Source organism: Zeus faber (assembly GCF_960531495.2).
Source record: "Zeus faber genome assembly, chromosome: 2".
Classification (NCBI taxonomy): domain Eukaryota; kingdom Metazoa; phylum Chordata; class Actinopteri; order Zeiformes; family Zeidae; genus Zeus; species Zeus faber.
In genome coordinates, this window is record NC_137189.1 from 21,806,335 (window position 1) to 21,874,724 (window position 68,390).

The following is a 68,390-nucleotide window of genomic DNA, read 5'->3' on the forward strand; positions in this document are numbered from 1 at the left end:
CAAGGGAGCAGGAATAAGAAAAGCTCTGAAAATGTTCAGAACTGAGAGCCTATCATCACTGTGTCTTGTGTGGAAGGTAAATATTGAGACATAATCTATTCCTGGAACGAAAATTTGACTTTGTGGTCTGATGCAGTGCAAGGGGGATGATGTGAAACATTTTACAGAAGAGGGAAATACACTTCATGGGAGAGGAAAAACTCCAAGACTTGTTTTTTTTCCTGCCACGCCAAAGACATACTATGAGCTTGACCCCAAAACGTATGTGTTAGTATTTCACCCCTAGTAATTTCTTTCAAAACATTGAAGGCACAAATACTTACAGCCGCTGGAGGCCTGCCTCTGACCGTCTTGTTGTCCCGTCTGCATAAAGAAGAAACAGGAATAGGCAGGGAACTTACTATTTTAAATAACATTAACTCACTCTGTGTTCCCCAAAAAAGTGTTTTGCCATACAGCCTTTCACAATTAAATTATCCCACCGCACACCTTTATCCTGTTAACCACAGGAACATCAGAATTACAATCACTGTGTTTATTATTATGGCCTTTTAATATTTCAACAACTCTTTTAAATAACTTGGGAGTCGGGAGCCCGTCAGACAAAAGAGTCGGCGAGGGAGTGAATCCTCAATTCACAAAATGTAAAATAATTAACTCTCGTTCATCATTCACTGGAAGTCCTGGCTCGCTCAATGTGCAGTAACTCAACTGAATCAAATGGACCGTGTCAGAAAATCGAATGACACATTTTGGTTGCTGAGCTAAAGACACTGTGAGGATCCCACTCCAACATAACATGTATTGTCTTGTTCAACAGCTCAAAAACACTCACTGATCTGCAGCTGTAGTATGTAGATGTGGTCTCGTTCTCAGCCTCCTCAGCCGCCTCCTCCTCCTCCTCCTCCTGTGGCTTCTCGGATATAGAAGCCTGCTGAAGATCTGAGGCTGGAGTCGGACACAGCCTGGACCTGTGGATTTCATCCTTCTTCACCATCTCTTGGATCTCTTCAGTGAAGCTGTACATAGCACACAGCAGAACAGCAAGGATTCACTGCCCTCTCTCGCTAATTTCTTCCTTCCTCTCTCTATTTCTGCCATTTTCCATGGTTTCTCTCTCTCACCTCTCAGAGAAACCATCTCTGTTGAAGTAGGACAGTGTGAGTGTCTCAGAGCAGTTCGACCTTTCAGCAGGATCCATCTTGAGACAGGCCTGAAACAAGAACATTTTGTCTGCATTGAAGCTGTTTTAACCAGTTTGTTCAGGTGAAAATGTTTAAAGTGGAAGCGATTAGCTTGTTAGAGGTACTGTTAAATGCTTGAGAGATAAAGTCAGTTGGCTAAAGCTCCCTCTGAGATGCCATTGAGTATTGATGATGTTTTGTTTAAAAGTGTTGGTAATCAGTAAGGATGCCAAACAATTTGTAGGTGATAGTTTGGCTTTCTCAGCAAGTCTCAAGTTCTCAAGTTTCGGTCGGCAAAGCTGAGTCTGTACCAGGTCAAATGCATGTTGCAGTTCACCAAAAGGCTTATTCAGTGATGGAGCACAACAATAAATAACAATCATCTGCCTAAAAGAAAAACGGCATCTGGCACATCCTGACCAATTTATGTAGATGGCGAACAACAAGAGGGCCAAGCACCGACCCCTGGGCGACTCAATTGAAGACTATACCCCATGTGAGAAAAAGACCATCTGACTATGTAGCATGCTTTCATTGTGATCGTGCTACAGCATGTTTTCTAAAGCCTGATTGGTGTTAAGACAAGATGCTATCAGAAAATATATATCCTTTGATTTGATCTCCACCCTTCAGTTTTTGAAACTGAAATAGCAGGAAAGGGGGTGAAAGAGGTAACGTTGCAGTGTTGTAGAATTGTTGTAGAAACCAGATGAAATACAATGATCATTAAAACAATTTAACATCTCAATCTATTTGTTGTGGGACGATTTAAATGTAGTCATCATGGAACCATTAACCATCATGGAATTTTAAATGCACAACGCTATTGTGTTGTAAATCAATTTCCCATTGAGTGGCTGCACAAGTATGAACCTACGTACGTCTACCAGTTCAGCCAGTAGAATGTCAGAGAGACCAAACTTCTCCTCCAGGCACATGGGGAACTCAATCTCGGGAGGAAGAGTATTTGGTGCATGTGACTTGACAAAGAATTCCTGCTGGTGCTTGGTCAGGGGTCCTGGCAGAGAAATAGGAACACCGAGAGAGATAAAAGGGCAAAATAAAATATACAGAATTGTAATTGTTCTGAAATTTGAAATACATTTAACAATCCTCTCATTTACTGTCAGATTCAGATTATAAATTCTTAATAGTTCATTCAAATCAATCATTTGCTGAGGAGTGGAAGTGATCCTTCAAGGTCTAAATTGGTGACCCCAGGAATTTTAATTGTGATCATTTAATAGAGAAAAATTGTCCCAGTCCAAAGGACCACTTACCGACTTTGTTGGCTATGTCGTAGAGAATAGTGACTTGGGACGTTCCCATTATGAAGCAATAGCCTTTGGCCATCCGTAGGACACAGAGACCAATGGCCCACATATCCACAGGTCTGAAGAGAGACAATAACCAAAAAAACATGAAAACGAAGCCATGCCTTAGAAATAGTTTGTCAAACCCAGGCTGTTGTGGACAATCGTCGAGTTTGCAGATACCCACTTGCTGAATGACGTGTCTCCCAGCAGGAGCTCGGGCGCATTGTAGATCAGCGTGCCCACTTCGCACAATGGAGGCCCTCTGTTCTCCCCCAGCTGCTGAGCGCATCCGAAGTCACACAGTTTGACCACACCGGATTGCGAAACCAGGATGTTGCTGAGTTTGATGTCGAGGTGGATGATCTGGTGGCAGAAAGAATCATTTCCCATAATGCTCACACAGGTCCCCACCACTTCACCCAATTCTGGCTCTAAAAATGTTTTTCTGTAATTGTTAGATATGTAACACATTCTAATTAGTGTGTCATGAAGCTCACTCAACTGTGAACATCTGTCCTTTGTTCCAAATTGCAAAGTATAACGTTATCTTTCAGACTGCCAGGAAAACTTTGGGCAGTTCCAAGATGTTTGTTGAAGTGAGTATATTTCCCATCATTTTATACCTTATTATTTCATTTTCCGATAATCTATTATCTCAATGAACATAATATTTTGAATATTTGACTATTTGGAAGAAAAAAAATGAAGTACATTACATTATGCATCTAGCAGACGTTTTTGTCCAAAGCGGCTTACATTGGAAAAAGTACCGTTTTTTCATTCAGAACTCAACATATCCGTTTAAACCATAAAAGGTATTCTTTTATTTTTGACACCCTAGGTCCTAGATATAATATTTGTGTTTAAGAGCACAGTTCTTGGAGAAAATAACTGCTATCAATGGCAATTTTGGCCATTAGATTTGAGGAATGCCTTCTTTCATGGACTATTTTCAAATCTCCAACCAGGTGTTGGATTTTTTTGACAGATTATTCTATTACAGAAATAATATTGGAATGCAGAAATAATAAAGAAGGTGCAATAGAATACAGCATATTACTGAAGTCAAAGTTGAACGCGTACATTTTTGTTGTGAAGGTAGTTCACTCCACGCATGATTTGGAAGGAGTATTTCCTGACGGTATCGCCGCTCAGACCATAGGGCTTTGTCCGCAGCTCATCGGAGATGCAGTGGTGAAGTGGCTCGAACACGGCGTGCAGGGTCGAGCCCTCCAAGAAAGCCTGCAGCAGTTCCACCACGTTCTCATGCTTACACTGCTGCTCAGCACACAAAACACACACAAGGAGCTACATGATTTTTTTTTTTTTACAAAGGGGATGACATTGAAAGGACAGACGTCAGGTAAAAAAGTCACAAACGCATCAACCTTCCAACTGCTGATGCCACAATTTGTGGTAGCGGATGCTTGATCTGAGCACCAAGTATAAAAATAGGAAAATATATAAGAGCCTGTGACTAATTTTGACCCTGTGTTTGTGATAAGCAATGCCCCAAGGCACTGGCCTTTTTATTACTACAATTCATGTAGTTTAAAATTGTATAATTGAATTGCATTCTATTTATAGTTAAACAGCTACAATGCCATACTGGTGTTGTTCTCAGCACTCTCCTTTTCTCCCCTGCACATACCTTTGCCATCTATCCTCCTACTATGGTGCATTCTTCACATTTGACCTTGACATATCACGTTTCACCTAAAATGATAGCTAACCATTCGGGGTGTCACGATTCCGAATTGAAAATCAATCAAAATGAGCATTTGATTTAGAACTTCGAAATCACAAGCAGGTTCGCGATTCTCCCGGTCTTTCCGTGGGTAATGTTTTCCGACATGGTTGCCATATTGGGGTGGTCGAGAACCGCAGGGAAAGAAAGGCAGCGTGCGCTGGGGGGTGTCGACTGCGGCTCGCCCTCCTCCGAACAGACTTTGGTTGGAAATTTGGTTGGGAGTTGGGAGAGCTGCGGAGGGGAGGGGTCCACTGTTCCCCTTCCCTCAACACACACTGCACCCGCCCACCAAGCACTAGGGCAGGAGCGAAACTTGAAAATTACGAAAAAATACCAATAAAGTTCAGTATAAGTTCATATGAGCTGCAGGTAGCTGAGGGTAGTAATATGCCTTTTACTTTCAGCATTGCCCTCTGGCAAAAATAGGATCTGTTTTTCTGAGCTAATTTTAGTGAGTACCTGGCGGCGGCCAGGGGACATCCTTGCCAGATGCCTGAACCACCTCAGCTGCGTCCTTTCAATGCAGAGGAGCAGTGGTTTTACTCTGATGTCCTTCCAGATTGCCAAGCTCCTCACCCTATCTGCAAGGCTTAGCGCAGCGACCCTGCAGAGGAACCTTATTTCGGCCGCTTGTGTCCAGAACCAAATCTCTTGGTCACTATATCACCATCAAGTAACACTGGACTGCAACATTTTCTGATATGTTTGAGGTGGATGTGTACAGAGCAGAGATGCCACCCTCCCATCCCCAAGCTAGGTACACTACAGTCATTGGCTACGCCTCGATATCTTGAAGATCAAGAATAGAATGGGAGACAAGGCGTACCCTTGCTGAAGCCCAACATCCAATTGCTAATGGATTTGAATGAATGCCAAGGATACCTCATGCACTCATTGGCTCACTTAATTGCCTCAACCAATGTTCAAGATTTACTATTATTATACTGGCAAATGTAATTATTTTAAAAATGTTTTAAGGTAGAATTCCTTACCTCCAGCAACCTGATCTCCTGCTGGATGATTTTGTTCAAGGTGTCACCTTTGTCAAAGTATTTCTTGATAGCAACTAAGTCTCCTGAACTCTTGGAGCGGCATTTCCAGACACTGCCAAAGGCTCCTTTGCTGATCATCCCTAGCTCGACGTAGGTATCCATTTTTTCTCTCTGTATCAGTGATTGTTTTGGTTGAAAGGAGAGATGGAGAGACAATTAGCTTAATGAAATTAGGACAAGAGACCTTGGTTACATTTACAATAGTAATTATTTGAGAAACCAAAGGAAAACTATTAAACTATCCACTTGTGTGAAAGGGGTGAATATAACTTCAGCACATTGCACAGAACGTTTCTCTGCCTTCATCTATCCATTCATCTGATAACAGGGTTTCCCCGAGCTGTCCATTGTATAAGCGGGCTGCTACCACTGAATCATACATTAAAATTGATGAATTTATATAAAATATATATAATTTATATATAAATTATATATAAAAATGTATATGATATAGTGACATTTTCCAGCACTAACCCTTACTATATTACCTAAACCATATGCTAATGTATATACGACTCCTGATTGGCTTGACTAGAAGTTATGTGCTTCTTCCTCCTCTTCTTGTGTTTCAACGGCAGCTCGCATCAAATTGTAATGTTTCATCACCGCCTTCTTCTGTTACCAAATGCTATATACCGTGTGTGCCTGCGTGTGCGTGTTAATGCGACTGATGGCAGGTCCTGCCCTCCGTCCTCAACCTGTGTACGGCCTCTCCTCCACTGATCATCAAAAGTAGACCTAATCTAAGAAAGAACATCTTTATATACTTTCTCAGAATTATCATGTTGCCATGACAACCACATTGACATCACATAATGATGTCCCCCGGTTGCCACAACTACTGGGTGAGGGGCTATGCGGGGAATTCCAGGGCCAAAACATACCTTACAACCGGTAGCTTTGAGTAAAATGTGTTACCTGTAATGCCAAATGTGTTGTAGTGTGGTGTGTTGTGTCATAATTAAAGATTCTTCTTCTTCTAGAAAAATAATTGTTGAAACTGCATTACTTTCTGTCTTTGATTATGGTGATGTAATATATAGACATGCGGCTGTTACCACCATAAGCCCTTGGATGCTATATATCAATCTGCTTATAAATGTATTATTAGTGATACCTACATTGTACTTTCTATGAAAAAGTTGGCTGGCCCTTCCTCTTCGCAAGACGAGATCAACACTGGTTTATGTTTATTTACAAAGCATTAATAAAATAAATAACCAATTTACATTACTTCACTATTAAACCTCAATGTAAGAGCTTATCAAATCTGCTCTCAGGACTGGTTTTCATTAGATGTTTCATTAGGTCAACTCCGGACTGTGAAAGACTGCTTTTAAATTTTGTGCTTCAGACTCATGAAATAACTTACTTCTTCTTCTTCTTCTTCTTTTGGCTGCTCCCGTTGGGGGTCGCCACAGCGGATCATCTGCCTCAAATACCTTTTGTTCTGCACATCTTCCTCCCTGACACCAACTGCCTGCATGTCCTCCCTCACCACATCCATTAACCTTCTCTTTGGCCTTCCTCTTGTCCTCTTCCTTGGCAGCTCCATCCTCAGCATCCTTCTCCCAATGTAACTCTCGTCTCTCCTACACACGTGTCCAACCCATCTTATTCCCGCCTTTCACTTTTTTCCACCAAACTATCCAACCTGAGCTGTCCCTCTAATGTACTCATTCTTAATCGTGTCCATCGTTGTTACTCCCAATGAAAATCTCAACATCCTCAACTCTGCCTCCTCCAGTTCAGCCACCTGCCTTTTTGTCAGTGCCACCGCCTCTAAACCGTACAACATAGCTGTTCTCACTACCGTCCTGTAGACCTTCCCTTTAACTCTTGTTGGAGCCCTTCTGTCACAGATCACTCCGGACACCCTTCTACACCCACTCCACCCTGCCTGTACTCTCTTCTTCACCGCTCTCTTCTTATTATCAGTGTTTGGTTCCCGATACTTAACGCAATATTTCCCTGTTGTCCCAGTTACCGATCTCCGGTTCCCCCCTACCCGTCTGCCTGTCCTGCCTTGTCTACCTGCCTTGTCTACCTGCCTGCCTTGCCTGGCCGCCTACCCGCCTGCCTATTCCTGTCCTGCCTGCCAGACCTTCCCCGCCTGCCTGTCCTGCCTGACCTACCTGCCCTGTCTACTTCTCTGCCCTGTCTGCCCGACCTTCCCCGCCTGAACTGCCTGTCCTGCTTGTCTGCCCGACCTTCCCCACCTGCCTACCTGTCTGTCCTGCATGACCTACCTGCGCCTCATCTACCTGCCTGACTTGCCTGCCCGACCTTTGCTGCAATGTCTGTTGCTGTCCTCCCATCAAGATTCAATAGTGAGACAAGGTAGCATGGTGTTGGTCTCAGGTTAGGTTGGTCTTGGGGCATGATCTGTCAAGACTGAGCAATCTTCATAAGGCAAGGTTTATGTAAAGGACATAACAACATGCAGCAAAAACGACCAGTCTTGATGAGCTCAATCAAGAAGCTGGTGATTCCTCAGAGAGCTCATTCTGTTGATCATGAAAGGGATAGACCAACCTGTGTTAGTACTTCCCAGAGAACCCCTTGAGGAATGCCGTCATAACCTTTTTCCAAGTCCACAAAACACATGTAGACTGGTCTGGCAAATTCCCATGACCTCTAAAGGATCCATAAGAGTGTGAAGAGCTTATCCGTTGTTCCACGGCCAGGACAGAATCCACATTGTATCTGTGGTTCGATTATCATCTGGACCTCCTTTACAGCACCCTGGCATAAATGTTCCCAGGGAAGCTCAGCAGTGGAGTCGTTAGGGGTGGGCATTCAGGGCTTCAGAACTGAATGTTTTAGGAATAGCCACCGATCTAAAGTAGCCGCAAGGCCGGCTCTGCGCTCGAATTGCTCCCTCTCTGATGGTACCGACTGTGCCAACTGTGCGCCAATGATGGTGCACCTGTAATGGGTGCGCCAAAACAGTGTGTTTCTAGTTTAGAAGAAGGTTATTTTATTTTACTCGAAACAAGCAGTGATGGACCAAGGGGGCGTGGCTAAGCCGCCACTGCAGACAGGCGGTGCGGTCTCCAATCCCGGGGCCACTCAGCTGCTGGGGATCAGGCGAATCAGCGGAGTCCCTCCGCTGATTCGCCTGATCCCCAAAAGAGAAGGTATAACTGTGTGTGTGTCCCCGCAGGAGGATGGGCGTGCAGGTAAACCAGGCTGAGGGACATGATCCAGTACGGACGGCTGGAGATACCCGGATATCCCCGGATGATATAGCTATATATATGGGCCTGCGAGCCCGGAGTTTGTTTGGCCAATGAGCCACCTTTGTTCAAACGACTTGTTAATAAACACGCCAACTGGCGATGTTTCACGTCGGCCTGCCTCCTCTTCCTCATTCCCTGGCCCAGAGCCAGAACGATCTTCTACACAAGCACAGTGGGTGATGGGGACACGTTCTCCGTCCCCCTCTTACCCTGTGCACTCCAGGTTACCATGCAAACCCTGGCGACTGATGACTCGAGCATTATGCATTATCTTATAGCAATACTATGTAACTTTTGGTATTTGGTGAAATTGTAGTTTTACACCAGTGTCGTGAAACCGGTGTGCGAGTGCACTACTTGCCCGTCTCATCTGCGGCATCGGGGAGGTGGAGCAGCTACGTTTTGTATGAGCGTTATTAACAGACATTTTGACCGGCAAGTTTACCGGGGGGGGGGGGGGGGGGTGCCTGTTATTTTAAGCTCAACAAAAACAGTGCGTTACATAGTGTTGCTTTAAGTGCTGTTGAATTATGCAATAGCAGAAAAATACATTCTAAAAATAAATGTATTTGGGGTGGATATTCACGATATACTCATGACTAGACACATGACATACACTAGTGCAAAATTTCACTCAAACACACAAGTGTATTACAGCTCATTTGATGATGCCTGAATATGGACGAACTTATATTCAAATTATATATATTAAAATTGTACACACAGAAATCCGTCCCGCTCACATTCTCATAAAAAATAACACCCAAACACACCTGCGCTGTCCCGACGGCAACACGCACAGCCTGTGTCTGAGAAGTTAGCCAAACCTGATAAACTCGCTTTTCTGAGTTTCCCAACTCGTACTGCGGCCAGAACACATCGTCACCAACAAGTAATTTGTCCCTAATGTGTGTGTGTGTGTGTGTGTGTGTGTAGAAGGCAGGGATGAACAACTGAAAGAATCCTCACAAGCCGCTGAAGAAAAAAAAGCCGAAATGGAGGAGAAAAATTTCCATTTGCACAAGGAGTCATTTCAACAAAGGTACCCCTGTCTCGTAATGCATAGAAAGACACCATTTGCCTGAACAGGTAAATGAGAAGAAAAGTGGTTGTGTAGAGGCAAATGGAATAACATAGGGCTTGTGTTTATTCAGGTAAAAATGTTGATGTTGAGCGACTTCACTAGCACGCTGGGAGGACATTCTTGGTCTCAGAGCAGAGAGGCAGACGCCTTCCATTAAATCACTGCTGTGCATTATCTTGATGTTGCCACTTTTTAAGTGCATGCCGTGTGCGTGAAAGATGTTTCGCTGAACAGTTCTCTTAAAGAGGCAACATTCAACTGTTAAATCAATAGGAACACTTAGAAGTAATAACTAATAAATATCGATGCAGGCAGCAATACATGGGGTCCATCTTATTCGTTTTTAGGTAAGTATTGCAGTTTGTTAAGTGTAGTTATAGGACAATGTTTATACATGATGTTTATTACCAAAAAAAGTATGTGATTTTTTTATTTGAACTATATGTTGTCATTGCTATAACTTAACTTGCTGCACTGAAGTACATATGGAGTTTCTGTGACGGTAGCTGTTGTGTGTCGTATACGCCAATTATGATGTATTTACGCCGATTTACAATAGCAGTTTAATTTACGCATTTCTTCTGTTGAGTTCAGTTTTTTAGTTGCATTACATTTTCAGTAAATTCTTTTTCCATGAAATACGACAAAGGTTGTGATATTTCTGGGGGTGATTGCCATTGCACAGCTTCTATTTTTCCGACGCCAAGTCGGATTTTTAAAAGGCATCGCAGAGCCGAACATTTCAGTATTTTCGAAGGACGCGCTGACGACATTTGAAGTATTATTTTCTATTTTTTTATTCATTAATCCGGCGAAGTAATATGGACCACAGATTTTAAATATCATTCAAAGAGATCTACTGACATCCCCCAGGTAAGAAGCTTTGTAAATATACAAGTAAATCGATAGTTTGGTAACATCGAACAAGTACAGAGTGACCGAATCCACGCTGCTCACTGGACACAATCCAGACATGTGACGTCTGGTTCTAAAATTTTAACTAAAAGTTAACCAAACCAACTGAATATTTAGGGTCCAAGTTATTATTTTATCCAAGTTATTTTCAGTAATATCTGCTCCGTATGTGGATCGATTTGGATGAAGTTTAAACCACGAGATCCTTGTTACATAGCTGTTTGAACAACATCTTAACCATGTTTCCAGCTTATGCCAAAGCATGTTTTCCAGATAGTTTTAGCCGAGTTGGACATATTTTGGCGTCAGATGTACTGGCTCGCCAATCCTAAAATCGCTCAAAATGTGGTTGGTTTTTTGCTTATATCTGCTCCTTGAGTATTGAGTATTGATCAATTTGGATAAAACTTCATCCACAAGGTCTTTGTGACAGCGCGGTTCAAACAAGACATTGACCGTGTTCGTGTGTTTTGCTGAAGTTGGTTTTACAGATAGTTTTAGGCTTCAAAATTCTGAAAATCTTTCCAAAATTCTCCTCTTGCAATTACAATAAGGGGCTGACGTACAATTACAATAGGACTGGACCGCTAACTAACAATGGTAGAACTACACCAACCGTGTTGGCGCAGCATAATGGCCATAAAAAAATTAAAACTGACATTAAAAAATTGTAATACCTTCTAACTAGATAACTTCAAGACCTTGTTAAACTAAAGTGTCTGTAGAGTTTGAGATCAGGGGACATATTGTGAGGCAGTATAAACAGGATCAATGTGTTATGTAATTTTTAAAACAAGTAATAAGCAGAAATGTATTTATTATTTTTCACACAATAACTCGTAAAAGCATTGGTGGTATTTCAGACATAAAAGTTTTTATCAAACTGTTAACTGATAAAACTGATAAAAAATAAAAAAAATAAACCTCTAAGGAAAAAGATTCAAATTTAAATTGTTTAAATCGTCTTCACCACAAAGCAGGTAGAGCCAGTGTAGCACGCTCCACGACGCACCTGGTGGAGTTCAGGCTAAGATAATAATTGTTAAAACAACAAAAGAAAAACAAGCAATCCTATGGTCGACAGAAGGAAGATAGATTGATGTAGACAGAGAGAAAGACAGACAGACAGACAGACAGAAAAATAGATGGATAGATAGATAGATAGATAGATAGATAGATAGATAGATAGATAGATAGATAGATAGATAGATAGATAGATAGATAGATAGATAGATAGATAGATAGATGGATAGATAGATAGATAGATAGATAGATAGATAGATAGATAGATAGATAGATGGATAGAAAGTCACAGCAGCACACATGAAAATATAGGCAATAATAATAAAGTAGTAAAATAATAAGGCCCAGGTGAGCCTCTCCCTCCGGGTCAGTTCGCTCCGGGACCGTCAGGGGGCGCCAGAGGCTCACGTCAGAGACATTATTATTATTATTATTATTATTATTATTATTATTATTATTATCATTTTATTAAAAATTGTTTTTAATGCATTTGTTTACAGTGATTTTTGATAATTAGGTCAAGTATGCAATGTAAAAGTAACATACACTGTAGACGACTGGCCCTTCACTCCCCACCAAACATCTCATCAATGAAACAAAAAAAACAAAAACAACAAACAAAAAAACAAAAACAAAAGAAGAACAGGATTGACAGCTATGGTAATAGATAAAATAAATACTGCATTTCACTTTAGACATATAAAGTACAATGGGTGTGCATACAATCGAGCAGTAACAACATAAAGTGTATCATACATATGTATATATTTTCAATACAAATTTACTTACTATAGTATCAAATGCCTATATAGGACTACAAGTGAGGAGAGGATTCATGAGTCTAGGATGTCTACAAATCTTTGTTTTCAAAAAGACTTAGAAAAGGGCCCCGCATTTTGAAGTACTCATACTGTGTTCACGTTTTAGACTGTATGTTACTTTTTCCAGTGTGAGACAGGATGATAGTTCTTCAAGCCAGTGGCTGATGTGAGGGCGTGACACGTGTTTGCAGAAGATCGTGGTTACACGTTTTGTTTGAATGAAACAGAATGTGGCAGATAAATGGGCGTGGACAAGCGCCGGCTGCGGACGACTGCACGGTTCCCTTTCCTGCGGCCGCCAAGCTGCCTCGAATCGGCGCCAAACTTTAGGGGCGGGGCTTGCAGTGCTGAACATTTCTGATTGGTTGAGCAGCATTTTATTTCAGATGAAATTTATTGATTTATTGATTTATTGATAATTTATTATTAGTTTTTTTTTGTCTTAAAAATGTTACGTCTGTACAAAAAATGGAAAACAACCCATTTTCCATTTTTTGTTTTGATAATAAAAAAGGAAAACAAAAAAACGACCAAGCATACTGTATATTATATATTTATAAAGTGGTATTCCACTTCATCACTTTGGTTGCCATTATTTATTTTTTCATTATTCATTTTTTATTCTTCTTGTTTGTAATGTGTAAAAACAGCCGTCGCTTGTTGATACGTCAATGGACTCAATTGCAGAATATTCGCTGGTCTTCAGACCGTGGTGGAGACAACAACGAGCTGAAGGAATCTTTTAGTTCCTGATAAACGTCCAAAGTGCTTTGGGTGGAAACGCGGCTATAGTAAAGTGAGGCGGAGCCTTGGGCGTCTAATGTTCCAGATGAAATTGGCGAAAAGTTTCTTCATATTACCAAGGTAAAGTTGGTTCGATATTCAGATATTCAACAGACATTCGTCAGGAACTCAAAGGCGAGAGCGGCTGATCGCGTCCCCTGGAATAAGGTGCAGCTTCACGGACAGCGACAGCGCTGAGAGTTGGTCGCTTCTTCAATGATGTATTTGGGACCCTCTACAAATTACATGACCCACTTTTACAATTTTAATAGTTTCTCTGTCATGTGACTTCGGGCACCAAAACTAGGTATATACAGATACTCCTCACTTCTCACTCCGACCAGTCTGCGTGCGCAGCGACCCAACATCAAGCATTTTATCGCGCATCACATCCATTTTCCTCCACTTATATGGGGCCGGCTCACGGTGGCAGCAGGCTGAGCAAGGAGCTCCAGGCCCCCTTTCTCCCCGGCAACGTTTTTTTCCAGTTCCAGCCAGCTGGGATATATAATCCTTCCAGCGCGTTCTGGGTCTACCCCGTGGTCTCCTACCAGTTGGACGTGCCCGGAAAACCTATTATTAACTATTTTTTCGGGCTGGGCCAGCCGAGCCCCATGGGTCAAGGCCCGGCCACCAGATGCTCGCCGGCGAGCTCCCCTCCCAGGTCTGGCTCCAGGATGGGGCCCCGGTTTCCCTCTTCCGGGGGAGGTACCATGTTGCCTTGATTGTCGTTGCATTAGGGTCACATGAATCGCTCTTTGTCTGGTCCCTCCCCTGGGACCACTCTGCCTTGGGAGACCCTACCAGGGGCTAATGCCTCCGACAACACAGCTCCCAGGGTCACAGGGACACACAAACCCCTCCACCACGGTAAGGTGGCGATTCTTCAGGGGGTATATACACAACAACTCCTGGCACCGTTACTGTGCCAGGATTGGTACTCGTAACTCAACAGTGTAGATTTTTTTTTAAATGTTTACATATTTTATTTTTTCTGGCTCCAGCCTTTCGTATTGTATAGACAGTTTCATAATGTTAGATAGACAGACAGCATTTGTTGTTGTGTTTTTTACCTCTCCTGTCAGTCACTGGTGTGGATGTATTGTGTTGAAATCGGAGAAAAGCTAAGTAAAGTAAAAAAGTTAAGAACAAATGAATGATGATGAAAGGGAACGTCTTTTGTCTTGTAAACACAATATTCATCATAAATATTTCCAAATAATTACCTGAGATGACGCTTGAGACTCTCTGGTAGTTCTCTGTCTTTTTGAGCGTTTGGCTGCCGGGACTTTGGCTGGAGGTTGAAAGTATTTTGACTTTTTCTTTTTTGCACTCTCATTTGTGCTCCTCTTTGCTCCTTTCTCCTCTTCCAGATCAAGGCCTTGAATGAGAGCTGGAAATGGCTTAGGGACCAGTGTCTCTGTGAGCTGCAGTTTCATTACATGTTTCTTGTACCTGCCTTGAAGAGAACCGTACAACTTCTGTATAAAATCAGCTGGGCAGAGGAATTTCTTCTTTTGAACAGTAGAATACTTGACTACTTAGAACCACATCTCCAAATGGCAGTTTGTGTCTCATGTTTCTGCCATGTTTTTTGTTGGTGAGAAGTTGGTGATCTTTGGTATATCTTTTTAATTTTCAGAGCAGTATTCCACTCCATGATGGGAATAATCCCAGGTAGCTGCTGAACAGAAATGTGATCATTTCTGGGAAAAAGTAGGTGTTTTTCTGTCTGGCATTGCCACAAGCCTGTTCGAAAACTGCATTAAATTCTTGTGGTGAAAGTGGAAACTTTGCATTACTTTTTCATCAGCCAATATGTGAGGTTTGGAATGGAATGCCAGCTGGTTATGAGCTCAGAAAGAGGCAGGGACGGTTTGTCTTTGCCCATTTCTGGATATACAAGGGTTAGGGGTAGAGTTAGGGTTAGAGAACTCTTTTGTTTACGTTGTGAATCTATTGGAGAACCCCACCAGTGGCATCCAGATAAAGTACGATGGGTGTGGGTTTTTTAAGGTGCTCCACCGAAATCTTAATTCCTGCATCTATGTATAGATATACAGCAAATCAGAATCAGAATCAGAATCAGAATAGTCTTTATTGCCAAATAAGTTTAAGTTGGCGTTTCCTAGAGCTTTTTGTAGCGGTAGTTGCTCACCCCTTTTTTTCACAGACCTCGTAATCTTACCCCGTCCTACATTGCTGGCCTGCTGGAATTTTCTTTCTTTATTTGCACGGCACACTTTTCCAAATCTAAAACCGTTGATGTTAATGTATCTGGTTTGGCATGTTGGCATTCACTGACTTAAAACATACACAGCTTTGCATGACTCAAATGTGCATCGTGCACATGTATGGAGGTATGGTGACCTTCTTTTATGGCTTTGTTGCACTTAACATGTTGATATTTAAAAGAAAGAGTGCAGCACGGAGAGACCTTAGTGAATTGTTTTGAGATGATATGTATCCATGGTTATCTGAGGCATGTCGAACCTTTTAATGGTTTTATTTTCCTCCACCTCTTTCTATTAATGGCCATGGTTGACATTCTCGGTTCAGGCTTTATTGCCCTCAAATCTGACTGTTTCATGTTACTTTCAGAGGAGCCTGTCTCAGTCTCTGGAACTTCATTAAGCTCATCCCCTGAGTCAGTGTTGTCACCCTCTGTATTAATTTCATTGTTCACCTACCTTTTCTCATCACTTTCTTTGTAAAGCGCATTGTATTGCCCTGGTATTAAATGCGCTCTATAAATAAAGTCACATCACAGACTGTGGACCTGCGACCCATACCTGTACCCGAACCAGGGAGAGACTTCCGTGGAAGAGGAAGAAGAAGAAGAAGAAGAGGAGGAAGAAGAAGACAAGGAGACATGACTTGACTTGACTTGACTTTCTTAATTTCTTTATATGTCTAACTCTCCCTTTATTCTCCCTTTATTGTATACATCAAAACAGCACTGAACCGTCGAGGTAGGAGTTCACAACACCTGTGAAGGTGTCCTGTGGTATCTGGCACCAGGACGTTGGCAGCAGATCCTTTTAGTCTTGTAGGTTGTGAGGTGGGGCCCCCATGGATCGGGCTTGTTGTTCCAGCACATCCCACAGATGCTCTATCGGATCGGACCCTAACCCCGGCCATCCACATGATGTAGAAGAAAATGTGATTTATCAGACCAGACAACCTTCTTTCATTGCTCCATGGTCCAGTTCTAATGCTTACGTGCCCATTGTAGTCACTTTCAGCGGTGGACAGGGGTCAGCATGGACACTCTGACAGGTCTGTGGCTATGCAGTCCCATACACAGCAAGCTGCAATGGACTGTGTGTTTTGACACCTTTCTATCATAGCAGCATTTCAGAAATGTGTGCCACAGTAGCTCTTCTGTGGGATCAGACCAGACAGGCTAGACTTAGCTCCACACGCGCATCAATGAGCCTTGGGCGCCCATGACCCTGTCTCCAGTTCACCGGTTGTCCTTCCTTGCATCACTTTTCATAGGTACTAACCAATGCATACTGAGAACACCCTACAAGACCTGCCATTTTGGAGATGCTCTGACCCAGTCATGTAGCCATCATAATTTGGCCTTGTCAAAGTCGCTCAGATCCTTACGCTTGCCCGTTTTTCCTGCTTCCAACACATCAACTTCAAGAACTGACTGTTCACTTGATGCCTTATATATCCCACCCTTTGACAGTTGCCATTTGAACGAGATGAGCAATGTTATTCACTTCACCTGTCAGTAATATTAATGTTGAGGCTGATATATATACATTTTTTTTTTTCTTTTAAGCTAAAACCATTACCTCCCCTTCCCAACAATTCCCTGCTGGTTTGATTGTAATCTAATAAAGATGAGTTGCCAATAGACTGCGACAAGTAACTTCACAATACAAAATTGTATTCTGAGAATATGGTTATACATATGTCATGGGGTTTCATTCAGAGTCCTTTAAAAGTGGTCAAATGTCTAAAATTCAGTTTGAGGCCATAATGTGAGGCCTTAAAATGAATTAAAATAGTCTTAAAATTGTATTCATGAGGTTAATTTCATTTCAACATTTCTTTTAGATTTTATCAATACACAAATGTATTTTTTGTCAAAATTAGTTCAAGTTAAAGTTGTTCTAAATCCCTAAGACTGCCACTACACATAGTGTAGTACTTGCCTTCATATACTGTACCTACTACACTTACCTGTTCTAGATGAAGCAACTCACTTTCCACTTTTCTGTAATACTTACCTGTTGAGAGAAATCCAAGAAAATCCTTGTACTTAACTGTATGTAAAGTTCAGTGGATAAAAAGTCATAGTTACATTTATTCCAGTTCCTAATCACTTACTTTTCTATCTGACCTACAGGAAACTATTCTTATAACAGCTCATAGAATTGATCTGGTTCATAACATACCCTATTTCTATCTAATACTTACCTTTCTGTGTCAAAAATATAGTTTTCACTTCCAGAAATGCCAAAATGTATGCATTTCTCAAAGCTAGGTGAATAATCAAGCTAAATACACACGCACACCCACACATTCTAAGCCATTCAATCATATCTCAAAAGAAAGATCCATTGTGTAAAAACTTCACATTAATTAGAATAAGGAGGGGAAGACAAGACAAAGTATTTTTAATAAAAATTAAAGTGGCCAGAAAGTGAGCTTAAGTATAACTAAAGACTGATTTCTCGCCCAAGTTTTCTCACATGGTTCCCTCCCAGGGTCAGTTTTTTTGTTTCCGTCTGGGAAGTGAAAGAGACGTGGACAGACAGGGCGCCGAGCGCTTTAGTTGCATCCATGGATAATCAGCTCGCCTTCTGGGTGAAAGACAAGCTCAGACACAGACCAGGTTACGCCACTGTTCAAGGCATCTGGCCAAACACCCAAATTTCCGTAGATCAGATGCTTCTGCTCGCTTTTTCTCCCCTCTTTATTTTATTTTTTCCTCTATAATTACATTGTTGTTTGTGCTTTCTCCCTTCTATCACCGCTCCCAGCCCGAGCCCAGTGGTTTGCACCTTGGCAAAGCAGCTCCACCAGCGCTACACCAATGCATCTCCTGCGCGGCCTCCAAAATTGCATACTATTTACTGTAGTATGTTATATACTAGTACTGTACTGGTAGTAATACTAGTATTTAGTATGTCTGAAACCACGACATGCATCAACTAGTACATGGGTTCTCAAATCCTTTGGCTGGCAACCTCTAAAAAAAATTCAAAAAGTCTCGCAATCCCGTCATTCTGTCGCGCCGATGTTCAATGTAGAAATATCAGTGGAATTGATACCCATCTGATTAGAATTTGAATAAAATCATTGCCATTTGTGCTGCATTTGTGACGTAAATATTACAAGTTGTGGCACTATGGTTTTTGATATATTTAACATTATATTTCATGAGCTGTTAGGTAACTTTCCACCCCATCATCATCCATATCGCTCAAAACTAGTCTTGTTTGTTTGTGCTACGTTTGTGCGGGTAGGGTGACCAAACGTCCCGGTTTGTGGGGGACAGTCTCACAACCAGATTGAATGTCTCGCATTTTGATCAGCTTAAGCTTTTGAAATAATATACACATTTCTATTCTGTTGACATGTATTCCCATGAATGCATAGAGTCAGCGCAGCAGCAGCTTTTCTGACAAAGTGTCACCTCTTCTCCTGTGCTGTCGGGACATGAGTGGGAGTGTGAGTTGCTATGGTTACACGGTATGGACGCGGTATGGTATGGACGCTCCGTGCTGCTCCAAACGTTTGTGCGCTTCGAATAGGTCCATAGATGCTGGAGACGCAGGCGCTGTCTCTTTCTCTCGGTCTGTCTTACGGAAAATGTAGCCTACGGAGAAGTTCTTCACTGTGCATCTACTGAATAATTGAACTGAGAGAATAATCTCTGAAAATCTTTTTTTATTTTTGAAAAATAACTTCTTTATTTTTTTAAAACACATTTAACTTTTTTCTGCATGTTCAGAAAATCTTCTGGTAACCCCCAGAAAACATTTGGTGAGCCGTTCGGGTCGGGACCCACAGTTTGAGAACCCCTGAACTAGTAGATGAAAAGCTTAAGGGTCACCTGGTAATTTTAAAGCAAACGCAGACGAAAATCGGCCAACCAATGTCTCTACACCCTAAAATACATCCTGTTTCAATATACATGTATTTGAAAAAAAATTATCCTTATAAATAACTGCAAATAATGCAAATAATGCAAATAATGCAAATTGTCTCTATAATTGTCTATATCCTGCTGAATATAAAATCTTCCAATACAACACATCAAAACGTTGTTGATATATATTGTTATACTTTATTACATGACACTGTGGAATACCGGATTCTGATTGATCAACAACGGCAACCAACATTCTGTTAGTTCTGAATAATGACTGCTAAAGACTGTCGTCATGGTCAATCACTTTGCCAGCTGGTATTAATGTAGTGTCCGGTGGAGGGGCCTTGTATCAGCCTGACAGAGGTTATCATGCTTTACATACACTTTTATATAGTACTATATTACATCAATCCAGACCAGTCCACTGCATCTATTTTCGATTGTGATGTAATTTGTCCCATGATGTATAGATTATTCACTACACTTGTTACTCCTGCAGTAAACTCCAGACGAGGGCTCGGGGCTTCAGATGTGTGCTTCACAAGCCCTCTGTGAAAGCGCAGACCTTCCTAAAAGCTTATCAGAACATCTGGTGAGTCAGACACATAGTAAGTGTTGACATCGATTTCTTTCATGACTCAAGGATGTAATGGAACAAATATGATCAGTTTTTCTTTTTATTTACAGCTAGGCCAAGGAACATTGGATCCGACAGCACACAATGACACTGAGCTCCGTCGCTCTTCCTCCATTGATTACGAGCAGACGAGCAAGAAGAAAGCTCTGTTACATGCGTCGCGGATGCTCCAATGCAACCACCCAAAGGGCGAGTCTACCACGCAGAGGAAACACACACGGTAAAATGTATTTTCCTTTCCTTCTCCTTTTTTTCTTTTTTTTTTAACGATAACACTATTTTTTTTGGTAACATTTACAAGCTAATGGGCGTGTGGAAAGGTCTCTGCTACTTCTTCATGTCCTCCCCTTAGTCACCACTGACATTTGAGGGACTTGCAAATTTATTCCCGAAATTCAGCTTGAACTTTGATTTTGTGTGGCGAAAGTAATGATCATAACTACGGCAGGGTTCTCTTTTTAAGGCTCGATGTAGTTACAGGGAGTTTTCATTATTTACCGTGACTTTTTTTGTCCCTCGACAAAGACGTATTTGGGATCATTGCAAAGCTCCAAGATTTCAAATATTTTTGTTATTATAAACTTGGTTTACAATCACATCACTTTATCTTAATATATTTTTCAGCTAAATTATTGTATAATTTGATATTGATATATTGGTTTGGAAGTGTATCCTATCCAGGAATATGTCTCATAGAACGTGCGTCAGCTTGCCTCATTGCCCAACCCTCCCTATAATGTGCACACACCAATTTATTGGGGTAAGGAAATGATGAGGCAGCAAGTTGGTAACCTGTCTATTCAGAAACCGCCCACGAGATAAGTCCTTGCCGTGCTACGCCCAGTTTCAAAGGCTCGCCCATTCTTTGTCTAAAAATGGGTGTTTTCCATCTATAAATCAAGCCATAACAGATCAGTGGTTCCTTCAAGAAAGGAACGTACATACTTAAAAAAAAAATTAAAAATACTTGACTGGTCCTTTCTGCCTCAGGCCAGACAGTTCCCCAATGCCGGAACATTCCTCTGTTAATAGCTGCACTGACTTGCCGTTAGAAGCCGCCGTCAAACACAGTTAACCCTCTCAACTGGAAGCCGGTTGATAACAGGAAGCCCTGTAATTATCTCTGTGGGTAAACAAGATGGGGGAAAGCAAAACGCGAAAATGTGACACCGCCCTGGGTATCTCTGCTTGATTTCCCCTCCATCAGATCCGCAAGGAGATGGAAGCGGCTGAGGAGAGGGCAGCTGGATTGCCGGAGTCCCCCAAACACCCGTTCACCATGCAGTACATGCTGTCTGGAATCCAGGGCTCGGTGGAAAGAAGTGACATCATAAACGTGAGTATTGTATTGGTGGTTTGGGCTCGACATTGTGCCTGGTTCGGGACAGGCGCAGTATCTTGGCTGGTTAATGAGATGTCAACAGGGAAGATGTTGTGTATCAGTTGAATGAACAAGATAGAAAATGAGAGAGCGAGTGAGCATAACTATATGTTCACTCCATGTTTGAGTAAGACCACGTTTGATGCACCTTGGGATTGACGATGCCATATTCACCAAACACAGGAAGGAGCTACTTTGCGACAAGGATTCCTGTAGGGCAGGGTTTTTCAACCACTGTGCGGCGTGTCCCGTGCCTTGGCATGTGAAATGTTTCAAATTCCACTTAATAAGCATAAATAATGTTGTTTAGCTATTGTGTTGCAAGCTCAAAAGGGCAAGGCTGGACTGATTCATTAGTTCCTGCTGAAATAGCAGTTCTGTGTTCATCAAAACCAATTCAAGTTTCTCACTGAAAGTGAAACCTATCAGTAGTGATGTAAGGTTTGACTCTTTTCTTTTGAGATTCAGTAATTGAAGAGTCACTCAGTAAAAAGAGTCATTCAATTTGGATTCAATGGGGTGTAATGCTGTGTGAGCAAGGGAGGTCTTCCTGTGAACAATAAACGAGAGTCAGAAGAGTCGATTTGTCTGTGAGTTGTGAGTGGAATTCTCCCAAGAATAATTCAATTCTGGCAAAAGTATTTATTATGGTGTGGATCAGTGTAATCAGTGTAATCAGTCACATTTAATATGAACTATGCCAAATTACCTCGACCTTTTTTGTCTCAAAGACATTATTTTTAGTTAGTAAATCAACGATCCACTCACCCAGCCACTGTTTTGCTGTAGCCACTCCCAACTCATTTAAAGGATTTGTTCACTACGAACGAATCTTTTATTTCCTTCCTTATTTACAGGACCATGGGATCATATTGGTGCTTATATACTGTATATATACAGTATGTATACTGTACATATACAGTATATAATCTGTAACTTGTAACTCACCCACAGACTCATTGGTTTTCCTGCAGTGTGATTTTATAAGTATTCAAATTCCATTTTTGTTGTTGTAGAAGATGCAACACATGGATTTAACGTGGTATCTGGAATCCTCCCCCGGTGAAGCGGAGATCCATTTGGCACGGACTAACCTCAGGATTCTAGGATGTCGCTATCAACCCGCTCGGCTCAACGTCGCAGCCATGGCCAAACAACTGCAGGAAGCGGAGGTAACACGTGATGCATATTTAATATCTCTTCTTCTAATGGATATGGAATTGAGTTGCCATCATTAGTGGACGAAGTGCACAACCCCATTACTTGAGTGAAAGTACAGATCCCTCTGGTCCAGTATTACGCAACTACAATTGCTAGTTTCTCATTCCAGTTTCTGAGTAAATTACAAGCATCATAGTCCTCACATCAAAACCTACTTAAGTATCCATACATTTTCTGGCAGATACACCTCGAGAAATTATTGAACAGGGAGCTCATTCTAATGAGCGGTAAATGAATGGACTTAGTTACTGTCCACGTCTGAACTGAGAGGGGCCTGTTTTGGTGGTTCTGGCATCCAGCCACAATGCCTCTCGTCTCGGGTGCTGGTATGCAACACCACCGGAAAGAGAGGTGTGATTTTAAACTTATGGATTTTGGGCTTTTAGATTAAACCTATCATTGCCTTGTTCCGGCCAGAAGGTATCCGTCTTCTGCCTTTTGTCCAATTACCTATTATTTTCTTTCCTTCCTCCCCCCACCAGTTCTTATTGTGATGACTTTGTTTGCATTGTCTTTACTTTACTCAAATCCACACGGGGACGATTCTATGTTTGCATTTCATCCAGTTGCTTCGGGACAATTATCGAGCTGGCCGAATCTTAATTGCCACCGAAATACTAATACTTTTAATACTTTCACTTTCACTACACTTCCTTCTTAGTTCTCATACCATCATTCGTGTTTTTTTTTTTGCAGTTGTGATTAATGGGAATGATTAATAGGAATGTCGTGTGAAAATTATATGAGTGGAACTTCTGTGCCTGTTCCTGCACCAATTCTTGAAGCAATGTGGACATTTTGTAGATCATTTTACTGTACATACAGTATGTGCTTTTTTTTATTAATCACAATTTAAAATATTCAGCACTTCATCATTTCTGTACCTAAATTTTGGGTAATCCCAATCATCCCTCTTTTTTCATAAATATTAAAGAATTGCTGAAAGTGTATATTTTTTCAGACTCAATTCTACCACACTTCTGCAGTAAGTAACAAAGGATTATTTGGTTAATTTTTTTAACCGGTAACACACTGGCTGAAACCTGCCATTGTAGTCCATGCAATCATTTAATCAAAGATTCTGTACGAAGACACCGCACAGAAATTTGTGCTTGTTGTTGGATGGATTTGAGGTTGTTTTTGTTGTCTTTGTTCCAGGACTACAGGCAGTGTGTGCTAGAGCAAGTAGCGACCATGAAGCAAGTGAGTGTGACCAGGATGCGCAATCAAGAGGCCTTGGGCATCCTGGAGGGTCGATGGAGCGCGGCACTGCTGGATGCCTCTGCCACCGTGCAGGTGAAAGTAACGCAGCTGAGCCAGGTCACCCAGTACCACAGGCAGATGGGCGACATCAGAAGGTTTTTAGAGGGGCTGGCTGGTGAGAAGGAAAACCTGAGCCTGTAAGTAGCGCAATGATTAAAAAACAAAGGCCAGATTTGCCATGATTTAATAATTGGTGCTATGCAATCTGATTGGTTAAATGCCAAAAGTATGGGTGTCGATATTGTCTCTGGTCATTCGTAGCCAAGCACTGAGTCCAAAATGTACTGTTAACTGTATATCCAGCTCTGATTGGGTGATTATTTTGTGATGTTACTTAGCATTTTGAACTAAAAACATTTAACATAGCTAGCCAATGAGGTTTTTCCATGTATAACATCAATGTGTTTTTTTGCTTTTCATTATGTTTTGAAGTGACACTTTAGGGTAGCAGATGTCAACAACAGTTATAATGGTGACTGTGGTGCCTTTTAAAACTATCCTCATTAATTATACCCACATTACACCCCCTGTCTTTTAAAGAGACATTTTGGAAAGCAGTGCTCTTCAGGCTGGAAAACTCCAAGCTCTTTTGGAAACAATGGAACAGAAGAAAGACATGATCAAGGAACTTCTTCAGTTAAGTAGCCAGCTGTTGCCGCACTTGAGAGAAGCGGAAAGTTCCGGTGCTCTCCTTGCCCAACATGGGGATGTCCAAGAGGAATGGAGACTTATAGAAGGCAGTATTAAACGAGCGTTGAGACTTGCCTCTATGTCCTTCTCTCAATCTTCTCATCTTTTGATGGAGGCCGAGCATCTCCAGGCGAGAATTAAAGCTCTTCAGAAGTCTTTCTTGCAGTCACTTCATGAAACCAATGGCAGGTTAAGCCCGTTAAAATTTACTTTACTGATGGAAGACCTCAAAATACACAAGCGACTTTATCTACATATACAGTCACAGTCAGATGCTCTGAGCCTCTTCTCTTTGGGCCGGAAAGAGAAGGAGGAGATGGAATGCACTCTTCAGGAATTGCGATGCTTGCTCAATGTCACAACAAGTCAACTTGACAGTTATTCACCGAGTGGGATTGCCTTCCCTAAAGTCAACATGCTGTTGACAGATTTGGTTGTATGGGCCAAACAGATGGATAGTCTGGTTGCAATAGGGAGCAACCTTGCCCTTTTCCCTGAAGAGGCCCATATTCAAATTGCTGAAATGAGGAAACTTCAATCTGATATTTTGTCCAAACAGCACAAGGTCAAATTGGAAGAAATTGAAGGCATGACATCTGATGTGGATCAAAATAGTTCTGATGACATTTTGAAATCTTTAAAGATACTAGAGGACCTTTATGGAGCCATTGCTGACAGCACAGCTCATGCTCTGGACAGTATGGAGAAAAAACTGCAAGAGAGGGAGGAACTTCTCCACCAGCTTGCTTGTGTGGATGCCTGGCTAGCAAATGCACATGCTACAAGAGATGCCGGTGTTGACATTGAGAATGGTTCAACGGCTGAGGTGACGGAGTTAAAAAGCAAACTAAGGATTCACAAGTTAGCCATTGAGAAGATTGAAAAACAAATCGATCTGGTGAACATTTTGACAGAGAATTGTAAAGAAATGGCAATAGTGTTGAGTCCAGCAGAGGGCCGCTACCTTGTCAATAGACTCTCAGGACTTTGGACTGAGTTGAATGGAATGATTTCTCACGAGCGAGCAAGTAGCTGGGAATTGGAAGGGCTAATTCATGAGCAAACCACTTCAGAGGACGAGTTGATGAGCATCGAGACCAGCCTAAAGCAGATATCTGCCGATCTAGAACGGCAAAATTTCCCTTTCACAAAAGAAACCCTTGCAGCCACTGCTCTCATTACACACACACTAATGGAACACCAGTGTCAAATACAAGACCTTCAGCACTGCCAGAACCAGGAAGACAAGCGAAGGTCTCTGTTGTGCAGCATTGGTGAGCTTCAAGACAGGTGTAGAACTCTTACCGTCCATGCAATGGAACAAGACAAGTATGTGCACCTCCAGAAACAAATGGGAGATTCCAGGGACATAGTTGAAAGGCAAATGCAGTCCTCCAGAGATAAAACGGTCTGTATCAAAGAAAGGTTCAGACTTTGCCAGACACTTCTCGTTGAACTGCCCCTGGTAAAGACACAGTGTCAGGAAGCAGCTGACCAATTGGAGGCTGTAGCGCAGACCTTGAACACTTCACAGCTTAATTCAGAGAGGCAGAGGATTAAAAGCACGGTGGAAACTTTAGTCTCCTGGGAACATGCCGTCACAGAGGACGTAAAAAACCTGGAGGGCAAGCTTCTGGAAGGTTTCTCCTTCCGCTTCGAGCTTCCTGCCCTAATGGACCTTTTCCGAAGAACAAGGCAGGAGCTGAAGGGAGCTGAACCAGTGGACCCAGAGGAGAAGGCCTTAGATATTGCTCTACGAAGGTGTTGGGTTATTTGGAGAAACCTGGAATCTGGAACACGGGTGGTAGAAGCTTTGGGGCTGAAAGAAAAACTGAACCTCAGGACCCACAAGGAACTGTACTCCCTAAGGGACGAAACCATGCAGGAGTGCCATTTACGGATGGTAAGCTACGACTTTTAAGGAGTGCATTCCAGACTTTTTACATTAAGTATTTTGTGTTTGAAACATTAAGCACACTCAAATATACTTTATGATTTAACGTTTGTCAAACAGGAGTGCTTGTCCAAGGCACGGGAGGCCTTGAAGGATTACCATTGGGCAGCTCAAGGGGCAATAGTCTTCCTTCACAATGCCGAAGCCACCTTCCTTTCTGCCCCCGGGGGTTTTTTGGACTGTACTGAAGAGCAAAGGCAGACCCAAGATACTCTAGCATCTTTAGAGGATGTCCTTCAGGCTCATATCAGCCATCTAATGGAACTGGTTCCCCAGCAAGTCTCTCTCGCCAGGCAAAAGACAGAGCTTTTTCACATTGGCATCCTGAGTCAGCTGTTGGTGGGCAGAGCTACACTGGAGGCCCAGGCCCAACTCAGACTGGAGGCACTGCAGAGGTACTGTTACAGAGGTTACTGTTCACATCTTATAGTTCTTTGGACACGATACTAGTATGGATCACAGAACACTTACAATAAGTGATAGTAGTAATTCACAAGGAAAATTATATGATCAGCTGAAGATTTTGTAATTTTGTGCATATTCTAATGTTTAAAAGGGATTTATAACACCCTGTCATTGATGATTGCTTAAAATTGGCATACTGTAAAGGCACAACTAGGAATTTACATCCTTATAACCAGCATAAAGTACTGTCATAATGCAATAAAGCATAAAGTAAATTATTATGTATTCTATTTAATTACTATCTCCATTTAGATGCACCATTTCCATTGCCTTTAGTAGTATACCACATGCACGGCAACAGTGCAGATTCTATTGACCTATAGAGAATAAATATAGTAATTATTTATTGTGCTTAACAATAAATAAATCAATCAATACGATTAATAAATAAAGCAACATTGTCTTAACAATTTATACTGCATCTCACCAACATAGCTGTGCAAAAAGACAAGACAGCCACTGGAGGTGCCATGAAGACCTACGACAGCTTCTATTGAGCTTTGAGACCAGGCTGTCCGACTGTGTAAGCGTACCAGTGACCTCGTACGAGAAGTGTGTTGAGCAACAAAAGAAAGCCCAGGTAGGTTAGACTACGCATAAATTCATGAGTTTCCAGCAAAGGGTTTGAAAGCTGCACTGATTAAACAGCCTTCAAAGATATACAGCAAATTTTTGCAAACTTTGAATGGACCATCAAAGTGAGTTAAATCTTTTCTCAGAAGTTCTTTTGACCTGATTGTAGTAGATAGGGGGCTTATGGAAAGTGCATGAAAGCGGAATTAGTATTATAATCTGGTTCACATTGGCTTGGGCTATCTGAATAATTTTAATGCAGTATATGCTGTTGAGCTGCCCGTCAATCCAGTTCAAACAAAGACTTATTTGACCCAGGTATAATACTGTAAGTGTAAGTGTGGAACATAATACAGTACAATCCATTTTTGTCTTTGTAAAGTTACTGAAGGAGGAGCTCCGTACCCTCACCGGGAAGCTAGAAAAACTCAGGGTGGCATGTCCGATGCTGGGCTGCGGTGCCGACAGAGACTGGGAGCCTGGCGCCCCCTGGAGGCTATGGGCAGCACTGTGCCGTGGCGTGTGCCTCTTGCTGGCACAATCACAGCAGAGGGGAGAGAAGTGGAAGGACATCACTACTAGTGTGAGTTGTTCACTTGCAGCCTTCAGACACAGGCGGATGACTCCAGGTTCAGGAAATAAAAGTACTGCCATGTTTTACCTCCACCCATCCAGTAAACCAGCCACTTATTGAGTGCGCTTACTATGACACTTTTACTTTCTGGAACCTGGAAGTTCCAACTGTGCTTACGTGAACCTATGTAAGGTTTAATAAAAGGATACAGTGAAATCACACAAAATAAACTACTTCTTAATTAGATGGAGCAATGCTGCAGTTCTCTGGCCACTGTTCAGGCTGAGCTGGGCGACTCCTCCACCACCATCTCCAATCAGGGCAAACACCGTGGGCTGTTGGCCCAGGCTGAGATTCACCAGGCTGTACTGGAGCAGGCGCAGCAGTCACTGGCCTCGCTGGAGCACCGTCTGGAGCATGTCTTCAGCCTATCTGTCCCCCAGAACAGCGGAGGCCCCAGTCCCTTCAGTGAAAAACTTGTGGAGATCCAAGACAGTGTCAGGAGGTGGGGAAATAATGCAGAACAGGACTAGAATAATCCTTATTCACGAAGTAAATTTGGACATATAAGGGATTTTACTCTTGAGCTATGTGTGAAATAATTATAATAGTAAAATTGGCATTATTCAAGGTCTACTTATATTGAGAAGAACAGTGGAAAGGGTGGGTAAGTGACAGGAGGCCCTAGGCAGAGCATACTGTAGAGAACTGCATTTAATACGGATGCAGCAACTGACGGGATGATGAGTGAGAGATTTGTGTTCTCAACAGCATGAAAGAGAAGAACAAGACGGTGATCATGGCAGCCCTGGCAGAAGAGCAAGAGAGCCAGCGCGTCCAGGAGGAGCTCAGAGTGGTGGAGAGACACGTGAAAGCCTTGTTCCCTGCTCTGGAATCCCATTTGGATCGGCAGCTGGGGCAGGTGAGATGCTTCTGGCCTTGTAGTCTACCCATTAGAAATCAGTGGTTGGCGTCTGTCCAAGCAGCTGAAGATCTGACGCTCTACCAGTACAGGTTGTTTTTAGAGTGAATCTTATGAATCGCTTGGTTTGTGATCTGCACCTAACTGTATTCATCAACGCTTATAAGGTGTATGAAACATTGATGGTCAAACTGTCAATGGCCACTAATCTTGATTTCCTTTCAATAAGATAATCCATGTCTTCCTTAACTCCAGAGTGAGACACAAAACCCTTTTTGTAGGCCCGTGTCTGTCAGTTGCAGCTAAACCCAGACTCAATGAAACTTTACTAACCATGTTTCTGCGATAAGTGGCCATTTTCTATGGGCTCTGTTGACGGTCTGGACAGTCCCATCCGCTCTGCAGCCCTAATCGGCCCTCAAATTAAATGAAGAAAGTATTGCAGACTGCCTTCAGGGCTGTGGCCTATCGACTATTACGTTCCACACATTTAGTCGAGATCCAAAGATATCTTGTCCTTTCCCCTGTCTTGTTTTAGCGCTGATACTAAACAAAGAAGCATGCTGAGGTTTGTCAAACCGCCGTGTTAGTTTTGTGACTTCACAAAAGTAAGCCCAAACCTCACAGCCGTTACTAAAGCAGGTACCTAAAGCAGGGTTTTCAACTTGGAGAAGGAAATGGAGCCTTTCCATAAAGCCTGATGGCCCATCAACCTGGTGTATCATTTAAGTCTGACCCTGCTTTGTTCATCTCACTCGTTGCACATATGAGACTTTAGATGGTGGATAAAACTTCATCACACCAGTCGAAGCGTAGAACAGTAAACTTTTCTGAACTTCACTTATCCGACCTTACAGGTCAGCCGAAAACACAGTTTCTTCCCTCTTTAGCTCAATTTCTTTGTCGGTTACTGGGCAATGCAAATTTCTCTTATGACTTTATGTATCAAAATGAGAAATGTCTCCTGTTTCCCCTCGCAAATGTTTCCACTGCCAGGATGTGAAAGGGGACTTGGCTCTGCAGAAGGCCAACCTCCAGAGTATCATGAACGCCGCTCACAGCAGGTATTCCGAAGTCCCGGTTGACATTGGCAGACAAACACAGGAGGTCTTGCTGTCCATTCAGAGAGTGGAGGAGAAGGTAACATGGAACCTGGTTGCACCGATCTGATGCTGAAGTGGTGTTTATTTTTAATTTTATATATCCATATCCAATACTGTACTCTACAAGTTAGCTGTTGTGTAGTTAAGTATGTTTTCCTCGATATGATTGCATTCAAGATTTGTATTTTTTTTTTCCAACTATCACAGGGTTCTTTTCATTTTTAAACTTGTAGTCCTGGAATGTTGTTAGTGTCAGATGTTGTACAGTGTATGGACAACCTTCTTGACTTTTTTTTAGCTGTGCTAGTCAAACCCAATGATAGATGCTATATTCTTTGAAGCCTTGTATTCTGTGTAATATTTAACTTTGTTCTGCAAACAATGTAATATTTTGTCTGTGTGTGTGTGTGTGTGTGTGTGTGTGTGTGCGTGTGTGTGGTAACTGCAGCTCCTGGAGAGGAGTGACCCACTTCATAGGCTGACCGCTGCAGTGGTGGAAGTTAGCTCTGGCTTAGAGGGACTGAAGACATTACTGGAGCAGAGCAGTCCGTCCTTTCCCGAGGCTCAGAACACACTCAAGGTGTTTGTGTGTGTGTGTGTGTGTGTGTGTGTGTGTGTGTGTGTGTGTGTGTGTGTGTGTGTGTGTGTGTGTGTGTGTGTCCTGGAGTGGCCAAACGACGACAGCCTCAGATAACTGGAAACTCGATCAGAATGCTTCAGTCCTTAACATACATTTCAATGATTGTGTCGTGCTGGATTCCCTTCTTTTCTATTGGTTTAGTTCAGCGTTAATGTTTTGCAGTACTGTCCTGTGCGTTCCAGTGCTCCAGTGTTCCACATACAAGCAGCAAGTGTTTCTGGCTTGTTCTACCGGGAATCACGTGGAAATAAGCTCTTGTGTTGCAAGATCAAAATTGCAAAGGTGCACTAATAGTTCCAGAAAGAATAGCAGCTCTGTGTTCATCAGAGCAAGTTTCACTCTGAAAGTGAAGACTAATCGTTGCAATGAAATTTTGACTCTTCCATGAGATTCGGTTCTTGGTGAGTCACTCGGTTAAAAGAGTCGCTCGATTTTCCAACTCTTTATTAATTTGATTCCGTTGGTGTAACGCATGGTGAGCGAGGAAGGACTTCCAGTGAATGATGAATGAGAGTCAGAACAGTTTGTTAGGCTCAGAGCGGTGAAGGGAATTCACATAAGAATCATTTAATTCTGTAAAAAATTATTTATTTTGATGGAATGAAAATATTAAATCAGTCACATTCAATGTGAAATGTATTGACCTGTTTTACTTCGACTGTAATTTATTCTTCAGTAATTATTCAGTTTGTGAGTCGACTCACTCGCAGAATCCTGCCGGAGTGACTGCCGACAAGCAAGTCATTTAAAAGATTTTTTTGCTATGAACAAATCGTTTGCCAGTCTGCCATTGCTACTACTTTGTAGAAGGCCATAACACTAAGCACAGTTATACACTTTTAGTGACTTAAAGGATAGTTTCGCCGTAAAACGTGTGCTGTGGAATAAAAAAAGTTTGGGAAACACTGGATTATATTCCATCTTTCAACCTTGTAAATGTTAATTTCCTATACCGAACAATAACCAGAGCGAAACGACTTACCTTTTGAAATTGCCACACAAACTCTCCAGCGTTCGTGGGACGAGCTGGACGTGTGGCACACCCGCCTGAGCGTCCTGGAAAGCGAGACCCAGGACTTCGCCGAGGAGTGGCCCGAGCAGGCGGACGTGCTGATGGACCAGCTCACCAGGCCGCTGCAGCTGTACCAGGACGCAGCGCTGCTGGCCGAGCAGCGCACCGCCTTCCTCAGCCGGGTGAGGGGACCAACCCTCCCGTCTGCTTTTTTTTGCTTCATCGCCAGTCAACATGTTTAGACATGCGAGGTTGTTTAAGTTACACTTAAAAAGAATCATTTAACTTTTTTTTTGTTTTCAAAATTTTACTTATTCGTTATTTTCAAGATTATTCAAGATTATTCAATCCTGTTTAGTTCACTTTTAATGAGCGTTTCCAAGCTCTTATTGCCTGACTTTAAAAACATACGGTACTGTATATAAGTAGAATTTGATTTTAATACGTTCTTTGAGGAAATACATTTTATTTTTAAATTTCATTTTTCCATCATTTATTTGAATTAATGTTTTATGTATCTATACTTTTTTTTTTTTTCAAGATTTTCACGCTTTTTAATGCTGATTGTCTGTAGAAATCAAATCAACTCTCACCATGACAAATTCCTCATATATGTAAATGGCATGGCAGAAGAAATTCATTCTGATTTTGACTTTCTTTTTATTCTGCAATTAGATTTATGATTATACTGTATTTTAATTCCAATTTAGTTTGAGATTATATTTTAATGAGCATTTCTATGTTCTATTGAAATTATTTTTTATTTAAGAAACATATTTTAGCTTAATTTCAGTTGTATTTAAAAGAAAATAAATCTAAAGTTCTTAAATCAAGGCCATACAACCAGTGGACTGTATGGAATTTAAGGCGCGAATAGACGGCATGAAACGATGAATAATCGGGAGATGGATTTGACACGGCCAATATAGTCGCATTCACACAAAGTTATATTTTAGTTCATAAAGAATGCAACAAACACAATTATAATAATGTTGATTTTGTATTGGTGTTTAAATGACTTGCATAACCTGATTTTAATTTTAATTTTGTTTTCTACATTGGTATTATGTCAACAATTATAATAATCGAATAACCTTGATGAATAAAAATGCCTTTAATATTGGCTCTCACATACGTTTGGTTTTGTTTTTTTTCTTTTTAACTTGTTCCAGATCCCTGCCTGTCTTCGGGAAGTTGAGGACATGCTCCACACTGGCTCCTGCTGGATGGCGGAGGCCCATTTGTGGCTTAAAGCCTCTTGTGCGTACACAACAGCCAGGAGCCTCCAAAGCCACGCCAAGTCTCTCCAGGTCGGTGAAAAGCGATGTAGTAGAGACGTCACCACAGAAGCACCCGATTTTAAGGTTAAGATATTTTATGGCAAACTCACGTATTTGATTTGATGAGCACTTTTTTAATTTCCAAGTGTGCTTGCAGCGCCGCACACTTAAGATACGGTCAACAGGTGCAATGCATTTCAAACGTAGATTGGCTTCATCCAGCTGCAAGGCTTCACGGCCACAAGGAAGGTTGAGCAGATTTCAACTTTATTCAAATGAGCAGCGCCAGGCGAGAGCCAATAGCGCTGATCCTTGGAAAATGGACGCCCGAACAATTGTTGATGATTAGGCAATTCAGAATCAGAATCAGAATCAGCTTTATTCTCCAAGTAAGTATTCATACAAGGAATTTGACTGTTTTTTTTTTTTTCCCAGACTCTCAATGTACAAACATGGAGTAGACACACAGCTGAAACAAAGACAACAAGCTAAACATAAACATTTAACTGCTACATACAGATGTAGATATGTATAAAATAATATATATACATATATTTACATACATACATACACACATACATATAGATATATACACATAAACCTACATACTGTACATAAATATACACACACATATACATACATACACACACACATACACACAAAAACAACAGCAATACAATTGTAGCATGAAGGCAATAGTGCAATGGTGCAGAGTGCAAAGCTGCTGGAATAAATGTGGAATTATTAACAAGTTACTTTATATACATGAGGTAGGTGGATTTGACATAATATGCATATGTACAATGTACAGTATGTACACCGTGCTTTGGTTTATATTGACAATGAAAAATTGTGTGTGAAATGAAAAAAAAAAAGTGTGTTCATCATAGTGACAGCCTGTGGGAAGAAGATGTTCTTGTGTCTGGTTGTTTTGGCGTAGCGTGTTCTGTAGCGTCTTCCAGAGGGAAGGAGTTGGAACAGGTTATTTCCAGGGCGTGATGGGTCTGCAGTGATGTTTCCTGCACGTCTCCTGACTCTGGACACATACAAGTCCCGAATGGAGGGCAGGTTGGCACTCGTGATTTTCTCTGCAGTCCTGACAGTCCGTTGTAGTCTGTCCCTGTCCTGATTGGTGGCCGAACCAAACCAGACAGTGATGGGGGTGCAGAGGACAGACTGGATGATTGCAGAGTAGAACTGGATCAGCAGCTCCTGAGGCAGGTTGAACTTCCTGAGCTGGCGCAGGAAATACATCCTCTGCTGGGCCTTTTTGAATACTGTGTCGATGTTGGGTGTCCACTTTAGGTCCTGGGATATTGTGGATCCCAGAAACCTGAAGGATTCCACAGCAGACACAGTGCAAGTTGGGGGGCTGTATGTAGTGCAGTCTCATGTTGACTGCATCATAATTTATTTTGCTAAATAATCAGCTCCACCATTTTAATAATAATAAAAAAGTACATACAGCACCATCAATCGATATAATGTATATTAAACAAATGGGAAAGGGAGAGAGGTTTGAAATATTTGGCGCGCTCACAACAGCAAGTGGATATTGAGCCGACACGGCTACAAACCCCAGGGGCACGGAGACCTGGTGACGAGATGAGAGAGACTTGGCTTCGCACTGCAGCCCTGTCACCGGCAGTGTGACCGTAACTTTACTATTATTGCAAATCTTATTATCATGCCTAAATATCTCCTCCACAGAAAAAAAATCGAAATGATCACCTTGATCCCCAACGGTGTGAAGAATTTAAGGAACGGACTTGGCAGAAATGGAATATAATATTCACAAGTATTTTTAATTAGTGTATAATCCCATGAAAATAAGAATTGTTGTGTTGGTGTAAGCATAGAATGAGACGTTTTTATCTACATGGGGAGTGGGTACGCTTCTTAGAGGCTGCCATGTTGCACCGTCATGTTTCTACAGTAGCCCATAATGGACAAACAAAACACTGACTCTAGAGAGGGCCTTTCGCATTTTTCGAGAGTTTCACGTCTCACCGTCTGAAAATCTCTCAAATCTCGCGGCCTCCACCCGCCATGTTGTGTCATGTTGGGGAGAGATTTTCAGTTGGTTGCGATTTACAACCTCACTGCTGGATGCCACTAAATTCTATACACGGTACCTTTAAGAGATATTCTACTTTTTGTGCCAAAGATTTCACCTTTGGGGAAAGGTTTCCTTTGGGAAAAAAATAGTACATGGCTCAGAAATCGAGTCATGAAGAAAACATATGTACACTTTTTATTGGGGCAATTCCTCATACAGCCCCACCCATACAGGTACATAGACACACAGGGCCAGCACACATACGTATACAATTTCATCAGGAATTGACTAGTTATTTTTTATTAACCATATACTGGTAAAAAACACTCAAATTAAATTTACAGAGTTGGAGTGGGACGAGTGAGTAGGACATGTAAAAATAAAGCTCAACCATTAGACAATTTCTAACTAGATGTTTTTGAGTTCTAACCCTAACCTTAGCTTGCCTAACAAATTCAAATTCAGGGTTCGGTTTAAAACCTAGAATTTAAATTATTATTCCCTATCAATGCCCTCCACCAAATCCCATATCAGCAAGCATTAATATTAAAGATTACCTCAACTCCTCAACTCTAGCTGGTGCTGGAGGACTCGGAGAGGATCCGGGCCACCTTGGAGGGATTTAGGCCGCTGCTCAGGGAGATCTCAGCGGTGTGCGACACCGGCAGGTTGGAGGAGAGACTCAACTGGACCGACCGACAGGTGGAGACGATGCAGCAAAGCATCGTGGAGCCCGTGGAGCAGCTCCTGCAGGCCACTGCTGTAAGAGACAACAGCTCTCTTCTTGGGAGAAAAACCATTACTTAGGTCTTTGAAGACCATAGATTAAACTGTTGTCAACTGTATGAATGAAGTCCTGCTAGTCAGATCATATACAGCACAATTCATTATGGGCTTGCTTGGGTACAAAATACCAAAATCACAGGAGTATTGGGAATATTTATCCTTTCAGGAAATCGATGCCATGGAAGTGGAGCTCAGAACTGTGGAGAACAATATAACGAAGATCCAGACAATCCTATCCGCTATGGACAGCCCAAAAATCTCCGTCACAGAGCACCTTCACAACCGGCAGGTGAGACAAAGCCTTTTTACTATATTCAGGATCACAGATCACATTGATCTCTAATCCCTCATAATTCTTGCCCTTTCTTTGGACCTCAAGGTGATCCTGGTCAACCTGCAGTCCATGCAAAAGACCTTGGAGGAGATGGAGAGGTGCAAAGGAGAGCTGGGCCTCCCGCCAGGAGCGGAGGGGTTCCTTGCGGTCTTCCCCAAGGCCAGACTGCAGCTGCAACTGCTCAAAGAGCTGCGACAACTCACCCAGCAGCAGGCAGCACAGCTAGAAGTGTGTAATCATTTTGCAAACCAGACATTCTTAAGATGTTGGTTTTCTGGTGAGTGTTTCAATAGCAAAGCATTCAGCAAGTTTGTGCCATGAACAGTTATAAACGATGGGAAACAACATTTTGATAAGGCCAGGGTTGGAGGAATAGGGAACTTATCCTTTAAGGCCGGCATCACACAGAATCCGACAAACGACAACAACAATCCGAAAGTCCATTAATTCCTATGGAGAGTCAGATTCCACACGCGAATAGCTATGATGCGCTGGGGTGGAGAATTTTCTATGTGCGTTCTGGGAGCCTCTGGGATACATTTTGGGACTCTTGCAACAAGTTTTGGAGCCGACACTACTACTGGAAGGTAGTTGTTTTTTAATTGGAACTGGGCCCTAAAAGTGAGTAAATAAGTCGCGTATACAAAATAATGACATAATTTACATTTGCGTTGGATGTCACCATATTCCCTCACAATAAATCTATTTTTGTATAAGCAAATTGTTTTTTCCGCACTTTGCAAACACTATTTAAAGGGGGTTTTGAACTGTCATTCATGGAACATCCTCGCTGTTGTACTAAAAACACGAGCTCTCCCCTTTTCCCTGTCAATACCCAGACACAGTTTACCATATGACCATTAGGGGCAGGATCCGACTGTTTTATGTGTTATCAGATTCGTTGTGAATCCAGGTGAATTATTGCTCCAGAGGACGCTGTAACATTATTATTTATTATTTTTAAACTTAATGTTTCTATGCATGTGCTATACAGTGCTCCACCATGGGATGAGACTATGACATTCAAGACCACACCGAACCTAAAAGGATTGGTTGAATTTCTTTGAGATGAATTCACTTAATTTTGCTATTCCAAGGCCAAAGCACCATTGCTGTAGAATGAAACTGACAAATATAAAATGAAGTAGCGTTAACACAAATAAATCTTGCTATAGTTGTCTGTGGGACCAGGAGATTATTTTAAGATTTAACAAAATCGGAAATAGAGAAAATAAAAAAGTGTGAACAAAAACAAGTCTTAATGTTTCAGTGTCTCCTTCTGTCTGTCTCCCCCCCTTTGTATTTACATTCCTCTATCATAATAGAGCAAGGTCAAGGAAGAGGAGGGATGTGAGGAAGTCACTCTCAGGGAGGATGTGTGCGACGTCGAGGCGGCGTCCCCTGAAGGGTCCGGAGACGGGACCCCGTGCAACGACTCTTTCCAGGTAGAGCACCGTCCCTCTCAGATAAGATAAGATAACATAATACCTTATCCTGCTTTGACCGTGCTATCTGTATTAACCTGTTGCTTACAGTGCGGGACTGACTGGGTGACCATTTATCTTTAATCTACCACTTATATGTAATCCATCCCATTTTTTGGTTGGGATAGATTAAACATTCCTCCACCCACCATCTAACGTCGCAAGACTCTTTTTTTGCTTTTTTTACTTGTCACTGTAGGATGTTAGTTTTCAAACAGGCGTACCTCTACATGGTTCACAGAAAAACATGCACAACAATCATGTTTCCCTTCAACTATTGTTATTCGTTGGCAAATTTTCTTTTTAAAAATTGAATTGCGTAAAAGGCTCAATAGATCCCCCCCCCAGTCTTTGTAACTGTTTATATTCCTACCTCCCTACCTGAATATGATGGTGTGCCCTCCTAAATGTGAACATTTATTCAAAATCCAGTTATGTGTTTTTTCAAAGAGGGAACACGGGATATGGATGCATCTGACCTTGAGGTCAATATTTCAGCAGCTACAGAACTTTATGTTTTGTCTTCCTGCTGCTAAAACAATGGGTGTTCGTCTACTTACGGTAACCCGCTGTCATTGGAAGCAGGAGGCTTTCGAGGTGTTTTTCTTTGAGGAGGACGTGTGGGACGAGGAAGAGGAGCGGCATCATTCATCATCCTCTGACACGCTGACATGCAGCATCCCAGAGGTAAACATTATCCAAATCTCTTGCTCCCAGGACCGATCTCACAGGCCGGCGACAAAGATGGCAGTGATGTATGGCGGGAAATAACTAAAAACTAAAAACAAACTAAAAATAACTGAATGTCTACTAATCTACTTATCGATGAAAGCAAGCCTAAAGACAGTCTTAAATAAAACAAATATATCTGACCTTTCTGTATATTAAATTAGATGGGGCCTTTTTACAATTTGACTTGCTTTGAAGGAAAATCTGAAGATTTGGACTAATATTTTGGTGTTTGATGTCTATTAAACACACATTTCATTGTTGTAAAAACTTCTACCACAAAATACTTGCCATTCACACAAGCAAAACAACAGACAAAGTCAGTACTAGTGAACTTCATTTAGAACTGGCCAGAACTTTGTTAAGGCCAACCGAAAGTTCTTCTCCATAGCCTCCCTGAACTCCTCCCACACCCGGGTTTTTGCTTTTGCTTTGCCGAAGTTGCATCCCTTCTAGCATGCCGGTCCCTGTCTGCTGCCTCGGGAGACCCCTGGGCCAGCCAAGCCCGAAAGGCCTCCTTCTTCAGCTTGACGACTTCCTTCACCGCTGGTGTCCACCAACGGGTTCTTGGGTCACCGCCACGACAGGCACCAACTACCTTTCGACCACAGCTCCTAGCAGCCGCCACTGCAATTGAGGTTTTGAACATGACCCACTTGGATTCCATGTCCCCAACCTCCCCCGGGATGCGCCAAAAATTCTTCCGGAGGTGGGAGTTCACCCAGTTCACCCTCACTACACGTTTGGGTTTACCAGGTCTGTCTGGCAGCCTCCTCCACCACCTGATCCAACTCACCACCAGGTGGTGATCAGTTGACAGCTCTGCTCCTCTCTTCACCCGAGTGTCCAAGACATACGGTTGAGATCTGATGACACGGCCGCAAAGTCGATCATCGATCTTTGACCTAAGGTGGTCTGGTACCACTTACACTTATGAGCCACCCTATGCTCGAACATGGTGTTCGTTATGGTCAATCCATGACTAGCACAGAAGTCCAATAACAAAGCACCACTCGGATTCAGAACAGGCAGGCCATTCCTCCCTATCACCCCCTTCCAGGTTTCTCTATCTTTGCCCACGTGAGCATTGAAGTCTCCCAGTAGAACTATAGAGTCCCTAGACGGAGCCCCTTCCAGGACGCCACCCAGAGACTCCAAGAAGGCCGAATACTCTGAACTGGTGTTCGGTGCATAAGCACACACAACAGTCAGAGCTTTCCCCTTAGCAACTTGTAGTCGCATAGAGGCGACCCTCTCGTTCACTGGGGAGAACTCCAACATAGCGGCACTGAGCTGGGGGCTCGTGAGTATCCCCACACCCGCCCGGCACTGCTCACCCTGGGCAACTCTGGAAAAGAAGAGCTCCAGCCCCTCTCCAGGAGTTTGGTTCCAGAGCCAGTGCTATGCATAGAGGTGAGCCCAACTATATCTAGTTGGTACCGCTCCACCTCCCGCACCATATCCAGCTCTTTCCCCGCCAAAGAGGTGACATTCCACATCCCTAGGACTAGTGTACGATGCCGAGGATCAGCAAGCCCAGGCCCCCGCCTTTGCCATCTGCCTGGCTGACATTGCACTCGACCCCAACGCCTATCCCTGCAGATGGTGGGCCCACAGGGTGGCGGCTCCATGGTTTTTTTTTTGGGCTGTGCCCAGCCGAGCCCCATGGGTCAAGGCCCAGCCACCAGACCCTCGCCGGCGAGCTCCCCTCCCAGGTCTGGCTCCAGAAGGGGGCCCCGGTTTCCCTCTTCTGGGCGAGGTACCATGTTGCCTTGATTGTCGTTGCATTAGGGTCACATGAATTGCTCTTTGTCTGGTCCCTCCCCTGGGACCATTCTGCCTTGGGAGACCCTACCAGGGGCTAATGCCCCCGACAACACAGCTCCCAGGGTCACAGGGACACACAAACCCCTTCACCACGGTAAGCTGGCGATTCCGTGGCGGGGGTTGATTAATAAAATTAATTAATAAAAAATATTGTTTTTCTGGTTGGCCATTTTATCGCTTGTTTAGTTTCTGTGAGCTTTTGTGCATGTAAAATCACATGCATGCATGCATTTTAATTAAATTAAAAATTTTGAATATTGGATTTTTTTCAGTCAGTTTCTATTTCACACTCCATAATTTACCCCCAGTCAATTTCCTGATCACCCTGCAATACCCTGCATCCCCCTAGAAAGCGAGCCGCACATTTTGGCCACTCCACTAAAACAGCTTGTTGTCATTCTTGTCTTAAATGGACCATGGCACTGTCAAAAGCAGCCGATCATTTTTGTAACACCCCCCACACACACACACACACACACACACCCACCCACCCCCACACACACACACACGCACACACACACAAACAAACCCCCTGTGCATTTATGTGTGTGTTTGTGTTTATCTTCTTCACAAGTCTTATATTTACGAGTGTATACTGTATTTGTACAAATGCTTCTCATTAGGATCCAGACGAAACCCTTTTGGATCTAGAGGACATGGAAACCACTAATCCCGCCGTCCAGTGCTGTGGAAAAATTCAGGATAGTCAAGAATTTCAGACGTTCCAAGTTGGAGAGATACATGAGGTAATATCTTGTAATAATATCTCGTATCTTTCGGCTTCATTTTTATAAGAGTTGGTTGTTTGATTTGGCAAACTGTCCACGGGGGGTTGGGGGCTTAAGAAACTGATGGAGAAAGTGTTCCCATTACGCACGGTGGTTGTTTCGTTCCATAAGGAAATGGAGGAAAATAAAATAACCTTGTTCCACCTGCCACACGCCACTCAAGTGGCATTTTCAATGCCCTCCGGCACAGAGACACAGGCGATGGGGTTGAAAACACACCTGGTCATTGTAAGAGTGGGCTAGCTGGAACAAGCCCGGAGCAACAATACACCTGTTCTGGATGCAGATGACAGCGATGTGCACTCTCAGCAGGCTCCGGCATCTGCGGAAACTGAGACAGGCTGTACTACTGCTAAGTCTACATCCCCGTTCACACTGGAGAGCCCAACAGTGGTCATGTGCTTGGACATAGCTGATCCTCTCTCTGCATCCGCAAACCCTGACCAAGATCTGGTAAGTGCTCAAGCAGCTAATCTGTCGCTATCAATTTCAGTATCTTTATTACCTAGACAAGTGTTGTTCAACCACTGTGCCGCGGCACTCTAGTGTACCATGTGAGCTTGCATGGTGTGTCGTGAAAATGTTTCAAAGAAAAGCTGATTAATTCATCTAATTCATCAGTTGTAATAAGAATAGCAGCTCTCTGTGTAACAAGCTCAGCTTCACACTGATAGTGAGAACTGTGAGTAGTGACGAAAGGCTTGACTCTCTTTTGAGATTCTGTTCTTGATGTGTCACTCAATGAAGAGTCGTTCCATTTTCATTTCATAGCGTTTGTGAGTATTGCATCAATCAACTATTAGTTCTTGTTTGTTTGTGATGTTTGTAGTAGTTGACAGGATAATGGTGTGCCGTGGCAATTTCATTATAAATAGTGTGGGAAATACTGAACAAGCAACCACTTCTAGAGACTGTAAATCTCTGACTGTAAGGGAGTTCACAATTATTGGTCGTCAATTCGAGGACTATTTCACTTCTGCAATTTATTTCCGTAATTAAATTAGATACTAAAATGCATAGTTTTGCATTTATTTTTTTGTTCTTCAAACAAGCTTTCTTCAAGCGTCATTCAACACAGTTCTTTTTAATCATTCTTTCACAATACACACATCTTGAGATAAAACGGCATTAGCTTAGTCAGTCATCCTGTGGCCAAGTCAGCATAGAAGAGTGCTGTTTTTTTATTTACATTTCAGGGCGTCTAGTCTAATCTTAAACCACACAGTAGAAAAAAAATAGTAGGCCTTGTACCCAACATTACAGAAACAGACGTTTCTGCAATACAGCTTTTTTGGCCAGCATGCATCATCAAACGACGTTGCCAAGCAACCCGTCCATTAAGTGAAGTGTTCATTTCTCATGCCTGGCTTCTTCTCAGTCTTCATTTTTTCCAATGCTTTGCCTTAATCCCTCTGCAGGAGATTCATGCGGTCAAAGGAGATCAGATAACAAACACTGAGGCCAGCGACACCCACGGCAGCTGTTGGGAAGCACCAGAGGTCTATAAGACACCAGACGGGTAAAAAATAAGCCAATGAAACAAAGGGGACCATTTGTAAATATGAATAACGAGAGAGAAATATTGACACGAGATGGCCAAAATAGGCCAAAGTAAACAAGTTATCTTCACCAGAAAAGTTGCTGAATCTACCCATAAACAACAAATGCTCTCGAGTGCAGTATATAGAAGTACTGGGTTGTTTTGAATTGGTCAGGGAGTTTGTTCGTATTACTTTGGTTAACAGATTTTTCACAATTTAAGTAGGTTGGGTGTGGGGAAAAGGCGGTTTGAGCAGCCACACCTGACCTGGATCTAGGTAATTGGGATCAGAGTGGCTGCATACCTGTTGCTCATTGGTTGGTCTAATGAGCAACAGGTAAAACCCCCATCCCCACACACACCCAGGAGAGACGCCCTTGTCATGACATGTTTCTATCTGCTCCTGGGCTAATTCCTGTTGGCCCACTCTCTACGACAAACTGGTGTCTACAACCCCGTCTTCCGTGTCTCTGTGCCGGAGAGTCCCTGTTCAGGTGCCAATGTGGCAGTTCCGCCTACCACCCGGCACCTAAGTGGCGTTTCAGGGACCTCCAGCACAGAGACACAGAAGACAGGGTTGTAGACACCAGTTTATTGTAGAGAGTGGGCTAGTCGTAATAAGCCCAGGAGAAGATGGAGATGTCATGACAAGGGCTCCTCTCCTGAGTGTGTGTGAGGATGGGGGTTTTACCTCTTGCTTGTTAGACCAACCAACGAGCAACAGGTATGCAGCCACTCTGATCCCAATTACCTAGATCCAGGTCAGGTATGGCTGCTCAAACCACCCCATCCCCACACCACAGTAGGCCTACTGTGTTTCACTAGTACGCTGTAACTTCTCTATCTGTAACATACCATGACTCTGTTACATGCAGAATACACTATACCATTGTTTTTTTCAACCACTGTGCTGCGGCACACTGGAGTGCCGTGAGAGCTTGCCAGGTGTGCCGTGAAGAATTTTCAAATTCCACTTACTCATCGAATTGATCAGTTTCAGGTATAATAGCAGCTCTATATTTTTCACACTGAAAGTGATGGTTCTTGATGAGTCACTCAGTAAAAATTAGTTATTCAATTTTTCAGACTCTTTGTTGAGTTGTTCAGCTGATTTAATGCACGGTGAGCGAGGGAGTTCTCACAGTGTATGATCAATGGAAGTCAATTATTTTCAGTTTGTCGAGTGAAGATTCACCTGCTCGCCCAATCTTTTGCTGAAGTGAAAGAATTGTTTTCTACAAATGGATTATTTCCGGGTCTTTCATCCCTATGAGGAGTCCATAATAATATGCACAGTTACACATGTTTCCGAAGGTTCTGGTGGTTAACAGGGTAGTGGTAAAACATGTGCCATGGCAGAAAAAAGGTTGGGAAGCACTGCACTAAGCAGAGAAGCAGCATTTGTTAACTATATAACAACAAATAATAAACTGAGATTTTGTGATTTAAAAATATTGCTCTGTCAAATGGTGATTGGGCTACTTTCCTAGATTGGCTGACGAAGAAGAAGAGGAACAGGAGGAAAAAAGATGGAGTGCACTCACTGCTCAGATCGCCCAGAAACTCACCACCCTGACCAAGGTTCGGCAGGAGCAGCCGGTAAGAAATCGCCTGCCCATCCAGGTTGAATTCAGACCAATTTCCCATTTCCTACATCCTATGACCACTGGACTCGTGTGCTCCGGTAGGTCCAGCGGAGGGAGATGGAAACCGCCGGGTCCATAGCCGTCCGCCTGCTCGAGGGATCGCATGAGGCCACCGCCATGCTCAGAAGACTCAGGCCCGCCATGGAGAGAGAGGTAACTGGACCTGTTTGACTTCAAAGGAGGTAGAGTTTCCCCCCGGTGGATTGATAAAGTCTTACATTATATTAGTCAGTAAATACTACCTCATCCAAGCTAGCGTTATTCACCACATCGCTTCCATATTTCAATGACCCTGTGCTGCTGATTAGATATGATTCGGCCAGTTTTCTTGGTGCTGTTATCGTACGTTTTCTTGAAACAAACAAGAGGCATTGGCAATACAAATAATATTGAAATAAACAAAAGTAGACCACATTCACCTTCCTCTTATTGTTATATATTGAAGCGTGTTGGGGAATAGAGGGGGGCAGAGATTTCCCAGCATTCTTTGTTTGTGTGTTTTGGGGTTGTCGAGGGATGTGATTGTTTTATGTAATGTTAATTGTTAAGTAATGTTGTTTATGTTAGTTAGCCATGTTACATGTGTTATGATAGATTGTTATTACTTTTATGTGTTACGATTGTTGCGCCAGGAGTGAGAGTGTGTGTGCCATTTGTGAGGCCTGCTGTGATACCTTGGTCCTACCCAGGGGCACCACCAGGGATTTGGGGCCACATGTAAATATATCATAATGGGCCCCACTACCACGGGCCAGGCCAATACTGTGCAATTGCTGTAACCACACACCTTCAGAACCCAATCGACCCATTCAAAGCTTTAAATAACTCTAACTTTGCACACTTGCAACACTCTTGTAGTCCAATATTTACTGTACGATATTTATTGACAGTGCGCTGTGAGAATTTAACACTGTGCAGTGGAATTCATTCCTTGATGCAAGACTGATAAGTTATGTAAGAAATATGCTAAACGCCATCTTATACAGTCTAAATGTAACTTTAATGGTAAAGTTCATGAATAGAAAATTCTCTTAACATTAATGAATAACTATATAAAATAGTTCAAATAAATCAACATTATCATCTATAGAATGATATAACAAACAAAGGAATAAAATCAGCAGCAGATTCTTGAGCTAAGTATACATACAAACTGTTATCCAGTCCTGGGTCAAATGATCCTGCAATAGACACAGGTTTTTATCGGCTCTGGCTCTATTCAGCTGTGGTGGAAACATGACACCCAGGTAACCACGCTAATTTTGACCCCTTTACTAGCGCGATGCAATGGGAAGTTGAAGTTACAAATGTTGGGGTGTTAATTGACAGAAATATCCGTGTATCATTCACTTATACACGCTAATTTTGGTGTAAAAACGGTATTATACTGTACAGACTGAGTCACTCAATGCTGAACTGTACTGTCCAGCATTCTATACAGACTACAGGCTTCTTTTTTTGTTTCATAAAATGATCATTATGTGGAAAAATAGTTAGTGTTTGAATTCTTATCATTGAAAAGCATTAAATGATTTTTTTATTTTTTTAAATCATAATATTAAAAATATAGATTCCCACGGACCCCCTGCAGTTATGCCAACCTACATGTCACTCAACACAATGCTGCTCATCTCTTTCTTCAGTTGGGATTTGGGCTACTTCAGGGTTCTGAGGATGGGGGACAAGGCTGCTGAGCCTGAAGCTGCATCTGTTGGGCCTGGCACCGGGCAGGGCAACTCATTTAGTATCAATAGCTTGCTGAAAGTTTGTCTGCATCGAATAAATGTTGGCTGAAAGAGGAGCAAAATGTAAACCCTAACCATATTTTCTGTGACGGTATTAAGTAACTAATGTTAGGGGAGCAAAAACACCCTATTTCATTGTGGACTAAGCTGGTCCTAACAGGTTAATTTCCATCACTCATGGACTATCCCCACCTTCCTTCTTTGCGAAGAATTGGGTGACACACTGTCGCCTGTCTTACTTTTCTCTCGCCTGTCTTTCTTTTCTTTCTTTTCGTTTTTTTGAAGCCAGATTTTTCTTTCGGAAGCTGAGACATGATGCTCTACTGGCACTCCTCACTCACAATTCACTGCTACTGTAGCAAGTACCATTGGCGCCTGGTTTGGGGTCAGGACTGAACCAATTCTTGTAAATAGGGGGGTACCTACCTGATGCACCTTTTTACTGAAATTGCAGAATCTCACCACATACTTGAACATTAACAATTCTCTCTATTTGAGTAGCTTTGAATGTCTAGCCGTTGTTTTCTGATTTTGCAAAGAACAATGCAATGCATGTACTGCAAATTCTATCAAATCTGGGAGTGATGAAGGTTAGTAGAGATGAAATCCTCCTAAATCCTGCCTAAATCATAATCTAACCCATAGTGTTTGGTATCCCATAGGCCAGTAGTCCTGGTGCAGCAAAGGAGCAACTATTCATGGCTCTACGCAGAGTTCTGGACTTCTTAAACGCCTTGACTGACCTACTGTCAAACCCGGTAGAGGACCACCAGCACAGACTGCTACAGCATGAGGTGTCCGACCATAACACACACACACAGACACACACATACTCAGTCATACACCATACATTACTGAACATTATTGAAACCATTTTTTAATCATGTATATCTCTTTGTCCACTTTCCTCTTTCTCTGGCCTCTTTCAGTGTGTGTCCGCTGAGCTGTTCACCCTCTCAGAGGTGCTGGTGGGGCTGGGGTCAGAGGTCAGACGGGCCCCGCTGACCGAGGAACCGGCTCACCTCCGCTGTCTGACAGGCCTTCAGAACGGCCTGCGAGCGTCCCGGCAGGCCCTCGTGGAACAGCCAGACCTCTCAGACCGTTTTCAGGTCTGACACAAGGCCTATCTATTTTCTCTAGGGATCTAGAGATAGCGCCTCTCTTTTGGTTTCTAGTTTGTACTCTGTATTAGAGGATCAATAATGTTTCAACCTAATCACATCTGCTGGCTGGCGGAGTTGTGAAAGAGTGCTATTATTAAAAATTCCTTCTTCAAATTCTCCACACTAACCAAAGCATGCCATACATTATATATGTGTATATATACATCCATACATCCATACACAGTATATACTGTGTTTGGATGTATGTATTTATGTTTGAATGTATGTATATATGCTATGTGTCTATATATACTGTATATATGTGTCTATATAAATATGTGTGTCTATATATGTGTGTGTATATACTGTGTGTGTGTGTGTGTGTGTGTGTGTGTGTGTGTGTGTGTGTGTGTGTGTGTGTGTGTGTGTGTGTGTGAATGTGTGTGTGTGTGTGTGTGTGTGTGTGTGTGTGTCTGTGTAATACACATACATATACAGTATATGTATAAATACTGTATATATACAGTATACACGCACGCCCATACAGTATGAGCGCAATGTATCCCAATATGATTCAAAAGCTTAATATTTCATTAAACCGTTTAATCAGTATGATTGGGTTAATTGAAGAAAATATATTTTTTAATTTAAAAAATTAATATAATTTACTTCTTGACTTACTATGATGATAATTGACCTGCTTCCTCATATTCATCCTTTTCAAGGGCACAGTTCACATGCATTGTTCTAAATCAAGACAATCAAGACACTGCACAGCTTGCACCCTTTTTTTCAGAGAGTAACCAAATTTTCAGAGAGAGATGTAAAACAAACAGCTACATTAGCAACTTTCCACACTCAACTCAGAATCCATTGATTGAGTGACCTCTACCCTCTGCAGGTGGAAGCAGGGAGCATGACACGCCCACTGTGTGTTTTGGGAGAGATTGAATCTGGGCAGAGCGACCCAGAACCAAACCTAAGCACTGTGTCCACTTTGAAGGTAACCTGTGATGTTGTGTAATCATGCTTTGCCTTATCAATCTATATCTATCTGTCTATCTGTCTGTCTGTCTAGTATACATGTATGTTAATTCTATTGTATTTAATTTCTAAAAAGATGACATGAATTCTGATGCAACCATCCTCAGAGGTATTCGATACGCATACTTTCGTAATTTGAAGCATATGGATATTGATTCTAAAATGACCAATTACAGAGGTATTGTTTCAGTAAAAAAAAAAAAAAAAAAAAAGGACTTATTGCAATGTAAGGAATTAATTGAACTCCTATTTAAAGGGCTGCTTGATGAAGTGCGCTAGTTTCAACCTGCTATATGTCCCAGGTGAACAGGTGGAGTGGGCGTTCCATGGCGTCGCCCACGGAGAAAGCTGAGCTGCAACAGGTTTTGCGGGCCTTGCTGTGCGGGATAGATAGCCTCTTGGATCAGGGTGAAGAACACCTGAAAACAAGGCAGACCGGTCGGCTCCAAACTCACTCCAGGCACAAGGTATCCAAATATAGCTTATTTCCTACAAACCAAAGTCCTGTATTGAACTGAGTGGAGACTTATTGAGAGATCTACATAAAGAAAGCGTGGCAGCTTGGATACTCGTGTCACTTTTTGCAACCTAGAGTTTTGATTCAAGCTTGAGATTTACAGTTGATATGAGTTATTGGTCAAAAAATGTACAGTGGCGACTGTAGAAAAACACTAATCAGCTCAAAACATACTAGAAGTGAGCTTTTTAATCTTGCTTTAGCAGTGTTGCGAAATTACGATCAGATTGCGATACACAATTTTGAAGCCTAAATTCATGGTCAAGTTTGACATAATAAAGCACAAGTAGATGCTTTAACATGTGATTTGAATTCCTAAGCAGACACCGCTATACTGTGTGTGTGTGTGTGTGTGTGTGTGTGTGTGTGTGTGTGTGTGTGTGTGTGTGTGTGTGTGTGTGTGTGTGTGTGTGTGTGTGTGTGTGTGTGTGTGAGAGTGTGTGTGTGTATATATACGTATATATATACACACACACACACACCCCGTTCTGCCACAACATTAAAACCACTGACAGGTGAAGTGACACAGTCACACAGTGCATCATAGCTTGCTGCATATGGGACTGCGTAGCTGCAGACCGGTCAGAGTGCCCATGCTGACCCCTGTCCACCACTGAAAGCTCCTACATTGGGCAGGTGAGTGTCGATGGTGTAATGGAAGAAGCTGGCCCGGTCTGATGAATCAAGTTTTCTTCTACATCATGCGGGTGGCCAGGTTTAGGGTCTAATCCGATCCAGCATCTGTGGGATGTGCTGGAACAACAAGCCTGATCCATGGGAGCCCCACCTCACAACTTACAGGACTTAATGGATCTGCTGTTGAGCAGTTTTTGAGGCATGAGGGGGAGCTACACAATATTTATGGTTATTAGCGGTGGTTTTCATTTTGTGGCTGATCGGTGTATAGACTGTACAATCAATGTTATATGTATGATTATGGTGATAATGTCTTCCTCCATGTCTACCCTGTTGTCATGTTACATTCATAAAGCTTGATTTTGCTATTTTTCTTCAGAAATCCCTTCAGGTTATTGGGACCCAGTTGGCATTTGCACAGTATCTTTTCCAGCGAGAACCGGCGATGCTGGCAGGTCACGAGGCCCTTTGGGTTCAGTTGGATCTCAGAGCCAAAGTTCTGCAGCAGCGAGCTCTGGAGGAGGAGACGACATCTCAGATGAGACTTCAGGTTGGTATATGGTGTAGACTTTCAGCCTTCATGAATGAAAATAACACCGTTTGAGAGAGCTTTGGTTAATTGAACATTTCCAAGTTTCAAGAAACTGACGGAATGAAACATTGATGAAATATTTTTCTCTAACTACTTTTTATGAAAAAAACAAAAAAAAAAAAAAAAAAACTGTTGTATGGAAATTCCTTTAGATTATACTGTAAAATGTCTTTTTTAATTGTGTTTTTTGCTCTTGTTATATAAATACTTCCTTTAGTTCTAAATGAGTTCTGGTTTAAAAATAAATTATTTTGCAGGCTTGGAGCCAGTTGGAGGGTGGTGGTGCCCAAATAAGCAGGCTGTTGGAGGAGCTTGATGCCTTCATCAGCGGCGGCCAGTCAGGAGGAGACGAAGAGGAGGTCTGGTCCGAGGGGCAAATCCAAACACGACTAGAGGCCTGCCAGGTAAACAGAGCCCTCAATCAATTTTTACGCATGCTTTGCATTTAGCCCTATTGTTTTCGTCAATGAAAAACTGACTTCAGTAATCTAAGGACGTCATCGATCGGCACTCACAGGTAAGATTGATAAAATGTGTATTTGGGACAGTTCCGACTTGCCGTCATCCCAGTTTGATCCAGATCAGTCCATTATTGTTGTAAATTTCGTAAAAAAATGTATTTTTTTATCATCACCGCATCACACGCGCATGCCCAAATGACAGCTCGCACAGGTCACTTGATAGCGATGCAGTCTAGTGACTGGTCAACAACCGGGTCCCCACCAAGATGAGGGCATGTGCTGATGTAACTGATGTTAGACCTTTAAGGATGTTATGGAACCGACGAACCCACAGACAATCTGAATAAGATTTGTATTCGGGGCAGTTCCAACATGGCGTCGTTCAAGTTTCATCCAGATCCGTTCATTATCACGGAAGAAGTTTGGCGCCAAGCACAGCACACATGCACAAGTCGATGGGGTGCACAAGACCACGTGATAGAACTGCAGTCTAATGACACACAGATATAGTCGCCATTGGACATGCAAACTCTTAACCATATGAAGTTACAGAGTGACAGCTATTATTTTATTACTATTAAACTTTTTTACATTTGAAAAAAATTAAGTTCATGTATTACCAGAAGACAATTGGATTAAACAAAGCGCAGTGTATTCAACGCCATACTGTAAATATATATGCTTCTGAGAGACACCAGAGTAAATTCTCCAAATAAAAACCCAATAACATCACTGTCAGAATTTATAGACATTACGGAAATATCAATGTATACAAACTTCTTGAATCACTGTTACTGTCTGGTAACAATAACGATACACAATTGCATAATACAAGAAACATGTATTTATTGTGTATGTTTTTTGAAATATTTTCATTCTTTTTTTGTTTTTGGGTTTCCTTCCAGATGCCTCAAAGATTTGTTACAATTACAACAAAAATGTGTAGCCCATTACACACAATATATTTCATTATATATCCTCTACAATTGAGGTCAGTTAAACCTTTAACTGTAAGGTAAAACTTACCTCTTTAACGCTCGTTTATTTATTTATAGGTTTATAAAAAAAAATATATTAGTAAAGGACGTTTTCTGTTGATTTACAAAGGGCCATAACATTATTCTGTTCCCCAAAATAGATTAATAATCATGCTCACAATATTGACTGTAACCAGGCCGGGACAAATGAAATTCTGCAGTCACAAAACACACCGGAACAGAGAGCCAAAGCACACTCATCCATTGAAATCTAACGAAGGACCGATTACCCTGGACCCTGCGTATTGCTGCCCGCAGCTTTATTTAATATTTACATTACTATTATCTACTATCTACTATTTCTGTGGTGGCTATGTGAAGAACAAAGGTTTACTTTTTTGCCTTTGCCTACATTGACTTCCACTGATTTCACAAACTTTTCTAGAAAATCCCTATTTCAACAGAAACCACAGAAGCTACCACTAAAAGTAAGATGCAGTATGTGGATTGACTGTAGATCAAGGGTAAAGGAGCATTAGAACTTAACCATTTTGCTTTAATACCTACCTTGCCAACTCTTGCTCACGTTGGTAATGGATCCAGTCTGGCAACAGTGCCAATGGCCTAAGGGACAGGCCGTGCCGGTCAAGGACATGCCACTGGTTGACAGATCTTACTGAATCATTCAGTTTGCAGGTTTTAAGATCTAATTTTCTCTGGAAGCGACACATTGCAGGCAGAACAGACGACAGGACCTCTTGTTCCTCTTGAACATGTTTTTTTTTTCCCACCCTCTTTCCTTTTCTTGGACCTATTCTTGTTTTTGAGATTGGATGGGGTTTTAATAGCTATTGTGATTCTAAGTTGGCGACCGTACATCATTATTATCATGGTTGCTACTTGTATTACCTTTTGGAAGACTTTATTGAACGACATGTTTTATTATTTGATTTTCTTTGTTCCTTTGATTTAGTTGCTTTAACGTAGGACTTTCAGTGAACCATTCAAGATTCAAGAGGTTTATTCGTCACATACAAATACATACTTTAATACATATATGCAGTGAAATGTCAATGCATTGCCCCCGGTGATTACACACAATATGTCCTAGACTGAACACAGTAGCTACCTAAGAATTTCTACTTGAAAAACTGACTGATTCCTAAAACGTAATGCAGTAAGTCAAATACTATAGAATAAAATGAAAATATATAGATTAAAATAAAATAAAATAAGAACTCAAGGGTAATGCAGGGTTGGGGTACAGAGTAGATAAAGTGAATAGGCTTATGTATATGGGATAGACTTATGTATATGGGATAGGCTAATTATGTATATACAGATATGTGCATTAAAGTGGCATGTGAATAAAGTGAGGTAGTGTTTGTGGGATAATACAGCACAGTATACAACAGTACGGCGCAGCAATACGGTAACACCGAACAACGCAGAACAGTGACACAGTGTGCGGTACAGTATGCTGTGCTGTATTATCCCAAACACTGCCTCACTTTATTCACATTCACATGCCACTTTAATTCACATGCCACTTTAATGCACATATCTGTGTATACATAAGCATATTCCCTCTATCTATTCCATTTTATTTCAATTTATTTTTATTGTATTTTATTTTATTCTATATATTTTTATTTTATTCTATAAGTATTCAACTTACTGTATTACGTTTTAGGAGTCAGTTAGTCGGTCTATTAGAAAGATTTTTTTTTATTGTGTGTTTTCACCGTTTTGTTGACACGTTTGTGTCTGTGTGTTGCATTACATTTCACTGCATATATGTATGAAAGTATGTATATGTATGTGACAAATAAAAATCTTGAATCTTGAATCTTGAATGTTTTTAGTCGTTAAAATGATGATGGCGGGCCGTGGGATTATTTCATGGTAAAGAATTGTGCTGTGGCAGAAAAAAGGAAAAAAGTCTAACCCATCTGGTCCGATCCCACAGAAGAGCTACTGTAGCACAAAATGCTGAAAAAGTTAATGTTGGCGTTTATAGAAAGGTGTCAGAACACACAGTGCATCACAGCTTGCTGTGTATGGGGCTGCGTAGCCACAGACCGGTCAGAGTGTCCATGCTGACCCCTGCCCTCTGCCGAAAGGGCCCACAATGGGCATGTGAACATCACAACTGGACCATGGAGAAATGGAAGATGTTGGCCCGGTCTGATGAATCACGTTTTCTTTGACATCATGTGGATGGCCGGGGTTAGGGCCTGAATTGATTGGACATCTGTGGGATGTGTTGGAACAACAAGCCCCGATCCATGGGGCCCCCACCTCACAACCTACAGGACTTAAAGGATCTGCTGCTAACGTCTTGGTGGCAGATACCACAGGACACCTTCACAGGTCTTGTGGAGTCCATGCCTCGACAGTTCAGAGCTGTTTCGGTGGCATGAGGGGGAGCTACACAATATTAGTCGTTATTAGTGGTGGTTTAAATGTTGTGGCTGATCTGTGTATTATATTGTATATACAGTAGTAGTCTATAGCAGCAGTGCAATTCGCATCAGAGCAGCATTACAGGATGTCAATCCAGTGATAGCAGCAGTAGCAATATATATTGTGTAGTTAAGTATAATAAAGTATATGATATATGTCCACGTTATAGTCTGTCCAGACAGAGTTGTATTATGTCCTGTAGTCCATTTGCGCCTGGCCTGCCCAACCCCCACTGGCATATTTCTGCTTCCCTGATTTGAAGTCACTTTTCTTCTTGACGTCATGACCAACTCCACAATTACGAGGGTAAAAACCCCTTCTCTTTTCAAAATAGCATGTCCAAGATGAAGAGATAAAGCGATTGACCCACCTCGTCTGTGTTTTTGAAAATATGTCCACAAGAGAAGACAAAAGACGATTGAAAACGCTAACATAAGCATGCCAGGCCAGTGGGCAGCAGGGTGTACTTTGAACCGCAGTCCAAGGGGTGGATTGAGAACGACTGAGGGCAGTGTATGATGACGTGATGCTGGGTTGACTTGTAAACATGTAATTCAGCTACGGTGACCAGACGTCCCGGTTTGTCTGAGGATGTCCTGATTTCAAACTCCCTGTTACACACTGTGTTTTTGTTTCATTCAATAACAATAAATACATCTACTATAAAAACACACTGATATTATTGGTTTTGAATCTGGGAGTGGGGTCAGCTGAGCGGAGATTGAGCAGCACCGCCAACCTTTTTCAAAATTTTTATTTTTATAAAGGTAAAAACTATGGGATATTTACACGAAAAAACAACAGGGAGGACAGCGGGAGAAAATGGCAAAATACGGTAGAATCCCAGGAACAACGGGAAGGTTGACAGCTATGACATGCGTGTGCATGAACATGTGGTACACTTGGGTCCCGGTTTGGGAGTTTGAAAATGTGGTCACCCTACATTAAACCTAACAGTACTAGCCACACGTAAAAACACAGATAGTCCTGCATTGTTTGTAGGATTCTGGCGCATGCTCAATGTGTGAGACAACAATTGTGCATGTGCAAATCAAGGTCATGATATTTTCCCAAACAGAGCAATTAAAGATATATAACTCTTATAGCAAGGAGGAAATTGAAAGAAATGAACAACTAACAAAAAAAAACTATCCACAGCAATGAGTAAGATTACATTTGAGATATATATTCACAGTATAAAACAATCAGAAATCAAAGTGAGAGATCCACGACACTGTGATGCCAATTTTGGCGGTTCCAAGATGGCTCGACTGTGTCCGAACGCCTACCCGGCTGCTCCGTTGAGGCTGTGCTTTTATAAAAAATATATATATTTTAGTTTTTGTAATTTGTTTCTGCACCAATTTCTTCGGCGCTCTACTCATATGACCGCAGCACACGTATGGACTTTGAATTAAGGATAACTCACCAGTTTTAATATTTAACCACCTCTTTGTGGCCGGAGGAGATTGTGCGAGGAGCGCACCAGTACAACACCACCGAGGGGAACGAAACACAGGGGGAGACGAGCTGGAGTCCTGAATAGACGGAGGTCTCGGGCACATCGTCTACCTCTACCCAGTGTCCTTCTTGCCAATGGGCAATTTTTGGAGAACTAAATGGGTGACATCAGGGCAAGGATTCGATGCCGAAACATGGCTGACCCCCACGGTGCCAGACCACACTATTCAATCTTAAACATTCAATCCTTCTCCATTTTCCATATGGATAGAACAGCCGAGTCCTGGACATCCAAGGGCGTTGGTGTCTGTTTCATGGTCAGCAACACCTGGTGTGACCACAGGAATATCACCGCCCTCTCGCTTTCCTGCTCACCTCACATGGAACATCTGACGATCATGTGTAGTCCATTTGACCTTCCCTGTGAGTTCACTTTGGTCATCACCACGGCTGTTTACATCCCTTCACAAGCTGATACCGACCCAGCACATTCAGAGCTTCATGTGCTAAACAGACACCAGACAGGACACCCGGACGCAGCCCTCATTGTGGCTGGGGATTTTAATTAGGTTAACTTCAAACTAATTCTTCTGCACCTCCACCAACACAACTCCTGTCCCACCAGAGGAGAACAGACATTGGACCACCGCTACACGCAGTTTAAGGAGGGCTACAAGTCACCTCCCTTGTTCGGCAAGTCAGACCATGCCGTCATTTTCCTGATAGGAGGTCGGGTATTGGGCTAAACCGCTCAATCAGAAGCCACAATGAAGGACGCGCTGAGTGATGTCCACTGGGACATGTTTCGCTCCACCAATATGGACAATTACAAAGCGGCATCTTACCGACTGAGGAGAGCTGTGAAAGAGGCAAGGACTACAGACCACCGAGGATTATTAAGGATCCCCACCAGCCCATCCACGGACTCCTCCAATGGCTGCTGTCAGGCAGAGGCATCCGCAGCCACAATACCAGAACAGAGAGACTCAAAAAGACCTCCTTCCCCCATGCCATAAGGACACTGAACTCTGTCACAACCTAGGACTCACCTCATAAATACTGTGTTCACCTCATTGTTGTAGTACTTTGTATGCATTTTATATTTAATTGCACATCTGTACGGTATTCCTTGATATTTATTATTCTCATTTCTGAAACATTGCACAGCAAACATTGCGCATTGTGCAGATTCAGCCGTCTAGAATTGGCAGCTGGTCCCTGACAGGTAGTGACAGGTCTGTGCTTATCTGAATGGAACGAATGGATATATCTTAGTGGGTGATACTGTACTTACATCTACAGTATTTATAGTTTATGTTGTTGATTGCTGGTATATTTTAAATGCTTTATTTAGAATTTTATTTTATTCCAATTGTTTTCTTTCATTCCTATATTTTGTTCATCTATTTTTAATACTCTGCCTAGCATGGTCTCTGGAGTTTGCCTAAAAAGCATTTCACTACATGATGTACACCATGGAATATGTATGTGACAATTAAATCTTTTGAAGATTTGAATCTTTGAATTATCTGTGTCAGTCTTTTATCTTTGACCAACAAAATTATTGCTCAACTTATTTCCAGCATTGAACGCAGGCTGTGACAGGGGAGATTCATGGATTTTCGCTCTTATATTTGGTCAAATATGAAGGCCAACCTACGAGGTCCCTACTTCAATTCCTTTATGGCAAACGGTCATTAATGCCAGAATGAGCTGATATTCACCGATTGGGAGACAGAATATCACTGTCATCATTGTATTTCTATACCAAGAATCCCAATAACATCTATAATGTCTCTCCCTGACCGCATAGCATGTGCTCATCCAGCTGGGCCAAAGCAGAGCACCCTTGGGCGCTGTCCTAGACCAGGAGAAGCTGCCGCCAACCGGAGCCAAGGGCAGTACCGGCGTCTGCCCAGCAGGGGGAACGATGGAGCTGCAATGGCGTAACATCCGCGAGCGGACGGAGCAGGAGATCTGCCGCTGCCAAGATATTCGAGACCGCTGGGCCAGGTTGGGACGGGGTTTGGGCCCCACTAAGATTCTCCACTTCTGGCACATTGCCCTATGTGGGGAGCAGCTGCACTATTGAGTACACGCTGTTCTTTATTACCCGATTCCTTTCATTCCGCTCGGACTGACTGTTTAATTGAATTTTCCAAGCTACTTTGGAATACCTTCCCCGGCTTCCTGACCCACATGTCACCAAATTGTATTTCATTCAACCCCCCCCCCCATCCCACAAGTTACGAGCCATATAGCTATTCTCTTACCTCATTTTCATTGTTTTTCTTAGCAGAGCCACAATACACAGTAGGGCTATTTCATGATGTAACAGACAAGGCTCAGTTTGATTTTGTTCTTTGGACCGAAAAAGGTTTTATTCATATCTTCATACTGTATAGCCATAGGCAGATGCTCGGGTGTTTTGTAACAACAAAACAAAATTCCTCGCCTCTGAACCTTCTTCGTACCAGTAACTGACCGAGCGTTTAGGAGGTTGTGCTCCACTGAATGTTCTGCTCTTCAGAATGTCCTCTCTCTATCCGTTCCTCTGTCTTTCCTCCCCCTCCTTTAGATTCCATGGAGACCTGGCATCAGTCAGCAACTGGGTGGACGGTGCCCGCCAACACCTGGAGACGTGGTCAAGCCATGCGGAGGGCACCACCCAGGACCAGACACCAACTCATAGCCTCCTGACTCAGCTGCTGGTAAGTCTGACCCCCCCCCCCCCCAAAGGCTGTACTAATTCATCAGTTCCATCAGAATAGCAGCTCTGTGAAGCAAGGTTCTCTCTGAAAGTGATGACTAGATATAGAGATGAAAGGTTCACCTCGTCTTTGAGAGTCGGTTCTTGCGTTCTTGCATTCAGTAAAAAGAGTAATTAAATTTCCCGACTCTTGGTTCCGGCGGTGTAATGGGTTAGGGTTAGGGTTAGGGTTGAGCGAGGGAGCACTTCCTGAACGATGAACGAGAGTCAGTAGAGTCTGCTCGGTTCAGAGTTATGAATGGAATTCTCACAAGAACCATTTTATTTTGTCCGTCAAAATTCATGCCAAGAAAAAAGAGAAAAACATCACATCTGTGTGTTGATGTTCCTTGTGCTGGTTTTTGCTTGGCAGATGAGAAGTCCACATGGTTGTAAATAAGCACGCACACTGCCAATTTGGCCTGGCAGAAGACGGTGGACATTCCTGTGTTCTTTCTGATTGACTGATTGAATGTTTTGTTTTTATCCGTGTCCCTTCAGGACTTCTGCACGGAGGTGGAGGTCAGGTCGGCCAAGAAGGCGTCCGTGGCCAGGGAAGGTGCTCTCCTCCTGCACTCGATAGAAGCCGACTGTCCCGGGCTACGCAGTCGCCTCGTCGCGCTGGAGCTCAGCTGGGGTCGGCTCACATCGAACCTGGCCGTGGCCCAGGGCCGACTGCAGCAGGTACGCTATGGCAATAATGGCATCCCATTTGTTAAAAAAAAATGTCCTGGTGTTTGTTTTTCTCGTATGAACAACATTGAAATGTGGAAAAGTGGTTATTATATTTAAGAGTAGTTCGTTCTTGCTTTTAGGCGTGGACGTTTTAGCTGTCTAATTTGTATATAAACATACTGTATAAACAACATGGGAGTAAGTCTAGGACAGTGTTTTCCAAATCTTTTTTCTTCCACGCCACACTTTTTACATTGAAAAACAACACTTCCACACCTTGACATTATCTTGTTAACCACTAAAGACATCAAAAACATAGTTTAGTGATGCACGACTCACAAACAATTCATTTATAGTGAACAAATCTCTTAAATTACTGAAGTCACTCTGGCAAAACAGTGGTGAAGAAAAAAATGAAAATAATTACTTCGGACTAAATTGAAGTCCAAGGCAAAAAAAACATCTAGGCCTTTGACACAATTCAAAATGAATGTGACTGATTTACCTTTTGCATTCCACCAAAATAAATAATTTAGACAGAATTCAATTATTTTTGTTAGAATTCCATTCACAACTCAGAGCCGAACTGACTCTTCTGAATCTCACCTGAGGTTCTCCCTCACTCACCGTGCGTTAAACCAACTGAATCAAATGAACGGAGAGTCCTAAAATGAAAAAAATACTCCTTACTCTTCACTGAGTGACTCAGCAAGAACTGAATCTCAAATAATCAAAGCTTTCATTACTACAGATGGTCCTTACTTTCAGTGTAAAACTTGCAATTTTGGTCTTGCAACACAAGATCTAAAAGTGGGATTAGAAAATTTTTACATTTAATATATATATGATATATATTTACTGTCGAAGGAATAAAAAATAAATTTCGATTCAAACGCAAAGAGCTCACTCAAGGCTGCAGGTTGTTGGATCCTGGAAAATAAAGTCCTTGTTAATGTGAGTGCAGCTTGTTTTCAAACATAATTGGACATTTCGAAAAAAAAATCCTCTCAGTAAAGGGAGTGCAAAGTTAAAATTCCCTCTCGGGTGTGGAGTGTCTAAGCTGTGGCAGGGAAACAAAGCAGGAGGAGATCATTGTCATCTATCATCTAGATAGTTCACTTGGTTGAAGGACCGCTGCCAAGGCTGCCAGGGCTGCTGGGGGATTTCTTTTGATGTGCTAAGGTCAGGCCCGTAGATTTATTTTCTGCAAAAGTTGGATGAAGAAATTCAAGCTTGACTTCTGATGAAGGATTTGGCCAACGGTGATTCAAACTGGGACGCTGGTGGAGTGAATGAAGATGTTTTGTTTGCTTTTTAATTTATTTTAATATCCATTAAAATAAATACTGCAGTGCATTCCATTGTAATATATAGCCTGCCCTCCTTGGCTTCTCTCAGGGACAAGGTGTTTTTATATCGATTATATGATATATTCACACGTAACATATACACTAAGGTATATATGTTACATACTTGTGGAGGTTTCGCCTACCACACGCCACCCGAGTGGAGTTTTCAGGGCTCTCCGGCACTTAGATACAGACGATGGGGTAGCAGACACACAAGTTTATTGTCGAGAGGGGGCTAGGTGGAACAAGCCCCGGAGCAAATGCAGAGGAGTAATTTGCCCCAGAGGGATTAATAAAGTATAAATAAATAAATAAATAAATATACACATATATTTGCAGGGTGTAAAACATTTCACATCAATGTAAGAGCCATAACTGAAAACTATTTTTTGCTTTGTTGCAAAAATCGCCATTTACAAAAATAGATGGACCATTGACTTGTAAAAAACAGACAGGGAAATGTAAAAACCTAAAGACTACTGTAGGCATATAGCTTTTTACAAAACGATTGTCTGCTCCATAATAATGTCATCTCCGGTCGTACTATGTGCAGTGAAATACTGTAATTGCTGACTTTCTAGCTGGATAAATCAACAAAATGCTCTCTCTCTTTCTCTCCCTCTCTTCCCTCCAGCAGTTGTTGGCCGGGGGGGTGTCGTGGGAGCTGCTGTCTGACCTGGAGTGTTGGGTCAGGAAGATGGAGGAGAGGCTCCATCAGCACAAGGCAGAAGCCCTCGAGGCTGAGGATGCCGCCCGTCTCGCTGAAACTCTGCAGCTCTTCAAGGTACTCCTGCCCCAATTATATTAATTGTTTTTCTTCATAGCTAATGGTACATTTTTGTCAGTTTAATCATTTAGACGCTTCCCATTTGTCCAATCCACTTTTTCACAATACTGTATATCAATATATTGCCCATGTATTGCACAGCTTGTGTGTGTGTTTTTGAGGGAGCGAGAGATTATTATTTTATTGCTGTCTGTTCTTAATCTTTCTAAGGCTCTGGCGGCGGCAGTGGCTGGCGGGCAGGTCCATCTGGATTCTCTGTGCCAGTCTGGGACTCGGGCGGTGGCTCAGAGGAACGTCGCCTCTCTCCACTCGGAGCGCACGGTTTTCGCCGAGCGACTCGGTGCACTCAACTTGCAATGGCTGCATCTGCAGGGGGCGCTGATGAACCAGGTGAGACACCCCCCCCCTTCCCACCCCAGCAACTGATGAGTAAATCCATGTATTTAGTTATTGTAAAATGATCTCTTGGTCCCGCCGACAACTACAGTTATCAAAGTTAGTGTTCTGACTAGTTAACAGACTAAAAGTCAATTTAACATCGGTAAGGTCTATTTATAATGAAAAAAAAAGACAGCGACGTGGTTTCTTTGGTAGTTTCTGCTATTCTCCAAAAGAAAGACTGATCTTTTTGGTTTTGATCATTTTATCATACTCACATATACATACTAAGAAAAACACGCACGCATGCCCGCACACACACACACACACACACACACACACACACACACACACACACAAACAAGCTGACTGATACTGTATGAACTTGTGTGTATGTATGTGTGTCCTGCCTGCTAAGGTGTGTTGGGCTGAAGAGACTCACAGCACCTGCCTGGACCGGGAAAGGCGACTGCGGCGTCTGCTGGCTTGGCTCACGCAGCAGAAGGCGGAGGTAGAGGAGTGGCGGCGTCCTGCCAGTCAGACGGCGGCGCGCCGTACCCTGCTGCAGTGGGAGGTACAGTCCTCGCCTTCAGATTCTCGTTCGTTGTCCCTTTTCACCTCTTCATCTCTTCACCCACCGGTGTCTGCTACTATTCGCAGGCCGTCGAGGGGAGACTGCAGGAGGCGGCCGCGGCGCTGGAGAAGCTGAGTGCCATACGAGCACGTGACAGGGAGGGAAAAGCGCAGCCGGACGCCCCCTCTCCCAGGGATGTCACCTTTGCCCGCCAGATAGAGAGCGGCAGTCAAGCTTGTGTGGCTCTTCAACAACAGGTCGAGATGAATCGGTCGCTGGGTTCTAGGCTGGGTTTGCTATTTTTCAACTCAGGCCTAATTTAGAACCGTTCATAGCACAACCTCGCTGAACGCTTTACTATTGAGAAAAAGTACCATTCTGCTGCAGCTTCTCTGCGCTTAAATGCAGTTTATTGGGAGTTTTTAATCCTGGACCTCCCTTTTGTAAGCAGGAAACTTGCATTATAGCCCCAAGTGTCTCAGTGAATCTTTTGAACATATTTTTAATAACAGTAATATGACATTTATTTAAAACTATGTTGGCTGGCGCAACTTCCGGTTTCTAGCATTTGATTTGTGGAAGTGCAAAAGAGTCAATAAAAACCTTATATAATGCACGGTTTCTGACCTTTTATTCTGGTGTTCAAGACTCCCTGACTAATTACGAAATACAAAAAGGAGATTCTTGCCCCATTGGAATATATTTAAGCACGGTGAGAAGCTGCAGCAGAGCGGTGAGTTTCTCAAATAAAAATCAAGGCTGGCCTATACACAGGTAGAAATGAGGGCAGGGGGACCAACCAACATACATAAGATCGGGGTTTAAACATGTCCATTGAAGCCTTTGAATAAACAGGGGTCATAGAATACTAATCGTTAAGTTGAGGTTGGGCAACTAGGTCATAATGTCGATTTTTTTACATCCTTTTTAAGTTATTCATACATTAAATGCTGATTCCTTGTATTGCGCACTGCTTCATTTGAGGAAACTCAAGTTACATCTGTTAAAATACAAACTTATTTTTTTCCCAATATGTACTTCCAAGAGGTCTTCTCTTGAAATCGCGGTAGCCTCTTAACAGCTCTGCACTGTTGTGTGATATATTTTACAAATTAAACATCATTTATTACCGACTTATTAACCCTTCACACACTTTTTACTTTACATGTAATTTCTTTGCATTAAACTTTGTTCTTTGTATTCACAGATGGAGGCCCTAAAGCCAGCCCTACGTCAGCTGATGGAGGAGTGGAGCTGTTTGAGTAAGGAACTGAACGAAGTCTCACGACACACGACCAGGGTGCGCTGTGCTCTGCAGTTCCAGCAAAATCCAGTCTTCTCACCCGAGCAAGCGAGGGGCTGCTTAGAGCAAGTCCAGGTGAAGACACTATTTGCTGTGGTCCTGAATAGATGTTACTGTAGTTGAACACATTGTATGTTTGTCACAAAATGTCATGATGTTATTAAATGAGCGATTAATTGCAAACCCTGTGATTAATCGTGACTACAAAGAAAAATTATGATTTGACGCCCTAATTGACACCTATAGAATTCTTCATATTAATTCATAAGTAAGTCATAATGGATTGTGAGTGACAGTCAAGGTGATTTTCTCCCTCCAAAGCAACAGCAAGAAAATTGCAAGAAAGGTGGGGAGCTTTGGGCGGCCCTGGACCAATCATATCAGACTCTGCGGAACAAAGTGGACGCTGGAACAGCCAGGCTGCTGAGTGAGCGTATCCAAGCAGAGCGGAGACGGTGAGTGCTGGTACACGTCTGATTAAAGAGAATCTCTGTACTGTAGCACAAATTCCTCAGTCTTACATTCAATGGCAGATTAAAGCTCTACAGCCAGTTTTGTGACCGATTCCTTGTCCACCTTGCATTCCTCAGGCCTTTTTCACAAAAGTTTGCTTTAATTCTTCTTTCGAAGACGAGCTTGGTATTCGTGAAACATGATATTCATGTTTTGTCATCACTTATCACTCTGAACGCACAGGTTTTATGTTTTTATCGGTAGCTCATTAAATCTAGAAATGTAGAATACTGAAAGACTCTGGTTTATATGAGGTTTGGTACTACTGTGATAGACTTTTCATGAAGAAAAAACACATCCTAAGTAAATGCCATATCGTCATAATGCCTTCCTGTTGACAGACATATGTTTTGATCGTACCAAAGAACAAACTTCTGAGCCAAATGCTTAATTTTGTTAATTATTATTTAAAAAATTTAGCGCAAAAAAAAGAACGCAGTTAACTGACCCCGGTGCGCATCCCCTGACCCAGGTGCGCATCGACAGATCATGCAATCCAATCGAAGACTCTACATTCACGCCAAATGGCAGAGAAAGTGACGATGCTGCGCTCCTGTGCGAGGGTATATAACCGCAGCTCGACTTCCTCTCCCTCTTTTCGCGTGCCTCACATGGAAGCAGGATAAAAAAAAAACTCTGCTTGGCTCTCTGAATGGAAATTTCAACCATAAAAATGGCCAGATGGAACCGTGGATAAATACACAATCATATGCATTCTCTGCAATAAATAATATTCATTCCATCAGAGCAATTCAAACTTGAAGTATCATCTCAATGCAAAGCATGCTTTTGCTAGATCTGCAGTCAGCCCACCCCCAGCTTCTTCTACAGGCAACATGCCTTGTCAAACCTCACATACTGAGAGCAGGCACACACAGAAGGATTAAGTCCACCTCGGACAGATTGACAAACTCGATTGCAAAGTTGATTGCTGTTGACTGCAGGCAATTGGGTTAATGGAACGATTGGAAAAATTGCGTCCAAATTGTGGAAAAATAGTTTCTAAAATCCACCAGCTGTATGACAGAAAACAAAAAATGAAAGAGAATGAATTTGCACAAGCTGATTATGTTGCCCTGACCAGGGATCATTGGACCTTGATCTGCAATCATAACTACCTAGGCGTTAACAGTCATCGACAGCCTCATTGACAGTGATTGAAAACCTCAGGTCTTCGCGTTAACCATGTTGAAGACGGTCACCAGGCACTATTCTGACACATGCGCCGAACATTTCTAACAGTGTCAGTGGACTGGGGTGTTCAAGAGAAGGTCACCACTGTCGGGACAGACAGTGCTGGAAACATCGTTGCTGCAGCAAGAAAGCTTCCATTTGAGCACATGCCCTGTGTTGCTCACATCATACAGAGGAGCGTCACTCTTGCCTCGGTGATAGCGGGTTTGTTGATGCATTGGCAAAGTGCCGCAAGATTGTCGGGCATTTTAAGAACAGCCCTGCTAATACCGAGGAACTACATCAGCAGCCAACAGCACTTAGACAACAGAGAGCGCCACTGATACAGAATGTATCAACGATAAAACCCATCGCTCACAATAATCGCACGCCTGCCACGGAACCAGGGGGCTGTAAAGGCTACTTTGGCCCAACAGAAGCACAAGTGTCATGCTGATCCCAGCTGAGTGGGACAAACTGCAAACGGCTGGAGATCCTTCTTGAAACCTGCAGGTAAGCCACCCCACACCCACCCACATATATAACATGTTTGCCACACTTGTGTAATTAAAATCAAAATTCCATTTTACTTTACAATTAATTTTAATTTGGAAATCGTATTTAATATTATATAACATATTTTTTAATTGCACTTATCTTTTTATTGAATGTGTGGGAGTCTCTGCCCACAGGTGTTTAGGAAGGGAGACTTTCTGGTAGTGGTTTGCCAACATGGCAAGAGTTTTTTATTATAAGGCTGAACAGAAAGGCTCGCTGGCCACAAGTATAAATAATCGTGAATAATGAGTTAGGACAGGAGGGATGGCGTTCCGATCGGTCTCCTGGTCTGCTCGCGAGCCCTGTATGCCAATCCCCTCTGCAAGACAGACAAACATTAAGGAAGCTCCCTGCGTCGGAGCAATCAGCGTGCACAGGCGCTGATTCCGTCGACTCGAGGCAGCTGGGCAGCCGCGGGAAAGGGAGCCAGGCTGCCATCTGCAGCCATGGCTTGACCACGTCCCCTGGACCGCCACAGTCCGTTTTTATCGTCTCTTTGTAAATCACATTGAATTGCCACTGTGTATGAATTGGTGCTATATAGATAAACTTGCCTTGCCTTAATTAAATGTACTGATGTCAGTTTAATACAGAAAACTTTATTTATTATATGTCTCTTTTATCTTCCGCTGCAGGTATGTGACTGAGATTCTTGGGGGTGAGGCCTACATCTCTTGCTCTGTGGTGCTGCCTGCACTCTGCCATCTGCACCACATCATGGAGATCCGTAATGAGGACCTGGCCTATGTGGTTCGATGGACGATGTTCAAGACCACCTTCGAGAAGGGCTCAGCCAAACGTCAAGCTGACACTCAATAATGGATGGCTCAAGGTGGCTTCAGCACTCGACCCACGGTTCGAGGACTTGAAGTGCCTACCAAGAGGAGAGAAAGAAGAGGTGTGGACCAGCCTTGAGGAGATGCTGCAAGAAGCAGAACCCAGAGCTACTCCACAACCCTCTACCGAAGCAGAAGATGAGCCAGTAAAGAAAAAGAGGAGCCTCGCGTTAACCTCCTCCTGTATGCTGAATCAGAGGAGGAAGTGGGGCATTACAGAACTCTGCACCATTATAAAGCAAAGCCGAGCATCAGCATGGATAAGTGTCCACTGCAGTTGTGGTCGACTCACGCAGGAGCTTATGTAAAGCTGTCTTCTCTGGCTCGCAAATATCTGGCCACCCCTGCAACCTCTGCCATGTGAGAGACCCCTCTCACTTGCAGGCAACATAGTTGAAAAGAAGAGGGTAGCCTTATATTATTGTTTTATACTACAGCCTTATTATAGAAAATGTGAACAAGTTAGTTTGTTTGTTAGTTAGTTTAGCAACTGGCTGAAGAAAAAATAAAAGGTATTGAGTATATTTAAAATAAATGTATAACACTATGTTAAATAAAAGAAACACACATATTGAATGAGAACATTTCTTAAGAATGAAGATATTGAATAAATAAAACTATTGACTTCTAAAGCCACCTTGTGTATGCCTATTCAATGCTTTATTTGTCTGCCACAATGCTGTAATGTAATTTCAATTGAAATATCTTAATTTGGGGGCTTTTCTCAGCAAATATTGATACAAGCAATGATTTGGGAATAATTTGATTAATACATTACAGATCATGTTATTCATTTGATTACATTTTTGAATCGATTGTCAGCCCTAATATATACAGTATATACGTATATATTATATATTATATACATATGTGTAATTGTGAAAGTTTTGAGCCAAAAAAAGTACTATTAAGTCAGAAATCCTTCCCTCATGCTTTGTGCTAAATTTCAACCAGCCTATGGTGCTGCTGAGCGACATTCTCTATCTGTGATGCGGATTCGATCACATTAAAGAAATGTTAATATTTTGACCAGGATTAATGTGTTTCATTAGAGAACATTCTTTATTTCAGTTTACCGCTCAAAAACATTTTAGTGTACGGTACCTCTGTAAGTTAATGTTAAGTCTTATTAAGTTCATGCTATCTGCCATTCCTGTAGTGTCTTATATCTATATGGATGCCACAATGGAGCAATGTGTATATGTGTCTCTTCTGTATCTGAAATGCTATGTTTTGTAGTGAGATATAACTTAAGAAGTTGATAAGATGGAAAAAAAACAAAAAACCTTTGTGGTCAGCACATCTGGTTCGATCATTTCAGGTGGAAGGAGGTGGTGCAGGAGTTGAAGGATGATCTCCTAAAGAGAGAGGAGGTGCTTAGCCTGTGGCAGGAGTACGTTGGAATCGCCGACCACTGCTCCCTATGCCTGCAGCGTGCATGCGACCAGCTGGAGACAATGTCCCTCCCTCCATTCAACCCACCAACACACCAGGACACGCAGGCGGTGCTCTGCTCAGCCGAGGTGAGTTTAAATTGGACGCAATTACTTTTGTGCACTAAAATTGGAACTTTGAGCTGCAGTTGGCCTTCATAATAATAATTAACAATAACTGTTTCTGAGTGCCTTTTCAAGAAATTAGTCTATAATATTCTAGGAGAACGCTGAACATTTTTTGGGGGATGGGAAAATCCGCCAAGATTTTGGAGATGGAGATGGAGGCATTTACAGTGCGAAATACGTCTAATCGCCAGCAAAACTGGCCAATTGTCACACACTTTCGTTCAAAAATCCACCATTATTTTGTCCTTTCACGGAGCACCGGATGGCACACGCACAGAAGCGTGAAGTGAAAAGTTGTAGTTGGCGTGATAGAACGAGAGTTACTGTAGCTTTGTAACTATAACCACAACTACTCCTTCAATTGGTATCCTCCTCCTATTGGTATATCTCCAACTGCGTATGTGGAAGTACTGAAATGAATTCATCCACTCACTTCAGCCAAACAGGATGGAGCAGCATAACCAATATAATCCCCAGATGTGCTCCCTTCGTCCTCTGAAAACAATTCATGAGACTGATGGGGGTGCAGCGGGGTATAAAACCCTAAGAAGCTACGCCTCCTTCATAGAACTGTAGTTACAAAGCTACAGTAACTCTCGTTCTATGTCAGGAGGCTCTGCCCTTAGGGGCTAACCTCCTATTGGTATACTAGGGGCAGAGACACCCATACTCTGCTCCACTGGTTGGCTGGATCCGAACATGGCCCAAGTGCTTAACAGTCCAGGGTGTAGGTTG

The 68,390-nt window shown here is 42.4% G+C and overlaps 1 protein-coding gene and 1 long non-coding RNA gene across 2 annotated transcripts; both read left to right on the forward strand.

The window, feature by feature from the left end:
- Positions 1-37,198: 37,198 nt before the first annotated feature.
- LOC307247439 (uncharacterized protein) lies at positions 37,199-41,426 on the forward strand (the record flags this gene model as incomplete). The annotated part of the gene is made up of 6 exons (XM_080023592.1): positions 37,199-37,234; positions 37,508-37,627; positions 38,252-38,353; positions 40,846-40,968; positions 41,323-41,378; positions 41,423-41,426. 6 exons carry the CDS (start codon positions 37,199-37,201, stop codon positions 41,424-41,426), a joined length of 441 nt encoding a protein of 146 aa, XP_079879718.1.
- A 13-nt stretch (positions 41,427-41,439) lies between these two features.
- On the forward strand, positions 41,440-44,080 carry LOC307248153. Its single transcript, XR_013844764.1, has 3 exons — positions 41,440-41,463; positions 42,429-42,529; positions 44,041-44,080. It is a non-coding gene; the product is annotated as an uncharacterized lncRNA (long non-coding RNA).
- Positions 44,081-68,390: the final 24,310 nt, after the last annotated feature.